Here is a 72,089-nt window from a genome sequence, read left to right as displayed (position 1 = left end):
TTTTCTCCCCAGACAGCATCCATTATGTCTTCATACATGAAGGCATCCACTTCCTCTTCTCTTTCCAACAAGAAGAAAGACAAAGAGAGGGACAGAGAGGAAGACAGAGAGAAATCTAAAGAAAAATCCAGAGTGCCTGATGATTGTCAGGAAAGAACCAAGATAAGGTCTCCTGACCCCACAGTTATTGTGGGCCTGTTACCTAAGGTTCATCCACCTTCATCCCCAAGGAAGGATCTAGCTTTAGTCCCTCCCTCCCCAGCTTTTCAGTCTTCTCACCTTCCTACTCCATTCCCATTCCTGGAGGCAGTGTATATTGAATCCAGCCTTCTCATGGTACCAGAGTTGGAGTCAACAGCTCTTGAAGCTTTGGCTTCAACATCTTCTGTCAATCACTCAGCTCAGATGTTTTTGGGTCCAGCAGAGTTCTGGATTCAGGGTGTCAGTGTGGGGCTCCTGGGATTCGGTCAATTTCAAGATTTTCAGTGCTGTCACTGCTTCTTGGGGCCTCAACACTTGACAGCTTGGTTCTGAGGTCCTTTTCTGGGCCTTCAGCCATTGGATTTGAGAGGGGTTCCGACCTTTCCAATTTTGGCTGGCTATTCTTCAACTATAATGGCTGTATCAGACTTAGGGCTGTGGAGAAGACCTTGGCTGGACCAGGACATCTGGTATGCTTTCAGAGCTTGGATCCATCCAGACTCCCTTTAATGACTGTACCCTCCTCCTCCCATTCTGGTAGACAGGGACAGATGGACCCATTATGATTTGAGACTACTCAACCCTGGCGTCCCTTGTCCATTTCCAGTGTGTCTCCTTTGGGTGTCCCAAGGCACATTCCTCGGAAAAAGACTTGTGAGAGGAATCATATTGACTCCTCTCCTGAGTCTGTCACCAAAGACACTGACTTAGATGAGGGTGAAGGTTCTTCAAGATCCCCCCTGAAGATGTCCTAGAATTGATGAAACAGCATGGCAGATGATCCATTGAAGCCCTTTCTTCCAATGAGTCAGTGTTTCTCAAAGCTTTTGGTTCTGACCCTTCAACATCCTGGGTTGTCTCTCCTCCTGACCCACTTATCGACCTCCTTACTCAGAAAGCTTCGAATGTACCTGATCTGGCAGAACCCATCCCTGTAAAGCCAGATAGAATCTTTGCTGCTCAAAGGGATAGAAAGTTCTCGGCTAAGAGCCCCCCCCCCCCCGTAGATGCCATGGTGGTGGCAGCAGCCACAAAAAAGGAACTGTCCAAAGAGAGTTCCTATGTTCATCACCCTAACAGGGAGTCTAGGGCTTTGGACAAATTGGGGAAATGGATATATGCTTTAACCACTTTCTGTATCCGTGCACTGAATTATATGGCTGATTTAACACATTTCCAGAAGGATTTGATTAAGTAACTTTCAAATTCTCTGGCAGGTAATGTACCAGTGGACATCCAAAAAACTGAGGAGTCCCAGTTGTTAACCCTTTAATGAGCTACAAATGTATCCATGAGACTGCATTCCAGTGCAGTGGATGGTGCAGCTTGTCTGGATGGTGCTAGCATTACAATACATTGTCATGCTTTGATGTGACTATGTGACTTTGCAGAAAGCTTCTGAGCATCCTTCATCAATGTCTGTTATGACAGTTCCACTTTGGACTGAAAGTCAAGGACACCATTTCCAGAAGTGAACAGGATGGTAAGACTTTGTCTGCCACTGGAATCTGTTTTTCTCAACCCCTTAGAGATTTGTCTCTAGGGATCAAAGAGGGGGTACAAAGATGTGGTTCAAAAAAATCTCAAGGCTTTTACCAGGACACTTTTGGGGAAGAGCTTTCCAGAGGCAGTGGAGGAGGCAATTCCACAGGATGTCACCCCAGAGGCAGAGGTGGTCCACAAAATCAAGGTTTCCATGGTGCATTCACAGAGAAGCCTTTCCAGCATCCCTGAATGCTTGCCCAGCTGGTGAACTCTGGAGACAGCTGAGAGGTGCTTCTCCGTACACCCTTTAGCCTGACAATACATAACTTGAAATTCATGGGTGCTAAGTTTCCTTTCCAGAGGGTATGCAGTCCCCTTTTTAGAAACTCCAAGAATAAAATGAGGGATTGCCAACATTCCATCCAATCAATAAAGCCAGAGGATACTCCAAGGGGTAAATGTACCATTGTCAATGAAAAAATAACAAAATAAAACTGTATAAATACAGACAATGAAACAAACACAGGCACGGAAGAGCATAAAAACTTTAATACAAAAATAAATAAAATGGGTGGTAAGCGCTTTCGCTAAATAACTTATTCAGACAATAAAAACATGCCCCATTCAAGCTTAATAAATGTGATTGCACAACCAATCAAAAATGCCTGCATAATTAATTATGATGTTTCTTAAAGTAGCAAATCTGCATAATTAATTATGATGTTTCTTAAAGTAGCAAACTATAAGCATAGATTATGCACTTTTCTAGGTTGTATCAACCTAAAATCATACAAACATATATATACAACTTATAATTATACAAGAAATAATAATAAAAATTCTAAAAGCATGACCATAAAGATGGTTCATAACTACATGGCCCTAATCCCCACAATGGATATCCAAGGAACATTTTATAAAAAATATATATGTTGTAGTGATAATAATAGTCAAAGACATAACTATCTAGCCCTAATTCCTCTGGACTTCAAAATGGGCTTCAAGGAGGCCTTTTCATTTAAGCCTTTACCCCTGCTGGCACTAACCCTCAAAATCCACCTAACCTCTTTATTGTCAGTACCATTATAGAGGTGATTAAGAAAAATTGGGATATCCTAAAAGTAGATCCTGATCTGAGGCAGATAGTAGGTGAAGCGCCCAGATTCTTATTTAAGAATAATATTAATTTAAATAAAATGTTGTGCTACTTGAGAGATAGGACTGCTGCTGTAACACCTGAGAGGTTATATACTATCCCATGTGGTATATGTAATTTCTGTGGAATCATTGAGGGTAGTGGTCAGTTTGTCCATCTGGATACAGGTCAAAGATCTGTGTTTAGAGTCTCTGCTGATTGTAACACACAGCATGTGGTATATCTTGCTCACTGCATAGTGTGTGGTTCATATTATATAGGGATAACAGACAGAATGTTTAGAGATAGGATTAGGGAACATCTGTATAACATTAGGGTGCATTCTAACAAAAATGCCTTGTCTAAACAAGTGATGCAGAAGGGAGATGACCATATGTTTAAATTTATGGTTATAGATGTCATCAAACCCAGCTTAGGGGAAGATGATATTAAGAAGTGTACTGAGAATAGACGTTCAAAGGTTGGTGGTCAAAACAGTCATCCATCTGGTCCCCCAAAAAACAGTTAGAATCCAGAGTCTACTCAAAGTTCTTTTTAGTTCTAAAAAAGACAGGGGACCTGAAACCAATTTTGGATCTCAGTGAATTAAACCAATATGTAAAACAGACAAAATTCCAGATGGTAACAATACAGTCTCTTCTGGCTCTTCTCAGGAAGAAGAATTGAATGTGTTATATGCATGTCCAAGATGCCTACTATCACATAAAAATTCAGAGTCAGTTGAGGGAATTTCTGTATTTCTGGTTGGGAGCCAATCACTTCCATTTCAAAGCTCTGACTTTCAGTCTCACCAGAGCCCCTGTGTGTTTACCAAGATAATGGCAGTGATGACAGCCTTTCTCAGGCTTCAAGGGATCCAATTATTCCCATACCTTGATGCATCATAATGCTAGTATATGGATCTGATTCAGCATAGACTATGCAAAAGCGCTTATCCTTCCATTTTATTTTATTTGTTATCTATTAAAGTTTATGCCAGTAGCTGTGGTGGTCACTTTGATTTGTTATTTTATATTTGTTTATTGGCTATCTCAGCGTCCTCTGGTTGCCATTTGCTCTTTTTTCTTTTTCATAATGCTAGTACTAGTTGCATGGGCTGTACCATCTTCTGCATTAGAAAGAAGTCTGATATATACCTCCAGGGATCTACTTCTAACACACCAGTCATTCCTGTTAGAATTAACTGCTCTTGGTGTTTCCATCAACATAAAAAAGCAAATTACAGCCTACTTGATGCATAGAATTCATAGGCTGCCAAATATACACTGTTCATCAAATAGCAAAGCTACCCTCATTATGGATCAAGTCAATCAGATCAGTGGCTCTTCAAGTAATAAATCATCCATATCCCCAGGCTTGACTGATATTAAGACTTCTAGTGCTAGTGACTTCTTCCATAGTGATGGTTTCATTAGCCAGATAACACATGAGAGTTCTTCTGTGGACATTAGCTGTACAGTGGACCTGGAAATTCCATCCCCTTTATCATAAAATTTGACTCACACAGTTATGCAAGAACCATATCCAATAATGGATTTCATCCAACTCAGTCACTCTGGGCAGATACCGCTCTCCTGTGGTACCCAAAGCCACAGTGACTATGGATGCCTCCCTTCTTAGGTGGGGGGGGGCATTTTGAACGGAAAACAGTCCAAGGAATGTGGCCCCATTAGAGGTCAACCTTCACATCAATGTCTTGGAGCTAAGAATGCTCGTCCTTACATTGCAGGCACTTCAGGACCATCTACCCAAGCATGTGATTGCCATACATTCAGACAACATGTCAGAAGTTTGGTGCATCAACAAACAAGATGGAACCAGATCATATCCTTTTTGTCATGAAGCCATGGGAATCTGGCAGTGTGCGATGTCTTTCAACCATTTTCTTGTACTAGTGCATATATCTGGGACATCCAACATTTTAGCGGACAAGCTGAGCAAAACTATATTACTGCCTCACAAGTGATATCTCAACAAAACAGTGACAATGGAGATTTTCATCAGCTGGGGACAACCTTGCTGCAGTTTTTTTGCTTCATACTTGAACAGCAAATGCAGAAGTTGGTTTGCCCTCATCCTTCCACAGGGTCATTCACCAAGAGCATGTTTTAGTCTATCCTTGGCCCCCGGTCTCCTTAAAGCCTTTCCTCCCATTCCCCTTATTCCCAAGTTTATTCAGAAAGCGATAGATTACAAGACCAAAGTAATCCTTATTGTCCCCTTCTGGCCTTGACAGGTAGGGTTCACCTTTCTTTGGACTCACTTAGTTCATCCGCCATGGGCGCTGGATCCCTTCCCCTTTGGGATGCCTCTTTCTCACCTACAGACCCCAAAATTGATTACATGGTTTCTCCAGTTTTAACAATTGCCAGAGATGCTATGCTTTCTTTCCCACTAGTATGAATGATTGCATCCTCTCAGGGGAATTCTACTAAAAAGACTTACAAGAGCAAATGGAAATGCTTTTCTATCTGGGTGTCTGATAACACCTCTTCCAAAAATCCTTGGATTCCTTATGGAACTTTTCATGTATGGGTCTAGTTGTTCGACAGGTAAAGTACAATTGGTAGCCATCTCAAACTTTCATATTGGTTCCAACAACACTTCCATTGCTTGTCTCAGAATCACTAAGGCCTTTTTGAAAAGCACCTTTTTATTGTGGCCTCCATTTCATGATCCATTCCCTCCCAGGGATATCACCATTTTGCTACAATCATTAACTCAGAAACCCTTTAAATTTGTAGTATCCACAGATATGAAATTTCTGTCGTGGAAGTTGATATTTTTGGTTGGCATCACCTCTGCCAAATGCGTGTCAGAACTTTAGGCATTTTCATGCAAGGCTTTCTTCCTGATCTTTCAGAAGAATAGACTGTCATTGAAGACAAACCCATTCTTTCTTCTAAAAGTGGCTTCTGAATCAAATTTAAATCCAAAAATTGATTTACTGGTTTTCTTCCTCAGTTTCTCAAATAATGGGGAACATATATTACAGATATTAGATGTGCACAGACATCTCAGGTTTTACCTCCATTGTAGCAAGACTTTCAGAAAATCAAACCAGTAGTTTATATCCTTCTGCAATTAAAAGTTGGGTCAAATCTGTTTCTAAAGTTACTCTTTCAAGGTGACTAGCTAATTGTATTTCCTTTGTCTGTGATTCACTAGGTATGCCTCTACAGGCAAAGCCTAAAGCACATTCTACAAGGGCAATGGAAACCTCTACAGCCTTTCCTAGATGAGTCCCTATTAGTGACATTTGTGCATCAGCAACTTGGTCATAAACTCACACTTTTTTGTCTCAATATAAATTAGATGTACAGTCCAGTATGCGCACGTCCTACATTTCTGGCATTCTCAGGAATATTCTTTCTTGAGACCACCCAAATATCCATCAGGTAGCTTAGGGATATGTCCCTCATGTTGAATCAGATGAAAAAAACTGCATTGGTTCATAGGTTCATAGGCTGGTGCTAGGCTATCGGCCCTAGGGCCTATACAAGCCTAGCCATAACAATTCCCTGGCTATTACTTTCCTGGTCCCCTGTCTAACAGGGCAATTGACGTGATCCCTGGGGTGAATTTCCTATCTCCCATCCAATCATCAAGGTTCTTTTTGAAGAGGGCCAAAGAGGCGCTCAGCTTGACATGTATGGGCAGTCTATTCCAGAGTATGGGGAGTCTCTGGGTCAGGAACCTATCCCTCCAGCATGTTTTGTTCATTGTGATGACCAGGTTTAGATTCCTGGAGCATGTGGCTCTGAGGGATTGGGATTTCTTTAAGTGTAGCATGTCCAACAGCTCTGGGTTTGACATGGCCTTGTATGTTAAGCAGAGATCGCCTCTGAGCAGGCGATATGCGACAGAGTATAGCTGGAGTTTTTTTAGATGGTCAGCATAGGGCATCTGCTTTAGGCTTGTGATTCTTTTAGTGAGGTTTTTCTGAGGTCTTTCCAGTTGTTGCAGATGTCTTGTGAGGTGCATACTAAATGGGGCGTTGTACTCTATAATGGGTCTAAAGAGGGATGAGTACAGTGGGACAATGACCTCCTTTCTTCTGGATGAAAAGCCCTTAATGATGAGGTATGCCACATAGAAGGATTTCCTGACTGTTGTGGCGATGTGGGTATCGAAGGTGAGACCACTGTCCACTTGTGTCCCTAAGTCCCTTATCACACTTTCGGTGTTTAGTATACTGCCACTTATGTGGTAATTCATGGGTACATTTTTTTCCCCAAAGGGGATAACTATACATTTCTTGGCATTGAGCTTGAGCACATGGCTCTGGCACCAAGCATCTGTTTCTGTAAGGCCCTTTTGTAGAATATCCACATCATTTGGGGATTCAATAATGGCTCCCAGTTTGCAGTCATCTGCGAACTTTGTTAGCCAGAGTCCCTTAGTGCTGGCCTGTACTTCAGAGAAGTAGATGCCAAACAAGAGCGGTCCCAGGACTGAACCCTGAAGTACTCCACTTCTGGAGCTGGATTTTGAGTCGGCTGCTTTTACAGTGTGGGTTCTGTTATTAAACCAGTTGGCAACCCATCTAGTGACGTAGGGATTAATGCCCAGCTTAGTAAGTTTATCTGTGATTCCAGAGTGGGGGATGGTGTCGAAGGCCTTGGCAAGGTCCAGATAAGCTGTGTGGACCGCCTTGCCCTCATCCACGGCTCTGGATACTGATTCAAAGACGTCAGTCAGCTTAAGGAGACAAGATCGGCCCTTTACAAAGCCAAACAAGGTGGGGGTCCAGTGTTTGAAGGTTGCCAGTGTCTTTGTTTATAAGTTCCATGATAATGTGATCCATGGCTTTTCAGATCAGGCTCATCGGACTGATGGGACGATAGTTCCCGGGATCCAAGGTGGATCCCCCTTGTGGAGTGGGATAACTGTAGCTGTGCACCACTCATTGGTCACAAAGCCTGAGGTGCGGCTATGATTAAACATGACACTTAGGTGAGCTGCCAGTTAATTTTGTGGTTCATGTAGTACACAGCCCGGGATGTCGTCTAATCCCAAGGATGCTGTATTCTTAGCTTTAGAGAGTGCATTTTTTACCTGTGTGGCCATGATTACTGGAATTTGGCAGTCTTTTGGTATTGAGCTGGGCCCTTTAGGGGGTGAGAGGGAGGTGAAGTTGGCACTGAATAGATCTGCCAGGATATTGGCAATATCCTTGGGATCAGTATATTTAATGCCATTCTGTTGTAGCTCAGAGCAGATCTGAGCATTGCCATTTAGATTCTTGACATAACTATAGAATGCCTTGTGGTTGACCTTGGAACCTTTGGCAATTTTATTTTCGTAACTAGCTTTGGCGGATTTTATGAGGGATCTCAGCTTCTTACTGAGACTGGTAAGGGAGTATTTTGCATCCTGGGAATTTCCTCTTTTTTGAAACAGATGTCAAGGGTGATTAGCTTATGGTCAGACCTGACCAACGAGGAGGTGACCACTGGCATGGAGCATCGATCTCCCATGTTGGTAATGATCAAGTCTAGGATATTTGAGCCTCTGGTCAGTTTATGGATTAGTTGATCCAGGGCATTGGAATTTATGAATTCCAAGAACCGTTGGGCAAAGGTGTTGGTACCTGAATAGTTTTCCCAATTAATGGCAGGTTAGTTGAAATCACCCAGTATTAGGGTGTTTAGTTGTATCTTAATATTTTCCAGTATGTTTAGAAAGGTGTAGTGAGAATATTGGGGCATGGTGGGGGATCTGTAGCAAGCTACAATTTGGATTGCAGTCTTACCTAGTATAAGTTGTACCTGTAAAATTTCAGATGCATTGTGCTGGACAACTAGCCTGGAGGTGTGAATATCCTTGGTGAATATGGACACTCCTCCGCCTTTGCTGTTTGGGTCCTGGTTTGGTGGCCGAAAAGTGTGGTAAGAGTTGTATCCTGGTATTGCAGGGGTGCTCTCTGGAGCCTTGAACCAGGTCTCAGTTACTGCACAGATATCAATGTTCTCCATTTTTAGAAGTGCCTCAAGAGTGTGCATTTTGAGGTTTAGACTTCTAGCATTGAGTAGCATTAACTTCAGATTTTGCATGCTTATATCTGTTACTGTGGTGGTTTTGTCCTTTGAACCTTGCCTAAAAATGGCACTATAGGGGTGGCAAGTGCCTTAGCCAGTAACCTGAATCCCAGCGGCGACAGGTGCAGACCATCTCTGGCAAAGCATTGTGGTCTGTCGATCGTGTCATCCCAGGCAGACAGATACTGGATCCCCTTTGAATGACACCAGAAACTTAGCCAATTGTTGAAGTCAATCATTTTGTCCTTATATTGTGGTATCATTCTGGGTGAAGGCAGGATGCTACTCAGGACTAGGGTCATACCTGCCTGGGCCACATGATCTGAGAGCTCTTCCATGTCTCTTTTCATGTAGTCCAGGGACGTACGTCTCAAGTCATTTACTCCAGCATGGACAATGAGAGAGTCATATTTGTACTTGCTGTGGAGTGACTTGAGTGCATGTGTGATGTGGCGGATCCTGGCACCTGACAGGCAGCTGACTGTAATTTTCTCCTTGTTCAGCCTGGTGAGTGGGACATCAGTGTGCCTGACTATAGTGTCACCTATGACTAAAGTGTTGGGCACATTGTCTTGCCTTAGGGGCTGTTGTTGGGTGGCACACTGGTGTTGTGAGTTATGTGGCACTTTGGTTGTGATTAGTGTTTGTTTGCATTTCAGCTTCGGAGGTCCTTGTTGCTTGGGCAGGTTAATGTTAAGGGTCTCCGCATAAGTGGGTTTAATGTTACTATGTGTGGAGTTTGGAGGCATGTGTTTTGAAGGGCTAGGTGTTGCTTGAGGTGTAGTGCAGGTGTTAACCTTCTCCTCTTGACTGTATAGCACAATCTTGGGTGGAGAAAGCTTTGCTTCCAGTTTGGCTATGTAAGTGCATCTCTTGCAGGTTGTAGTGTTGGGTGGTAGGAGGAGAGGGTTGTCTGTGTACATGAAGCAATTGCTGCATTGCCCCAGTATGCCCAGATTCACCAGGTGGACAGGAGAAATCACCAGAAGCTGACCGTTGGACATGCCTGGTTCAGTTTTTCTTTTGTAAAGTACAAGAGCTATTTTCCCTTGCCTTGGCAAGGTACTTTGCAATTATAGGCTGTTTAGAGCCTACAATTAATTTCTCCTTATTAACAAGGAGAGTCGAGTGCTTGTATCAGTTTAAGGCTTCCTAGTGCTTTCCAGCAGGTTTTATAGCAAGTGCTAGTCACAGGGATTCAGATTTTAATGCTACTACTGACAAACCAGCTAGTTCTAAGGGAAAGTTTGAAGAGAAGACTTTCTGGCACTTGGAGTAGTTTAAAGTGCTAGACTAATAGGCTGATAAAAGTGCAGGAGAGCAGAGAACTAGCAGATCTGAGGGGAAAAAATTGAAGAACACCGCTAGCATACAAAAAGTCCAGGATACAGCAAGTCTGTATCTGGGCTACACTAGTTCCAGGAAAATATAGGAAACAGTTTTTTTTTTTTTTTTTTTTTTTTTTTTTTTTTTAGTAGAAAGTGAAGAGGCAGAAGATAATGAGATAATTCAATATGCAGAAGTTAAAGGGGTGGGCCTTTGCTAGGTTCTCACTATTAACAGTAGAATGAGCTGATGTAATGTGACTGGGCGGGAGTGTCCAGTATCAACTTAATACCAGAGGCGGGCAACTCAAAGGTACCAAGACAAAAAGACCAAAACAAAAACTAGGGAGGTGGGTGGGCAAAAACAGTTGCACAGATTACAGAGATATTAAATCAAAATGCAGACAAAAAATTAGAATGAACTCTTATCTTTTTTCAATATCACAGCTGGCAGTATGTCAGTCTCTCTGCAGCAGCCTGAGCAATAGGTATATCTGATTTAAAACACAGGACAGAAGCCAAACCAATTACCCAAACAATACAGATGCAGGAATACTTTGACCAGATAAAACCAGTTCTGTAAACTTTCTGCCACTAAGAAAACAGATAAGGCTTCCAGACAAGGCTTCCAGACAAAGAATTTCGCTACAACTGAGGTCAACACTAAGAGATATACAGATATATCACACAAGAAGAATAAATACAGTTGTACAGATTACAGAAATATTAAATCAAAATGCAGACAAGAAATGAGAATAAACTCTTATCTTTTCTCAATATCAAGCTGGCAGTAGGTCAGTCTCTCGGCAGCAGCCTGAGCAACAGGTATATCTGATTTAAAACACAGGACAGAAACCAAACCAATTATCCAGACAATACAGGTGCAGGAATACTTTGGCCGGATAAAACCAGTTCTGTAATCTTTCTTCCACTAAGAAGACAGACAAGGCCTCCAGACAAAGAATTTCACTGCAACTGAGGTCAACACTAAGATATTTACAGCTATATCACACAAGAAGAAGAAGAAATACAGTCGTACAGATTACAGAGATATTAAATTAAAATGCAGACACAAAATGAGAATAAACTCTTATCTTTTCTCAATATCAGAGCTAGCAGTAGGTCAGTCTCTCTGCAGCAGCCTGAGCAACAGGTATATCTGATTTAAAACACAGGACAGAAGCCCAACCAATTACCCAAACAATACAGATGCAAGAATATTTTGACCAGATAAAACCAGTTCTGTAAACTTTCTGCCACTAAGAAAATAGACAAGGCCTCCAGACAAAGGATTTCACTACAACTGAGGTCAACACTAAAAGATATACAGCTATATCATACAAGAAGAAGAATAAATACAGCTGTACAGATTACAGAGATATTAAATCAAAATGCAGACAAAAAATGAGAATAAACTGTTATATTTTCTCAATATCACAGCTGGCAGTAAGTCAGTCTCTCTGCAGCAGCCTGAGAAACAGGTATATCTGATTTAAAACACAAGACAGAAACCAAACTAATTATCCAGACAATACAGGATATGAAAGTTATGTACTCACGATAATGACAAATCTGTGTTGCCTTCTTCTCATCTGGCTCAACACCCCTCCCACCTTCTCTGTACCAAAATTGTCATTCTACTTTTAGTGAGCAGACACATTTCATGTGGACCACGTCTGATCCCCTTTTGTCTCATACTCTTTATAGTACTTTTTCCTTTCTATTTGTTCTATTGGGTAAATGAATATATATCTTTATGTAGATATATTCATAATAACTTTTTATGGCCAATCAGCAAACTTGATCTGAGGTGCCTTAGGAAGGACAGGGGATTGTGGGTAGGGGAGGAGTCAGAGCTCTTGAATACAAAGCTTTGGCACAAGGCATCAAGGTCAGATCCAATCAGATTCAACTACCCACATGTTGAACAGGATGAAAAGAAGACAACATGGATATATTGTTATGGTGAGCACATAACTTTCATATTTTGTGCTTGGAACTGTGTTACTCAGTTTACTGTCATTTTATTCAGTGCAGCATTCAGAATACTATCTGCACAGAAATAGACTTCAGATTGCTATTTAAAGGGAGAATAATGGGGTTTATCCATTTTTTACTTGGCTGACTATGTAGCCCGTATTTGTTATTGATTTGGCTAATTTTATGATGTGAAGTTGTTCTATCTCGCCGTTCATTCTTACAGATGGGTTTGGAGCCGATCCTCGGCTCTGAGTCGGCCTACTGCGATACTCAAGGTCTTCAGACAGCTTGAGGCCAAGTCTCTATCCCATGATGCACCTGAAGTTACCTCAGATCTAGTATGCTGCTGCAATAGATCGGAGGTTCCTCGTATAGCTCGGGCCAGTACAAAATTCTTTTCTAAAAATTTATCTGAATAACTTATTATTTCTCTATTTTAGAGTTAGCTTAGCACTTATAGCTCTTATAGCTTTATTGTGTGTATTCCCTTTCCTTGGTGTGCCTTTTCTTGATTAGATGATAGCTCTCTTTGGCCTTGTTTTTTGCTATAGGCCTTGTTGTATTTAGTGTAGTTTAATTAGTAGTTGTGTGCTTTTGAACCGTGACAGTTTGTCACTTTTTTTTATATATATTTAGATATATAGATATTAGAGTGCTTAGATAAGAAATTATAGTGTGTGTGTGTGTGTGTGTGTGTGTTTAATAGCATATTTAGCCCATAGTTTTTTTAGGACTTATTTGAAATAGTTTTTTGGGTGTATCTTGTTTTACTACAGTACTTTTTCTTGAGACTGTATATTCCATTATGGCTGACCAGGATAAGGATAAACATCCTAAATCAGGTTTTAAGAACTGTCCAAAATGTGGACAGAAAATGTCTGTCACTGATAGCCATGTAAATTGTGTATACTGTTTGGGAGCATTGCACCTTCAGGAAAGCTGCTCTATTTGTCATTCCTTCTCTTCTAGGGTTCTTCAGGAGAGAAAGAGAAAGTTAATTGACAGAGGACTAGTTAAACCATCTGTTCAGGAAACTCTGAGTGACCAGGACAGGTCTAGAAAGCCTCAAAGTCTTCTAAGGCTTCTACTTCTTCGGAAGTTAAAAAATCAAAAGAAACCTTTGACGTCAGCTCCACAGCCCTTGGAGCTGAGCATCTTGTCTTTTCGGAGCTGGTCCCCAGTCCTGGAACTGGTATCCGAGGTACCTAAATTGCCGACCCTTCAGTCAGTGCCCCCATCCATCCATTCATCTCAGTCCTTGATTAGCCTTTCTGATTTGGATGTGGATCATGTGGTGCAGAAGTTGGTACAGGCACTGGCGTTTGCAAAATTTTTATCGGCTCCGACCCAAGTGGTTTCAGAACTGAAGACTGTATTACCATCTACTTCATTTCCTCCTCTGAGCCATGCTGGTCCTTCAGAGCCAGAGGAGTCGGACTTGCTGATTGTTGAGCCTTCGGAGCAGATGCCTGTTCCAGTGTCATTGGTTCTATTTACTCAGACTTCCTCGGCTCCGATCGAGGATTCTAGGAATCGACACTCTCCGGTCGGGTCCGGGGAGGATAGTCGGACTGACTTGTCTGTTCTGACTTTGCCTCTTGGGGCTTCAGCACAGATGAGCTCAGCTCCTTATTCTGGTTCGGAGCCCACTGTCCCAGTGCCAGGGGGATTTATGGTTTCCTCGGATAGAGTGGTCCCTTCTCATTGGAGCAGAGTTGCCTTCAAAGCCATGAGGTGAGTTATGTCTCCCAAGACATCTACGTCTTCAAGTCTGACTACCTCCTCCCCAAAAGCGCCTGTGTCTGCTTCTGCTTCACAGATCCTTTCTAAGTGTAGAGACCCAGAGCCTCAGGAAACCCCATTGGGTGGCCCACTGCTCTTTTGAGACATCACCAGAAATTCCCACTGATGAGGCTTCCAGGAAGAGAATCTGTAAGAGAAAGCACTTTGACTCCCAGTGGGAGTCTCTCACATCCGATACCAACTTGGATGAAACAGAATGGTCCCCACGGTCCCTCTCTGAGGATATCTCTTTTGCTAACATACTAGAAATCCTTAGGCAGAGGGGTGACTGGAAGTCCACCAACCCTACTGAAGACGAGTCGGTTCTCCTGAAGGCTTTTGGGTCTCAACCTTCAACCTCTTGGGTGTCTCCACCCTTCGATGAGCTCATGGATCTGGTCTCACGAAGGGTGTGGGAGTCTCTGGCCACTATGAAGCCTGTCCCTAGGAGGCCTAATAAATTTATTTCTGCCTGCCCAGGAAAAGTCTTTTCTTACCAAGGGAGTGCCAGTCGATGCTATGATGGTGGCGGTAGCCACCAAAAAGGAGATTTCGGAAACTTCTTCCTCTATCCATCCTCCTAACAGAGATTCTAGGATCATGGATAGATATGGGAAGCGCATGTACAGTTCAGTGACTTTTGCACTGCGTTCACCCATTTTATGAGACTGCAAAGAGATCTCCTAAAAGTGCTTGGAGATACTCTTCAGGGTACAGTAGCTGTAGGAGGTTCAGATAAGGTTGCCTTCCAGCTTGCTACCCTCAATTCCATAGTGAACTTGTCCATGCGCCTCATTTCATATGCAGCTGATGGAATGAGTAGGGCAGCGGGTACAGGAATTGCTCTTAGGAGACACTCCTGGATGCACTTGTGTCCTTTCGTGGAGTCCTTCAAGTCATCCTTTGTCAACACCCCTTTTGATGGCTCGTCCCTTTTCGCGCCCAAAGTTAAGGAAACTTTAACCAGGTGTGAATAGGAAGGAAAGACTCTGTCTGCCATCAGAGTCCATTTTTCAACTCCTACCAGACCCTACTCCCAAGGGTCAAAGGGGAGGAAAGATGTGGTTCTGAAAAGCCCAAGGAGCTTTTCAGGACACACGTGGTGAACCCCCCTCCAGGGGCAGAGGAGGGGGCAATAATGGAAGACGCCGCCCTCATGGCAGAGGGGGTCTGCAAAACCAGGGCGACAGAGACCAGTTCTTTGGGAAGAGCTACCAGTGCTCCTGAAAGGAGGCCTGACTGTCCTACTCTGGGGGCAGTCGGGGGTCACTTATCTTTGTATCAAGACACCTGGCTCAAAATAACAAAAGACAACTTGGTACAAAGTATCATTTCCAGAGGATATTTAATTCCTTTCGCCACCCCCCCCCTCCATTGACAACATAAATCCTGGACGTTCCACCCAGTTACAGGGAGCAGGCAACAGTAGAGGTCCAAACGTTGCAAAGAAAAAGAGTCATCCAACCAGTCCCAGCAGACCATACAGGATCCAGAACTTACACAAGATTCTTTTTAGTTCCAAAAAAGACAGGGGACTAGAGACCCATATTGGACCTCAGCAGACGGAACAAATCTGTAAAGAAAGAGAAGTTCCAGATGGTCACGCTTCAGTCGATACTTCCCTTTTTAGGAAAGACAATTGGATGTGCTCGATAGATCTCCAGGATGTGTACTACCACATAAAAATGGCCAGACCATCCAGGGATCATCTGCGCTTCTGGCTGGGAGCCAATCATTATCAGTTTTGAGCCCTGCCCTTTGGTCTCACTACAACCCCCAGAGTGTTCACCAAATGTATGGCAGTGGTCACGGCTCACCTGAGATGTTTAGGATTCCAGGTGTTTCCATACCTAGATGATTGGCTCCTCATCGCCACCACCAGGCATCTGCTCATACAAACCAGGGACACCACTCTTTCTCTCTACAGTCATCTGTGCATTACAGTAAATTCAAAAAAATCTTGTCGCCATTGCAACATACCATTTTTATTGGAGCAGAACTGGACACCACCACCACCACTTTGAGACTTCCAGCAGAAAGAGTCTTACTACTCCATCAGCAGGTCCACAATATCATATCCAAAGGCAAGGTTCCAGTATCAGAAGTACTAAAATTGTTAGACATGATGGCAGCTTCAATATTAGCTGTACTGTTGGGTCGTATGCACATGTGGATTCTGCAATGGCTGTTATTCACTCAGTGATCTTACCAAGAGCTCCCAATGTCTCATCTAATAATAATCACAAACACATGCAAAAAGGATCTTCAGTGGTGGTTTCCCTCTCTTCATTTTCCGATAGGTCGTCCTTTTGTTCTACCCCCATCAGTAGCCACAGTGACCACGGATGCTTCCCTGATATGGTGGGGGGGAGGGCATTTTCAGGGAAGAACAGCCCAAGGCACATGGACTGAACAGGAGACACATCTGCATATCAATGTCCTGGAGACGAGAGCAGTACATTTAGCGTTGCAGTACTTCCAGGATTCTCTTCCTCTGGGAACAATTGCGATTCAGACGGACAACATGTCAGTGGTCTGGTACTTGAACAAACAAGGAGGAACCAGGTCCTACCCTCTTTGTCATAAGGCCCTAAGAGTATGGCAGTGGGCTACATCCACCCAGCGCTTTCTGCTGGCAACGCAGATCCCTGGTAAATCCAACGTGATAGCAGACAAACTGAGCAGAGCAATTTTGTTGCCTCATGAGTGGTCCCTCAAGAAAGAAATAGTGGAGAAAAATTTCCACAAGTGGGTCCAGCTTTGCTGCGACCTTTTTTCCAACCACATGAACACGAAATGCAGAAGCTACTTTGCCCTGATTCCCCCTCTGGGAGAATGCCCAAGGGACGCACTTGTACATGATTGGCCAATGGGTCTTCTCTATGCATTCCCACCAATTCCCTTGATACCCAAAGTATTACAGAAAGCAAAAGCCCTGGGAAGGACCATCATTCTAATAGCCCCTCATTGGCCTTGTCAGATTTGTTTCCCCTTCCTTCGTCTTCATCAGTTGGAGGACCCTTGGATGCTGGACCCAGTTCCAGATCTTCTGATGCACTCGTCGGGGGAACTTAATCTCTCTCTTCAGTCCCTGAATGCTGTTCCAATTCCCAACATAGCCAGGTTCCATAACCTTTCAAATGAAATGCAGCAGATTCTGATATCTTCTCATAAATCCTCTACTAGGAAGCTATATCTTAGCAAATGGAAAAGATTTTCTATATGGGCCTGTCAGAATAACATTGATCTCTACCAAGCCCCTATTGCCTCCATATTAGAGTTCTTGACTATGCTTTTTAATAAATGAGCTGCAGCAGCAACAGTTCATGTTCAAATTGCTGCTATCTCTAATTTTCACCTTGGAGTTGAAGGATTGAGCATGATGTCACACAAATTATCCAAGCCTTTCTCAAAGGGACTTTTCATCTCAGACCTGTGAAATCCCATTATACCCCATGGAATCTAAATTTTATGTGTTCACGCATCATTTTCCCACCTTTTGAACCAGCTTCCTCATGCAATTTGAAATATTTGTCATGGAAGAATATATTTTTAGTAGCCATCACTTCTGCCCGCAGAATGTCAGAGCTTCAGGCCTTGTCCATAAAGCCTCCTTATTTGATTTTCCATGCTGACAGTCTCCCTGCGAACTAATCCCTCTTTTTTGCCCAAAGTTTGTACAGAAACTAACCTTAACCAGATTATAGATTTGACAGTGTTCTTTCCCAAACACACCAACAACTTACAGTATATGCTGCATAAGCTCAGTGTTCATAGACAGCTCAGATTTTACTTGGATAGAATAAACGAGTTCAGGAACTCAGAAGAGCTTTTTGTTTCCTTTTCAGATTCCAGAAAAGGTATGTCAGTGGCAAAAACAACTCTGTCTAAATGGTTAACTGATTGTGTCACATTTGTTTATTCAACTGCTAATATGCCCTTACAACACAAAATTAAGGCTCATTCTACCAGAGCAGTGCCTACATCCTCTGCCTTTTCTGCTAGACTTCCTATAGACAACATTTGTGCAGCAGCCACTAGGTCAAGACCTCATACCTTTATCACTCATTACAAAGTTGACAGGGCCTCCAGGGACAGGGATTCCTTTGGGTCTACTGTCCTGAAAAACATGCTCCCGTGAGCCACCTGAGAAAGATGGTGCTTGGGATGCTACCCATCTGTAGGAATGAATGGCGAGATAGAACAACTTCACATAAAGAAGTTATGTACGCACCATAATGTTCTATGTAAGTTGTTCATCTCATCTTCATTCTTACTTCCCACCCTCCTACCCCCACCAGGGTTTTTCGAGGTCTGAGACAGTAGATTCTTCCTGATTGCTCAATCCTTCTATGGCTTTCTCTTGAAGAATGATAGAATGACACATGGTATTATTATACGCAGCAAACAAGATCTGAGGTACCTCCGGGTGCATCATGGGATAGGGACTTGGCCTCGAGCTGTCTGAAGACCTCGAGCTTTGTAGTAGGCTGACCCGGTGCCGAGGATCGGCTCCAAACCCATCTGTAAGAATGAAGGAGAGATGAACAACTCACATGGAACATTATGGTGAGTACATAACTTCTTTTTTCCTGACTTGATGGACTCAGATATGATGCTCCTCCCTCCATCATCTATCCTTTTGCACCTAAAAAACCATATAAATAAATCAGGAAATATGCCTTAGCCTAAGACATGAGACTGCTGTAGCCTTAGACAGGCTATCGAACCACTCATGTTCTTTTGCCTCCAGGTCCCTTGCTGTGATGTTAGTACCGCAACTGTGCAGGACACGAGGGTCAGACACATTCTCTGGGGCTGTACCACTATGAGCCTATGAACCTATTGCCTAGTTCAGGTATTGGAGAAACAAACTCTTTAGGTGCAGGGGAATTCAGGGGTGCGGAATCTGTTGCTAGTACTAATACTTTTTCCACTCAGGGATTCTCCCACTAGTGTAGTGCATGCAAAAAAGAATCAGAACACCCAGCATGTTGCAGGGCAGCAGTCTTTCACTGCGTGTCTACCTGAGATGCTGGCTAAAGCTAAATCCATTGTTCAGGCAGTTGATTAAACCTAGGTTATGAGTAATGTGTGTGCTTCTATTTCCATTCAATCAGCCAGGTATCCTACCTTTGAAGGGGTTCTGGAATATGAGGTTTTGGAAGTGTCAGAGTCTGATCAGTCAGTTTCCTCTGAGGATGAACAATTTCAGAAACCCAAATAGATGTTTTATTTTTCCCAAATGCTGGCTAGATTTTGGGATACATTCAGTTGGTAGCAGTCTTCAGCTACCCCTAAGATCAGCAAGTTATACGATCTTTTGGAGGATGAGGCCTCAGACATGGACACTTTCCCTCCATTGATCCCAGTGTTGGAGGATATTTTTAAGAAAGCTTGCAATTCTCTGCAGAATGAGTCTACCTAAAAAAAGTGTTTAAGAAATTCAGTGTGAAAAAAAATAAAGAAATTCAGAGTGTGCCTGACCATGTCTGGTCTCCAAGCCCTCTTGCCTGCAGACCTTGCTTCGGTGTCTCCAGAAACCTCTTCCAATAAAAAGACTATGTCTTTATCAAATTGAATCCCTTCAGATAAGCAGGGCAAGTGGTTAGAATCTCAGGGAAGGAAGTTAGTGCAAGTCCAGCACAGTAGCTTTAAAGATGCATCACTACCAACTGAGCAAAAACTCTGTGTCAAAGATATTGTTTACAGCATTTCTCAAGTGTCTAAACATGCTTTAAGGAGTACCTTGGAAAGGGCCAATACTGTTTATAGAAATGCAGTGACATCTGTGGTGATAAGGAGGTATGCTTGGTTGCACAGTCAAAGCTTTTCTGATGAGTTAAAAAACGAGATTATGAATGCTCCACTTGATTCTGATCATGTGTTTCATAGAGCAGCTAATCGGATCCTTAAACAATCAGATGACAGAGGTGAGCTGTTGCAAGGGGTGTTGAAAATGTTCCATATTCCTAAGATCTGATGTTGTCTCTTTAGTCCATTTCTCAATGGACGGATCTTTGGATCCAAATCTCAGACTCCTATCTTAGCAATACATTTGATCTTGTTTACAACTTGTTCAGACATAGTTACATTGCTCAGGCTTGCCTTAGATAAGTGCTTGCATTTAGTGTAGTTAGGATTTAGCTAATTCCTCCCTTTTTCTTCGCCTTACCTTATTACTAGGTAGTTTTTCACTACCATTGTAGGATTGTTCTCTCTAGTATACTATTATTTTAGGTATAGGATTTTAGGTAGTTGTAACTTGTTATTTTTAGATAAGTACTTTTACAATGTGTGTTTTTTTTCAGCTCTGTGGTATATTTGTTCTTTATCTCTTTCAAGCATTGTGGTGTTTGGGAGTTTCACTGTGGTTTCATGATGGCTAACAAACCATCGGGGTTTAAGAAGTTTTGACCTGCAGCCACAGGACACCAAACTCTGACTCATACACTAATCGTGTGTATTGCCTGGGAGCTGCTGAAGAATGCACCATTTGGTCTGCTTCCAGTCTGAGGGCAATTACTAAAAGAAGGAACAAACTGATTTTGAAAGGACTTCTCCCTGCCTCTGCAGGAAACTCATCCCAGGCTTGTCAACTGTGTCTGGAGCTTCCACCTCTATCAAGAAACCTTCTGACAGGTACAAGGAGGAGAAAGGTGCTGATAGACCCAGGGAGAAACTAAAGAAATCCAGGAAACATTCTCCAGACTGTTCTTCTTTTTCTTTAGCAGTTGATTTGCTTCCAGCTCCAAAAATTCCAAAATTCTCAGATCAGACTCCAGTTTGGTGGTGACACTTACTGGATAACAAACACCTCCTTTACTGGAGCCTAGATTTTCTCCAGAACTCATTTCCCCAAGACTATGACCTCCCTTCCTTCAGGAGATGATCTATCATATGTCCTTCAGGCCTACATCCACTACATCCTCATTGCAGCCTGTTCATTGTGCCAGAAGTCTTTCCAAAGCAGATGTGGACCGGATGATCAAGAAATTCCTCAGGACCTAAATTCAGTTGGGGAGGTTCTCTCAGAACCAGCAGCTGCTGGACCCATAAGTCCCTCAGTCCATTGCTGCTTCTACACTGATCTGTCTGCCAGGTTTGGGGACTATGGAGTCAGGTGATACCCAGGGCTTGTTCATGTCAGATCTGAAGACTTGGTTGTCTTCTACTTCAATGCCTTCTGTGATCTGACCAGCTCCAAGTAGCTTGGATCCAGAAGGTTCTTGGGGCTGAAGTGTCGGGGCCAAATCTGGGGGAACAACATTGACTCCAAAGTTTTCAAAGCTATCTTTGCCCCTCAGATTCTTATGCTAGATAGCTTGGCTCCAGCATTGCCTTTGGAGCTGATTCAGGTCTGACACTCGGAATGTACCTGGACAGGTGGCCTCAGCTCTATCCAGGATGGTTTTGGGTTCCCCCTCTGTGTCAGTGCTCAAAGCCATTATGAGAGAGAGAGAGAGAGTGAGTGCTCTCCATGTCTGAAGAGCAGAGTTTTCCTCATCCAGCTTTGTCCATACTCACATCAAATTTCCTTGGGTCCTGATCCTTTTCATTCTATCACATCCAGACAGCTGGCTCTGTTGAGCCTTGAGATAGTCTGTCTTTACGAATCCCATTCTTCTTCTGAGTCCTTGACACAGCATCCCAATGTAGAGGTTCCTTATAAGCATATGTGTAAGAGGAGGCATGGCAACTCCCCACAGGAGTTGTTAATTGAAGACACTGACTTTGATGAATCTGAGGATTCCCCCAGATCCACCCCCCTTGAGGACATCTCATTTGGGGATATCCTTAAACTTTTGAGACAGAAAGACAGGTGGTCCTCTGAAGCCTCCTTCCAGGAGGAGTCACTGTTTCTTGAAGCCTTCATGTCTGGTCCAGCTACATCTTGGGTAGTTCTGCCTGCTGATGAGATGGTTGTCCTTATCTGAAAATAGTCATGGAAGAAGCCAGACATGGATGAACTGATTCCTCATAAGCCAGATACATTTTTAATATCACCCAAATACTGCCCTCACTGGAGCAAGGGTCCCACCGTTGGTTCAATGGTGGTGGTGGTGGTTGCCAAAAAAGTAGTTTGTTGAAGAAAGCTCTTCTGCCCCCCACCCCCATCAGAGAGTCCAGGGCATTGATCAGATTTTGTAAGTGGGTGTATACTTCAGCAACCTTCACAACAAGGGCACTGAACTACCTGGCACATGTGACTCATTTCCAGAGGGATTTGACAAAGGACCTCTCCAACTCCCTCTCTGGGTTAATTTCTGCAAAGAATAAGAAGATTTTGGACTTGCAGTTGGCCACTCTCCAGTCCCTTGCCAATGTGCTGATGTACCTGATATCTAGCACAAACAAGGGCACTTCAAGAGCCGCAGGCATTGACATAACTGTAAGGAGTCATGCCTGGATGCAGTTGTGTGACTTTGCAGAACACTTCAAGATGTCCTTTGTCATCTCCCCTTACAATGGCTCCACCCTCTTTGGACCTAAAGTCAAGAGCACACTCTCTAGAAGTGAGCATGATGGGAAGACCCTTTCTGCTATAGGAGTATGGTTCTCTATCCTTCAGAAGTCCTTTTCTAGGAACTGGAAGAGAGGGACAAAACTGTGGTTCTGAAATTTTCAACAGTTTTCCCCTGAAAGCTCTGGAGATACACCCCCCAACAGGACAGAGGAGAATTGTAATGATGGAGGCCTCCCCCATGACAGAGGTGGTCCACAGAACCCAGGCTTCTGGGAACCATTCTCTGAGAGGCATTACCAGCACTCCTGAATAGTTGCCCATCTGCAATCTGGAGGCATTCAGGACACCTATCTCTTCACCCCAAGGGTGCAGAAGATCATAACCAGAGGCTGTTCAATACCCTTTCTTTGTCACCCCCACCATCACGAAAACCTCTCAAGGTTCCCCCCCAAAGAAAAGCAGCAGCTCTAGAAATAAAAAAAGCTGCTGAAAAAGTGAGTCATCCAGGAGGTTTCATCAGATGAACATGGATCATGGACTTATTTAGGATTCACTTTGCTGCCAAAAAAGAATGGGGATCTCTCACCAGTTTTAGACCTCAGCTATCTGAACCAATATGTTAAACAGATGAATTTCCAGATGGTCATAGTTCAATACATTCTCCTGTCATTGAGAAAGTACAACTAGATGTGCGTGACAGAAATTCAGGATGCATATTGGACAGGTGATCTAGAAGGTTTCTCCACTTCTAGCTGGGAACCAGCCATTTCCAGTTCGGGGCCCTGCCCTTTAGTCTCCCTACAGCTCCCTGGATTTTGACCAAGTGTATGGCAGTGGTCTCAGCTCATCTCAGACTGCAGAAGTTGCATGTGTTCCAATATCTGGATGACTAGCTCATGTCTGTCTCCACCAGGAATCTTCTCATCTGGGCCAGGGATTCCTTTGTCTGCCTTTGCACTCAATTGGGTATTACAGTGATCTTGGGCAAGTCCAAGTTTCTTCCAGTACAGACAGTAAAATTTATAGGCACTCACCTGAACACAAGATGCCAGAACAGGTGAGCAGACAAGCAGTAGAAGTTCCATTCTAACAGATGCCACCAGTGAGACTAATTATTTGTCTCCTAGGATTGATGGCTGCTTCTGTTATCCTGGTCCCTATGGCCAGATATCACATGAGAGTTCTTCAGTGGCACTTTCAGTACAGTGGTCCATTAGAAATCAAATATTGCCAACTTTATGTTTATGATTATTGATAAAAATCACAGGGGACAGAAGTAACCAACAAGGTTGGCATTCCATCTTAAACCATAAAGAGAAATACTGGATCATTAACCTTGGGGGACTTTTTCCACCAAGCCTTAATGATCACTTGTAAATAGTTATATGATAGTGTGAATATGTAGTTAAATAACTCTCTAGCTCATGATCAATATGGGCTAGTCTTCTTTATAGGCTTTAATTTATTTGGTTTTCAATCAGATAAATATGTATATGTTCTTTATGATATTGTGGAGCATGTCTTTCATTTGGGTATGTAGCTATTCTAGAACATATGAAATGCTGGAGAATTGGATAGGACACTGTCCTTTATATTTTTTGTTTGTATATGACATATATACACCTGCATACATATATTTATTAACAAATGCTTTGTATTTAATTAATATAATTTAATTTGATGATCCTTTGTAAATAGCTTTGATATGGTGTGCTTATTTTGACAGCCCACTAGCTAGTGGTCGCTGTGGGCAGATTTTACTAGTAGGGCTTAATATACAGCCCAACATGTATGTTGTTATCTTGATATTATGGAACATGATTTTTGATTAAATATCAAATATATGAGGATATTCCACTTGGATATATAGGACTTCTAGATTGAATAATAAAGGAGAAACAGACAGGACGTTGGTCCTTTCAAAATTTCATGTTCACATAGGACATACTAATATAGATATATATACATACATATATGCATTCTAATAAATGCCATATATATAAGCAGCATTAAACATTAGATTTTTCACATGTTAAGGTATAATATTTCATTAGCAAAGCATTGTATGAGAAATATAGGATTTGTTATCTAGGTGGGGTTGTATATGACAAATATGATGCATTTGGGCAAATTATTATTTTATTATTTTCTACATGTATAATTGAATATATATGTTTCTTTTTAAATTCATTTTTGTTCCATTATAACATGGGTATTTTTGCTTTGAGATTATTAGTGTATTAAACAATATGTTTGAATTTAACTTTATGTTTAGAAACGACATAATGTACTCTAACCGCTAGGTTGGGCTGTACCATGTTTTCCATTGGTTGGGGATATGTATAAATACCTTTCACTCATAAGAGAGGGGAAAACTTTACCCACTGATGAAGGCTTAATAGCCGAAACTGGTTTGGATGGAGATATTTACTACAAGAATATGGAATAAATACTATCCATAACTTCATTCAAGATTTCAGTGTCTTTGTATTGCTTTTTGCTGGCCGCTAGTGTTTGGACCATTAGAAATCAACCCAAGAATTTCCAGATATGTATATCAAGCATCTGGAGAACGCACATACATTAGTGGCTTGAGTCTCAGAAGGTGTCCCAAGGTTGCCCTTTTATTCTTCCTTCTTTCAAGGCCACAGTGACCACAGATGACTCCCAGTGTGGGGGTGGTGCTGGTTAGGAAGGACTGCCAAAACCACACTGTCCCCGTCCAAGGCTAGTCTTCATATCAACATTCTGGAGATAAAGGCAGTTATCATAGCATGCAAGCCTTCTAGGACTCCCTCCCTTTAGGGGTGATATCCATTCAGACAGACGACATGTCAGTAATCTGGTACATCAACAAATAGGGGGAACACACTGTTACCCAATGTGTTGAGAGGCAATGTGAGTTTGGCAATAGGTAGAATCCTCTGATCACTTTCTGGTGGCAATGCACATCCCTGGGAAATCCAGTGTTCTGTCAGATAGCTTATGCAAGTCTAGCCTTCTACCTCATGAGTGGGCCATCATTCCTACAGGGGCAGAGCTAGTTTTCTGTCACTGGGATTGACCATGCTGTGATCTGTTTGCTTCCCCGCTCAGCACAAAATCCAGCAGTTAGTTTTCCCTGATCCTCCAGGAGGAGGAGTCACTGAGGGATGCTGTAACCCACATTTGGCCGCTGGGACTCCCGTATGCTTACTCCTGACTGCTCTTTTCCCCTAAATTCTTATTCCAGTCATGGTTAGTCAGTCAACGCTTTCCCCCCAAGTAGTCCACATCCTTACTTCATCACAAGAACCTTCTGCCAGAAAGATTTACAAAAGGAAGTGGAAAAGCTTCATTATTTGGGCCTCTCATAGGAATCTGGATCCTTTCTCATCTCCATTTGAGCAGTTTTATTCTTTCTGGCTTCACTTTTTTACAATGGGGCCAGCTACTTTACTATCAAAGTCCAGTTAGCCGCCATTTCAAGTTTTCATATTAGAGAAACTCAGCCATCTGTTGCTTCCCTTTGATTATCCATAGCCTTCCTCAGGGGTACTTTCCTTCTTAGACGTCCTCTAAGAGATCCTACTCTTCCTCGGGACATCATCATTGTGTTACAAGCATTAATTAGACCACATTTTTAACTGTTAGCAAAGGCGGACCTCAATATTCTGCCCTTGAAAACTTTATTTCTGGTAGCAGTTACTTCAGCTAGGATAGTATCAGAATTGCAGGCTGTATCTTGCAAACCTCCTTACCTGATTTTCCACAAAGATGGAATGTCCCCTATGAACTACCAGCACCAAATTCAGTGTAAAGCATCAATAGGCAAAAGTAAAGTATATAAACTTTTATTAAATATAATATACACCCAGACCGGTTTCAGCCAACATGCTTTCCTCAGTGGGAATAAAAGAGTATTGACTATGAAGTAACACACACACACATATATATATATATGTATATGTATACATATATATATATATATATATATATATATATATATATATATATATATATATATATATATATATAGATAGATATAGCATAAGTCATCCAATAGGATTCTTCCCAAGGTGTTCTTCTATATGAGAGACAAAGAGAAAATATAAAGTTATACAATAAAATAAAATATCCATTGTACATTGTGATAAATAAAACTTAAATAAAATATATGACTTATAAATGATCATTCAAGCCGGGTGAAAACAAAGCCCCCAGTTTGATGATCCAATACTTCTCTTTTTTAGTGAGAATGGAATGCCATCCTTGTTTGTTGGATCTATCACCCAGAATTCTGTCAATGATGGTAAACTGGAACCTGGCTGAATTGTGTTGCGTGTGATGTTGGACTAGGACATTAGTGTCCCTCCTAGTTCGTATGTCACTATGGTGTTCAGACATACGTAATCAAAGTGGTCATGAAGTTTGTCCAACATAGAATGAACTGCATGTACATGTTGCAAGATATACTACACAATCACTGTTACAATTGCCAAAAAATTTGATATAAAAAATTCTATTGGTGTTTTTGCTAGTGAAATGTTTTGATGTGAAGATGAATGGACAAGATGAACAATGACCACAATGGTATGTGCCCCATAATTTGTCGCCTGTCATAGTTAGTTGGTGGTGTATGGCTCCAGCTGAACTGACCCTCTTGAAATGTGAAAAGAATGATCCCAATGTCCTCCCCTTCTGTATCCATACTTACATACATCACCAATCCAAGGTGTAAGCTCCTCATTGGCAGTAAGGATATTCCAATGCTTGGATATAACATTTCTAATAAGGTTAATGTTACGTCCAAATGTTGTGATGAACCAAATGGATTCATCCTGTTCTTTCTGAGTATTATCAGAGTATTCGAGGAGGGAGGTTCTGGAGGAGTTGAAAGCAACTTGTTGAGCACCCCGGATGTCAAGTCCTTGATAGCCCCTAGCTCTAAACCTGTTGGCCAGATCCTGTTGAGATTCATCATAATCATTATCTGAAGAACAGATTCTGCGAATCCTAAGGAACTGAGACTTGGATATATTTCGGATGATATGGTTGGGATGCATGCTGGTTGCATGTAGTAAGCTGTTATACTGAGGGTATTTGCGGAATGTTTTACTACATAAAGTGTGATCCGAATTCCTGGTTATGGTCACGTCCAGGAAATTAATCTCATTTTTGTCATGAGTGGATGAAAATTCAATACCCCATATGTTCTGGTTAAGGTATAGAACAAATTCTGCTAAGTAGTCTTCATCAGAATGCCAAACCAACCAACAATCATCCAAATATATACGCCAAATATCAAGTTCCTCAAGATACAGATTATGTGTAGAATCATAAATGAGATTTTCTTCAACATATCCCATGAAAAGGTCTGCGTATATGGGGGCAAAAGATGCCCCCATGGCAGTTCCCGTAAGCTGCCAGTAACATTCTCACTGAAAGTAAAAAACATTTTTATTGAGAACATGTTTAGCCATGCAGACCAAGAGTGTATTGAAACCTGCGGGATAAAGTTGTGATTTGTCTAACCAAAGTTTAAGGGCTTCCAATCCAGCCCAATGTGGTATGTTCGTGTATAAAGCCTTGACTTCCAGGGTGCAGAGTAACCAGTCGGGTTCTAGTTGGTTGTCAGCAATAATGTGTAAAAATTGTGTAGTATCCTGTATTCTGGCACAAATCAGGCCTAGTAATGGTTTGAGATATAGAGTAAGGAACTCTGATAATGGTTCTGTTAATGAACCCATACCAGATACAATTGGTCTTTCAGGGGTTTTTTTTAAGACATTTATGTATCTTCGGTAGCAGGTATAATGTTTGTTTCTGTGGATCCTGTCCTGTCAAATGTGCCTTCACTGCATCAGATATAATGCCCTCAGAGACAGCTAGATCTAAAAAGTTGTCAATTTCTTGCTTATAGTTGAGAGTGGGGTCAATAGGCATCTTCATATAATGGGAAGTGTTGGAAAGTTGTCCATTTCCATCCCCCAGATAATAATCCGTGATAACTACTGCCCCACCCTTATCGGCCTGAGTGATGACAATATTTTTATTGTCCTTAAGCTGCTGCAATGCCTTTTTTTCTTTGTTTTTTCTAATAGGATGACTACTAGTTATTAGACAAATGTGGAATGTTACAATCAATATGTTTTATATTTATGTGGAATCATATAAATGTGCTTAAATATTTCTAAAGGGATTGAACATACGCACATTTTCAAGTTATATGTGCTTATGGTGGGGATGTATTCTTCTGTCATGTTGGGATTTACAGATTGCTGGACTGTTCCATAGGTTTTGGACCAACATTGAATTTTGATTGTGGTTCCGATACTAACTTATTTAAATAACCTTTACAGGTTTAACACACAATTGTGGCATATTATTTCCAGTGATTTAATATATAGGAATCATTATTTTTCTCTATATATTTTCAATTGTTCATTATATTTTATACTTTCGGGATTTTTTTGTGTATATACCTTTAATGTTTCAATATATAAGGCACATGAGAATGCACCATTTTTCAAACGCTTTCTTTTTGCACTGAAGAAGGCTATTGTGAGGCCGAAACCAGTTTGGAATGCTTTATTTTATCTTGCCACAATAAAAGATATTTTTCTGCTTGTCATCCTCCTTGTGCTGGCTCGTTTTGTGTGATTTTCTATATATTTTCAGGCCATATGTACATTCTTTGTCACATTGGGACATTCAGATTTAGGTTTAATATACAATTGTGGCATAATACAACTGCCTTCAACAACTTTTCCAGTTACTAAACATATAGGAATCATCATTTTTCTCATATTTTCTAGCCATATGTATATTTTTTTGTTATATTGGGACCCTCAGACTGGACAAACTAGATACAAGCTGTAGATTGCTTTACAGGTCTAGGATCAATATTTAATGACCCCAAATATTTTCTTCACAGTGGTTATTGCCATACTGTGATATTCAACCAGTTTGACTAATGTCCATAGGCCCAATCTACTACATATTTACACTATTAATATTGATTATTACATTGCAGAGCCTTTTAACAAACATAAGGCCCTATTTTATACCCTGTTGGGTTATTACACTCAGTAGTTTATAGCACAGCATATTTAACCATCCACGCTTGTACATTGACCTTTTCCAATCAGGATTCTGGCTGGAGTTATGTAGTTTAGTGAAGTCCATTTCTTCACAAATATTGATAACAGGATTTTGGCATTATTTTTTGGTGGATATAGGATTTACCTCTTTGATAAGTTGGTTGATTTTCAGACTGAATATATAACATTTGGTGTCCAGCACTTTTGACAATTTATAGCACATATATTTTTTTTTTATTTGTTCCTACAAATATTCAACTCTTCAGTTGTGGTCTGTTTAGACCCACTTATTTACAGCTTATTGTCATGGATCTAAAAACAATACTTCATGTGCTTTGTGTCGATAAAAATGATATTGGTGTCTTTGGTATACCAAATGAGAATGGTACTCCACAACTTATAGATCCAGTTGACGGCTGCAACAGTGCTTTTCAGAAACTTGGTAAAAGCATGAAAAGTTTGAGATCCAATATATGGCATTTAAGGCTTTTCAAAGCTTATTTGAACAAGGAAATAACCCTAGGGGTTTGAGAATCAAAATCCAACCACTAGTAAGTAAAATTGATGAAACCTTGTCTAATGAATGGTATCTAGCCCAACAACAGGCATCCATGAACTTTGTTCGAATACTGAGTTCATATTATGAACGAACCATTGAAACAAATATCAAAGAGGTTGGTGACCTGTGCAATGAAGCTATAGCTTATGAGGGACACTCACAATTTCCTATATGTCTCAATAAGCTGTCAAAAGACCTGCTGGTTTTTGAAAAACAAATAAAGGATAAAAAAATTAAAAAATTCAATAGGGATCTAACTGACTATCTAAGAGGGCGACCCTTTGATACCACCAAAAATGTTAGGTTTATGGATACCAGACAGAATCCTGGTAGGAATTTCAAGAAAAGACCCAGATCTATATTGAAAGGGTCTAATATGTACAGCAGTACATCAGCAGATGATTCCTCCACTACAGACACTGAAGGGATCAACACTGGAGAATCTCTGGTTCCTAAAAAAATTAAGAACCAAGCCCACCCTTTAAACATACTAGGAGGAGGGGTGGAAGAAAACACAGAGGGTACAAAAATAGACACAATTGAGGGTCTCATTCAAACACTTATGAGACAATAGAGGGTAATATTTTGAATATCTCTCAAACCGTTTTAACCGAGGACAAGAAACTTTTAAATAAAGGTTTGAATTTTGTTCCGGGGTTTTTTGTTGATGAGTCTGACATAGTGAATGACATTAATGATTTTTCTCGCAGGATCAACCTTAAGCTATTTTTTGGATCCAAAACTGACTCTCAAAGATCTAACGAATTTAAATTTCACAAATCTAAATTTGTACCACCTATGAACCGGAATGTAGCAGTCTTTCAACAAGCGGTACTCAGAGACATACACTTCAAGCTGGATCAGTTTTTGCCCTTGAAACACAATTTAACCAACACTGAACAACAGGCATTGCAGCAGCTTAGGGACAATAAAAATATTGTCATCACTCAGGCCGATAAGGGTGGGGCAGTAGTTATCATGGATATGAATTATTATCTGGGGGAGGGAAATGGACAACTTTCCAACCCTTCCCATTACATGAAGATGCCTATTAACCCCACTCTCAACTTTAAGCAAGAAATTGACAACTTTTTAGATCTAGCTGTCTCTGAGGGCATTATATCTGATGCAGTGAAGGCACATTTGACAGGACAGGATCCACAGAAACAAACATTATACCTGCTACCGAAGATACATAAATGTCTTAACAAACCCCCTGAAAGACCAGTTGTATCTGGTATGGGTTCATTAACAGAACCATTATCAGAGTTCCTTACTCTATATCTCAAACCATTACTAGGCCTGATTCGTGCCAGAATACAGGATACTACATAATTTTTACACATTATTGCTGACAACCAACTAGAACCCGACTGGTTACTCTGCAGCCTGGATGTCAAGGCTTTATACACGAACATACCACATTGGGCTGGATTGGAAGCTCTTAAATTTTGGTTAGACAAATCATAACTTTATCCCGCAGGTTTCAATACACTCTTGGTCTGCATGGCTGAACATGTTCTCAATAAAAATGTTTTTTACTTTCAGGGAGAATGTTACTGGCAGCTTAAGGGCACTGCCATGGGGGCATCTTTTGCCCCATATAAGAAGAGCTTTTCATGGGATATGTTGAAGAAAATCTCATTTATGATTCTACACATAATCTGTATCTTGAGGAACTTGATATTTGGCGTAGATATTTGGATGATTGTTGGTTGGTTTGACGTTCTGATGTAGACTACTTAGCAGAATTTGTTCTATACCTTAACCAGAACATATAGGGTATTGAATTTTCATCCACTCATGTCAAAAATGAGATTAATTTCCTGGACGTGACCATAACCAGGAATTCGGATCACACTTTATGTAGTAAAACATTCCACAAATACCCTCAGTATAACAGCTTACTACATGCAACCAGCATGCATCCCAACCATATCATCCGAAATATACCCAAGTCTCAGTTCCTTAGGATTCGCAGAATCTGTTCTTCAGATAATGATTATGATGAATCTCAACAGGATCTGGCCAACAGGTTTAGAGCTAGGGGCTATCAAGAACTTAACATCCGGGGTGCTCAACAAGTTGCTTTCAACTCCACCAGAACCTCCCTCCTCGAATACTCTGATAATACTCAGAAAGAACAGGATGAATCCATTCGGTTCATCACAACATTTGGACGTAACATTAACCTTATTAGAAATGTTATATCCAAGCATTGGAATATCCTTACTGCCAATGAGGAGCTTACACCTTGGATTGGTGATGTATGTAAGTATGGATACAGAAGGGGGAGGACATTGGGATCATTCTTTTCACATTTCAAGAGGGTCAGTTCAGCTGGAGCCATACACCATCAACTAACTATGACAGGCAACAAATTATGGGGCACATACTATTGTGGTCATTGTTCATCTTGTCCATTCATCTTCACATCAAAACATTTCACTAGCAAAAACACCGATAGCATTTTTGATATCAAATTTTTTGGCAATTGTAACAGTGATTGGGTAGTATATCTTGCAACATGTACATGCGGTTCATTCTATGTTGGACAGACTTCACGACCACTTCTATTACGTATGTCTGAACACCGTAGTGACATACGAACTAGGAGGGACACTAATGCCCTATTCTGACATCACACACAACACAATTCAGCCAGGTTCCAGTTTACCATCATTGACAGAATTCTGGGTAATAGATCCAGCAAACAAGGATGGCATTCCATTCTCACTAAAAAAAAGGGAAGTATTGGATCATCAAACTGGGGACTTTGTTTTCACCCAGCTTGAATGATCATTTATAAAGTCATATATTTTATTTAAGTTTTATTTATCACAATGTACAATGGATATTTTATTTTTATTGTATAACTTTATATTTTCTGTTTGTCTCTCATATAGGAAACAATTTGAATGTGGGGAAGAACACCTTGGGAAGAATCCTCAATACTCTTTTATTCCCACTGAGGAAAGCCTGTTGGCTGAAACTGGTCTGGGTGTATATTATATTTAATAAAAGTTTATATACTTTACTTATCAGCCTTTTGGATGCCTTTTGATGCTTTACACTGAATTTGGTGCTGTCAATTTTTGTCTACTTGAACTGTTTTCTGCCTTGCATCTGGGTCTTACTTGCAGAGAATCACTTCTTGGCCCCTGTGAACTACCCCATCCTTTATTCCAAAGGTAGCTACAGATACTTTGCTAAATCAATCTATCAGTCTTCCTATCTTCTTCCCTAATTTTTCCAGCAAAGGGGAGTACATGCTGTATTTGTCAAACGTGCATTGACAGCTCTGTTTTTACTTTCACTGTACAATGAAGATTAGAAAGTCCGATCTATTGTTTGTATCCTTTTCAACAGTCAAATTGGGGTAGAGAGTCTGTACAGTAATTCTTTCGAGATGATTGTCAGATTGCTTCTCATACATTTATAGAGATAAAGGGCTGGCCATACCCAAACCAATTAAAGCTCATTCGACTAGCTCTCTGACTACTTCTACCACCTTTCTCTGAAGAACTTCCATTGATGATGTTAGTGCTGCAGCCATTTCCTTCATTTCTCCTTATAAACTGAACCTGCACTCCAGGGATAGGGCTGCTTTTGGTTCAGCCATCCTCTGGAATATCCTTCCACACCACAGGGATAGGCCTGATTTTGGTTCAGCCATCCTCAGAAACATCCTTCCATGAGACCTACCAAGGGTTTCATTAGCTGGAGACTCTGTCCCATCTTTGAGGAATGGATAGAAGTGACAACATCAGCTATGAAGGTTATGAATTTACCATAATGATATATCTGTTTTGTCTGCTAAATTTTATTATCATCCCAGAAACCATCTAACAAAAGATTTGTAAGAGTAAATGGAAGAGAGTTTTTTTTTGGATACAGCAGAGAGTTGGATCCTTTTAACACACCAATCCATGCTGTTTTGATTTTCTTGCTTCAATTTTTCAAAGTGGTGCTAATTTCTCCACAATCAAAGTTCAGCTGGCAGCCATCTCCAACTATCACATCAGAGATAGTATTTCCCATTTAGCCTTATCCATCCAACTTATGTAAAGCATTCCTACTGTTGTGTTACATTGTTTGATATGATCCTCTTTTGAACCTTCAGCTAAGGCAGATTTCAAATTTCATTCTTGGAAAACAGTCTTGTGACCATAACTTCTGTGAGGTGAGTCCTGAACTTGAAGCACTCTCTTCAACACCATCTTATTTAAATTTTCACAAAGATAGGGTTTCTTTATATACTAATCCTTCCTTTGTACTCAAAATTGTCTCTGAAGCAAATATCAATGAAGTGATCAACTTGCCAGTTTTCTTTCCTAAATTTGACTATAAAGGAAAGTACATTCTTTACCTTTTAGATGTACATAGGCAACTTCATTTCTATCTTCATAGGATGAAAGAATTTAGAAAAACTGTCCAATCGCTTGTTTTCTTTGCCAGTAACAAATTGAGATAAACAGTATCTAAAACTACACTAGCCAAATGGATAACAGATTGAATTTCTTATGTTTATTCTCCAAAAAGGTTTAACCTTGCCGAAACAGTCCAAAGCACACTCAGCTAGGTCAATGGCTGTTTTTTGGGTCAGAGCTTCTATGGATAATATTTGTGCTACTGCCACTTGGTCTAATGCTCATACCTTCATTGCTCATTAAAAGTTGGATATCATCTCCAGAAACAGAGCTGCATTAATTTCTGCCATTCTCCAGAATAATGAGGGCTGTCCATGGTTAACATAGCTGGGGACTCTGTCCAATTCATTGAGGAATGAATGAAAATGACAAAGTCATATATGAAAGTTATGTACTCATCATAACTATGCATCTGTGTTGTCCATTTTCATTCTTCCTCATCTTCCCTACCACCTTCCCCCATCCATGTGTTTGGGAGTGACCTGATGATGTTTTTTGTTAGAACCCACAGTTCCTGTTTAAGCCTCTGTTCTGTTACTATGCTATTTCTGTATATTATTATTATTTGTTTAGATAGTTATATGGTTGCAGCAAACTCAGTATGTGGTGCAGTGGTCAGGGGCATTATGAGTAAAGGGAGGAGCTTGATTGTTGGATCCTAGAATCTAGTAAAAAGTGGCTGAGTTGGATCTCAGGGTCAGATCTGAGACCTATTCATTGAGAAAGAATGAAAATGGACAACACAGATGCATAGTTATGGCAAGTACATAACTTATTTTTCCCTCAGTTAAGCAGGATAATTTTCAGCAGCCCACCTGCTGGACCAGACTTTGTTATTCCCTCCTATACTCCAGCAAATGTTGGACTCAGGGGGTCATAGAACTGGTCCCTCATTCAGAGAGAATGAAAAGTTTCTACTCCAGACTTTTCCTGATTTCAAAAAAAAAAGAGCTGTCACAGAAACCAGTGTTGGACCTCTCCTGTCTGAACACCTTTGTCAAGGTCCCCAAGTTCAAGTTTCCTGTAGACAGTACTTCCTCTTTTGCAGAACCACTGCTTCATGGTGACCCTAAGCTTTAAGGATACACGTCACCTTATCCACATTACTCATTGTTTCAGGAGATATCCTGTTTTTAAGGGAAAGGGGAGTAGGACAAACCCAGAGTCATATAAACCCTTAAGTCTACTTTCATGTTGTGGAAAAATAATGGAGAAGGTAATATTGGATAAGTTATTGTCCGAACTGGATAGTTTGGGACTTGAAACCATATATCAGCATACGTATGTTTAAAACAGATCTATTTCCACCTGTAACAAGGTGTTCTATAACAATATAATAACAGCTATGAATGAAAAATTGTGTTGTGATGTAATTTATATAGATTTAACTTCAGCATTTGACAGGGTCATGCACATAACACGGATCAATAAATTAGTACAACTAGGTATTGCTGTACTCTTGATAAGATGGATAGCTGCATGGCTTACATATAGGACGTGGCAAATATCATACCTCAACTGGACAGGCGAAATCCTTGGTTACAGTCAGGGTGTCCCACAGGACTCTGTCCTAGGCCCTTACTTGTTTAGATTGTATCTTTCAGACCTAACGTTTTCATCTGTGGTGTTCTACAGTCTGTATGTAGATGACCTGAAATTGGATAAACTGATTACATGTGTTACAAATAAGGCATGTCTGCAAAATAACTTGACTAAATTAACCATTTGGGTACAGGGGAATAATATGCTAATAAATACATCAAAAACTAAGCATATGAGATTTGGTAGGTATGAATTGAAAGGTGAATATTTAATACAGCACACAGTGATTGAAACTGTAGACTTATTTAAGGACCTGGGTATATGGGTAGACTCAGCTATGAGTTTTTCTAATCATATCAACCAATTGGTTAATAATAGTTATAGAACTATAGGTTGTATAAAAAGATGTATAAAGTCTAGGAAAACAGAAATAATGAAGTAATTGTTTGTAGTTACATTAGACCCAAACTTGAGTATGGAATAACTATATGGAAACCTTATAAGAAAACAAGCATGAGTAAACTGGAAAGAGTACAACGGAAATATACCAAGGGTATCCATGGATGTGAAAATTTAAGTTATTATGAAACACTGAACTATCTGAACTTGTACAGTGTCTTTTACAGATATCTAAGAGATCTTATTCAGGTATATAGGGCATTTAGTGACAACTACCTCTGGGAATGTTTGAGGTTAACAAAAAGTAGTAGAGAATCATTAGGCAACCTATGTAGAAGATTCTATAGGAATGAGAAGTGTACTAACTGGTGCTCTGACAGAGTAGCTGATGCATGGAACAGACTACCAAATTACATTAAAGCAAGTACTAGTTTAGATATTTTTAAGAACAGCCTGTATACGTATTATGGGAACAAGTGTTTTGATATATTGGCAAGCTAGAAGGGCATTAATGCCCATGCTCGAACTATTTGTATGTATGTATGTATGTATTGGAGACTTTTTGTGTCTGGTTCCCATTATTAGTTCCCTGCATTGCCTTTGGGTATCCACTGCACCTCAAGTGTTTACCAAATGCTTATCTCTGGTCGTGGCCCACTGTCGAGCTCTTGGTATTCACATTTTCCTTACTTCGATGATTTGCTGATCTATGCAGTGTCTGGAACATGTTGGAAATCACTAGAGAAGGTCTTGGTTTTAGTCTTCCAGCTAGAGTCCAAGTTGAACCTTCAGAAGATGTGTCTGACACCCTCACAAAGGCTTGTCTTCCTGGGGTACTTAATCGACAAGGACAAAATAATGGGCTTTCTTCCCAAAAACAAGGCACTGTCTTATCAGATGGTGTTTCAGGAATTCTCCAGGAGGAATGCTGCCTCAGCAAGAGAATTCCTAAAAATTCTAGAACTGATGGCATCCATGATTCTCATGAAACAACTGGTCCATTTCCTCATGAAAAAAATTTCAGTGGCATTTCTGGAATTGTTGGCTCCAGCACCTACATCCCTTGGAATCTCCGTTGCCAGTCCTGCTCTTTATCAGATGAGAATTACAGTGGTGGAGAGCTCAGCTGAATATCATTCCAGGACTTCCCTGCTTCCCTCTTGTTCTGTTGCAATCTGTCTAGATAGTTTTGCCTGACTTCGATTGGAGATCTGTGTCAATAGGAATGCAAGTGCAGTCTACTTGGTGGCCCAAAGATGCATGGAAGCACATCACACATCAATATCAAGGAAATGTTGTTGGTGATCTACACCTTGAAGTTCCTTCATCACCTGTGAACTCCGGGTCCTCTTCTGGTGGTTACAGACAACACAACAGTGATGTGGTAGCTCAACAAACAAGGAAAATCAAGGTCATACCCTCTGTGTCTGTTGGCGGTGATGACCTGAGAGCTGGCTCTACAGTATTGTCTGATTCTTTAGGCAACATACATCCTTTAAGAGCAAAATGTCATGGCAGACAAACTAAACAAATCCAGGGCAGATCCGCACAAGTGACAGCTCAAGGCATCTAGTCTAGATGTGGGGAAAATCTCAAATAGACCTGTTTGTCTCCTTTCAAAACAGACAGCTGGAGAAATTTTGTTCCAGACATCCTTGGCATCCATGCTTGGAAGAGACACATTTTCATTCACTTGGCTGGAAATATTCCTCTATACATTTCCACTCTTTCCATTGATTCAAGAGGTACATCCAAAGGTGCAGAAAGAAATGCGAAAGAGCATTGTGGTGACCTCCTTTTTGCCCAGGCAGTCTTGGTTCTCCCCTCTAATGCTACTGACCAATGGCAATTATCAGAGATTTCCTCACAGTCTTTATTTACTTAGACAGTCTCAGGAGTGACTGGTGCACCCCATTTTGGAGCAACTGCAACTGAGAGCCTGGATGAGTCAGTCTTGACTTCATTTAGGTACTTGTTTCTTGAAGATGTGCAGCAGGTGTTAAAGGAGGCCAGAAAACCTGCTACTAAAAAAGCAAAATTTATGTTTACACATGGATGTGGTTTTCTAAGTGGTGCCTAAATGGGAAAAGAGGGCCTCTTGAGGTTAACATCCATCTGCTGTTGAAATATTTGCATGAACTACTACAGGATGGATGTTAACCTCAAGATGCATACACTCGAAACTCTCCTTAGCATGGAGAACATTGATATCTGTACAGTAACAGAAACCTGGTTCAAGGCTCCCGAGAGCACCCCAGCACTACCAGGTTATACCTCATACCATGCTTTTTGGCCCCAAAACTTGGACCGAACCACAAAAGGAGGGGGAGTATCAATATTCGTCAAAGATACCCACACCTCCAGGTTGGTGGCACAGCATGAAGCATCAGAGACTATCCATGTGCAACTAACAGTGGGTAAAACTGCCTTCCAGTTTATAGCCTGCTACAGACCACCATCCCAAACCCAGGAACCCCACTCGGCCTTCCTGAGAACACTGGAAAATATGAAGGTCTCTCCAAACACCATTATATTGGGTGACTTCAACTACCCAAACATAGACTGGGAGCATTACTCTAGCTCCAACACCCTAGCCCAAAGGTTCCTTGAATTTATAAACTCAAATGCTATGGAACAACTTGTTACTACTCCCACAAGAGGGGAAAACATACTGGACCTGATCATCACCAACATGGGGACTCTATGCTCCAGACCAGAAGTGTATCCCTCACTGGTAAGATCAGACCATAAACTAATCTCACTGGATATTCACATCCCGACCCCACCCCCTGCCTAGAAAACCACAGTGAAAAACTTCTCTAAAGCAAATTTCACACTCCTCAAAACCGAGGTGGAATCTTTCAAAGCCCCATGGGCCTGTGAAAAATACGGCCCAGACCACAGAATCCTTTATAAATGCATTCTATGAACACCTTCAGGAATGCATGGATCATACAATCCCAAATAAAACCAAGACCCAATCCTCCAAAGGCAGACGTCCTGTCTGGTGGACCCCAGCCATAAACAAACTATACAATAGAAGGAGGAAGCTACTACATGATAGAGCAAAATCCCAAAAAGGGAAGGCATCTCTAATCAGTATTAGCAAAAAACTACGGGCACTCATAAAATTGTCTAAGGCCAGCTTCGAGAGAAAAATTGCACAGGACACTAAGGATAATCACAAGGCTTTCTTTAGTTATGTTAGGAACCTGGGTGGGAATTCCCAGATATGCTCAGAATTAGTCCAAAATGACAAAAAATACACCGAACCCACAGACATTGCCAACATCCTAGCTGACAGGTTCAGCACAAACTCCCCCCCCTCCCCACCAAAAGGGCAAATATCTATCCCAGCAGAGTGTTGCCCCCCTGACATCTCAGATGCTCAGGTAAGAGCCGCCCTCTCCAAAGCAAAAAACACAGCATCAATGGGACCAGACGGTGTCCTGGGCTGCGTCCTACATGAACTCCAAGAAGAGCTAAACCCAAACATAAAACTACTGTTCAATCTCAGCCTTACTACAGGATATGTACCCAAAGAGTAGCGTACAACAACAGTGGTCCCTCTCCACAAAGGTGGTGCCTCAACGGATCCTGGAAACTATCGCCCCATAAGCCTGACTAGCTTGGTCTGCAAAGCTATGGAAAGGATCATCATGGACCTCATAAATAAAGATATTGGGGACCTACAGACACTGGATCCTACCCAGTTCGGCTTTGTTAAGGGCAGATCCTGCCTCTTAAACCTGGTCGATTTCTTTGAAACAGTCACCAAGGCCATTGACGAGGGGAAGGTGGTCCACGCAGCCTACCTGGACCTCGCAAAAGCCTTCGATACAATACCCCACTCGGGCATTATAGATAAGCTCACCAGCTTAAATATAAACCCCTATGTCACTAAATGGGTTGCAAACTGGCTCAAGGACAGAACCCACATGGTTAGAATTGCTGGAGCCATGTCAGACTCCAAACCAGTTACAAGTGGCGTCCCACAAGGCTCAGTCCTGGGACCTCTCTTGTTCGGTATATATTTCTCGGAGGTACAGGCAAACACGGAAGGACTGTGACTGCAAACTGGGCACCATAATCGACTCTCCAGCCGACACAAGCATCCTCCAAAAAGGGCCTCATAGAAACAGACAACTGGTGCCGGTGCCAGAGCCATGGCCTCAAGCTAAACGCCAAAAAGTGTATAGTCATCCCCTTTGGCAAAAACAAAGTGCCCACAAATTACCACATAGGTGGTAATCCATTAAGTACAGAAGAAGTAATTAGGGACCTGGGGACCCAAGTTGATAGCAATCTCTCATTTGACAACCACGTGGCCAAAGTGGTTAGAAAAACATTTTATATAGCCCACCTAATCATGAAGGGATTCACATCTAGATCAGGGGAGATCATCGTGCCTCTTTACTCATCCCTCATCAGGCCCATAATTGAGTACAATGCCCTTTTGGGATGTACCTTACCAGACACCTGCAGCAACTGGAAAGACCCCAAAAGTACCTCACCAAGAGGATCAAAGGGCTCAAACAGATGCCATATGCTGCCCGGTTAAAGAAACTCCAGCTCTACTCAGTGGCATACCGCCTGCTCAGAGGCGATCTGTGCCTGACGTATAAAGCCATGTCCAACCCGGAATTAATGGACATGCTGCACCTCAGAAAATCCAAATCCCATCGAGCTACGCGCTCGAGAGACTTGAACCTCAGCACTGAAATAAATAGGACATGCTGGAGGGACAGATTCATAATCCAGAGGTTCCCTTCACTCTGGAATAAAATCCCAGTCCAGGTTAGGCAGAGTCACTCATTGACTCTCTTCAAGAGGAATCTTGATGAGTGGATGGAAGATCGTAGGTTTACCCCGGGTATCACTTCTGTGTCACTGTTAGACAGAGGCACAGTATACTAACCTCGAAAAAGGGCATAGCAAAATTAATTTAAAATGGGTGGCGAAAGCCAAACACACTCTGGCTAGGCTTATAAATGCCCTAGGGCAGATAGCCTAGTATGAACCTATGAATCTTGCTCTTTCTTTTTCTCTTTTGGTAAAACATTCTGTGAAAGGAGGACTGCGTATCACAAGACAATTCGTCTTTCATGGAATGTCAGCTTAGTTCTGGAAGACAGTGACTTAACATCTTTCAAACCAGCCACTCAGGCTAATCTGAAGCTCTTAACATGGAAAACCGTTTTGCTTATTGTTCTGACACCTGCAAGACAAGTCTCAGAGCTGCATGCTGTCATGGTGTGACAACCTTACCTGATTTTCCACAAGGATAAGGCTGTATTACACACTAACCTCCTCTTTTCTGCTAAAAATGGTCTTAGAATTTACTCTCAGTCTGTCTATTAACCTCCTTGTGTTCTTCACAGAATCCAGGAATAAGGAATAGAGGATAATTTATACCTTGGATGTGCTTTTTTTTGTTACACCCATTGTAGCAAGGCAAATCCTGGCAAGGTAAAGGTGCATTCCATAGGTGCTTTTTCCTCTTCAGTGGTACTTTGGAAAGGGTGGACTCTTGAAATATTCTACAGGCAGTTACTTGGTCCTCTGTCTGTACCTTTATAAAGCACTACAAGCTAGATGCTTTTTCTAAATCCAGAGCAGACTTCACTCTGATCATTCTCAAGGGGCTTCTGGAACTTTATTCTTCCTCCTCCTAGGTTGGGTAAGCTTTGGAAATCTACCCTTATGCCAATAAGGTGGTGTGTTTGTTGAACATTGTACAACTGCATAAATCCTACCTACCTGTAACAGTCGATTTTCACAGAACACACTGCCTTATTGGCAGTTCACTCCCACCACCTACCATCCCACTTGTTTGGTGTTGGAGTTGCTGTTGAGTTATACTAAGTGGTCTTTATTGTTTTGTGTGTGTATGTGTTTGTGTGTGTGTGTGTGTGTGTGTGTGCATGTGTGTGCGTGTGTGTGCGTGTGTGTGTGTGTGTGTGTGTGTGTGTGTGTGTGTGTGTGTGTGTGTGTGTGTGTGTGTGTGTGTGTGTGTGTGTGTGTGTGTGTGTGTGTGTGTGTGTGTGTGTGTGTGTGTGTGCGTGTGTGTTCTGTGTTTTCATTTTTTCTTCCTGCTTAGACGGACATACCTTTCGACCACCCATCTCCAAAATGAGGAACACTAGCCCTCATAATGTGGAACAAATGGGAAAAATGTGGAACACTTACTAAAGGCTTACTAACAGCTTCAACTAGGAAGGTCATAGAATGGTTAACATATGCTGGTTTTATTCATAAAAAGATCTTTTAATGAATTAATATGATTAATTTCTGTTTACCATGGACAGACCCTTTCCATGTGGGAGGAACTCTGAGCATGGCTTGACTGCCAGAGATAGGGTAGCAGTGCATTACTACCCATATGCCAGTAAGGCAGTGTGCTCTGCCAACATCTACTGTTAAAAGATAATTAGAAATTAAACAACTATACTTTATGTACTTACCCTAATGCCAGAGTCATGTTGTCCCTCTCCATCTGTCTCAACAACCCTCCCTCCATGCACCTTATGTATTGTCACAAATCCTTATCTCTTTCTGGAAATTCGAGCTGAGAAATATTCTGGTCAGAGCATGATAGGAGAAGGAGAACTCGAGCACTGGAGAAGCTCTGAATATTGCCAGCTTAGTTCTGTCACAAGGCAGAGACTCAAGCAATTAAGACAGTTGCAGAGGGATAACAAGGATCTAGCATTATGGTAAGTACATATATTTTGTATAGTCCCCCTATAGATCCTAACAGAACTACTGAAAAACATTTACCAAGTTTCTTGGTGGGTGGTTCTTCCTGAATAATGTGGGCTGCTCTGAAAAGCAGCAAGCAGTTATTTTAGTTTGAAAGCACTTAGTTTTAAAAATTATGCATTAACACAAGTTTTTGACTCTTCAGATGCTATAGGATTCTATTTCTGACTTCTATAAATATATTAAAATGTATTTATTTGCATTATACACCTATTAAATAACAATTGTTCATTTGTTGTTTTAATGATGTAAACTGAGTTATTATGGCCTCTGCCTCCAGGACATTTGACATTTATTTCAAGAATGGCTATACCATGAGTTAATTGCAAAACAAAGTATTGGTATTGTATTATTCACTATCTCATACTCAAAGGGAGTACCATTATTATGTGGGCTGAGTTGATTTATTGTATAGAAATATTTTCATATACTCTCCATTAAAAGATTATATGATCAGCTTTGTTTACTTTGTGAAGAAAATAATTTGGAAATTGCTTCATCCAACTTATTTTTTCTAAAAGGGGTGAACTATCCATGACTTATAAGAAGTGTATTCTGGCTTGAATAGCTTGGTAGAAAGAAAAACTTGGAGGAGCTAGGTTCTACTTTAGACCAAGCAAACTAGACTGTGTGGTTAAATTATATTTCTTTTAACCATAAATTAATGCATAATGTTTTTATTCATTTGAAGATATGTAATGCTATATATTATATACCACATATTTTACACTTAATGAGATATAAGTGTGATAGTACCTTGTGGCATCATGCTTATTCCCCAGATAACTTCTTTCACTGTTGGTGGACTTGCAATCAGATTTCTCAGTGGTTCAGTAAACTGTTTTGTTGTTGGAAGTGATTTGGGGAATAAAATACTGTTTTCCACTTACATTACTACTAGAAACTTCTAAAAAAATTAGTCATTAGTAAAAGGCATATAGTGCTTGCTTAAATGGCAAATGAAGGATGTATTCTGTCGAATTTGAAGGCTAATACCTTTCTTGTTTTCCTTTAATGGAATTATGGGATTAGTTCTTTAAATTCTTGATGTTGTTTGATAATAATTATGAATGGGATAATGACCAAAGCTAATATTATCATCCCAGTACACTTGCTGGTAGGGTACTGTTCTTTTTGTACATTTTTCAGTTATTTCTTTTTTCTGTGACTATATGTTTATGGAAACTGAAAAAAAAAAAATAAAATAAAAATGAATCCTCTGGTGAACTGTCTTTAAGAACAGCAACCTTTCTCATGCATGGTTGGGTACCAGAGCTCTGAACTATAGATTTAAATTCAGGTTACTTTACATTACATCCAGAGGTTGACATAAGAGATATCAAAATCAAAATGCACAGATGATAGGGTGAGAATTTTCATAATTTGCATGCCTGTAATTATTTAGACACTTTCATGAAGACAGGAGTAACTGGAATGACTGCACAAAGATGTACTTAGTAGAAAGAATAACTGTATTTTAAAGATTATTTTATATTTCCTTGACAGAAGAAGGTAATAATAAGCCTATCAACTCTGTCCATTTAAATGCACTCATGATTCCTCCTCCCTTCTCTTCTATTTTCAGTGTCAGCCCCAAATCGACCTGTACCATGGCCTATTGAGTGATTTCATGGATCCCCTCCTTACTACCCTTTCTGATAGTCCATTCCATGGGTCTACAACCCTTTCAATGAAGAAGTACTTTCACAGATCCAAGGAGCAGTTGGTCCCTACAATCTGCTCTCCTTCCTTCTCAAGACAAGACTTTGACATATTTCAGACATGGAAATGATGTTATCCATCCACATCATATCCCCCATCTCTTCTGGTCTTGAGTGAGAAGAGCTTAGGTATTGTAGTCTGTGCTCATGTCCATACACCTTTATCTCATACAACTTTCTGGTGACTTTCTCTAGGCTTCTGCCAGCAGGCTGATGTCTGTGTCTTTGTTTGGCCATTATACCTTCACAAATTACTTGAGGTATGGCGTGACCAGAGCCTGGAATAATGGAACGATTAACAGTTTGCTTATGACGTTGATGGCCCTGGGGATACACCTTAGCATTATGTTGCCTACTACTTTTGCCCAGTCACTGTGCTCCTGTTGGTCCTGCCCAAGTATGATCAACACTTCCTGTCCATTTTCCTTCTCTTTTGCCATTGGTTTCTTCCCTTCCCATCTGATACTTCACACCATGGCTGCTGTGGTACAGAGGCACTACTCTGCGTTTGTCTACACCGAACCTCAGATGGGAGGACATGATTGATAGACTGTGATTCTTTGCCAGAGATGGCCTTCATCCGTCTCCCCTGGGCTTCAGCTTCTGGCAAAGGCTCTTGCCTCCTCCATGGTGCCTTTTTTAGGCAAAGTCATGAACACAAAATTACCAATGTGAAAAATTCTTCTAAACGAAATTTAAAGGTCATGCTGCTAAATACAAGGAGTCTTAGCAAGAAACTACGCTCATTGCAAGTATTCCTCACCCTGGAGGATGCTGACATTTGTGCAGTGAATGAAACCTGGTTCAAAGGTATGGAGAGCACTCCAGCCTTACCAGGTCACTCATCCTACCATACTTTCAGACCCCAAATGGAGGACTACAAAGCCAAAGGAGGTGGAGCTTCAATATTAATTAAAGACATGCACACCTCCAGGTTGGTCAAACAGTATGACTCACAGGAGACACTCCAAGTCAAGTTAACTGTTGACAAAATACCTATTCAAATTATACCTAGCTACAACCCTGGCCATGACTCAGGATGCCCACTCCACCTATCTGGACTTACTTGAATCCAATTCTTCAATGCCAATGCATTGGATTAGCTGGTCAACACCCCCCACGAGAAGTGAAAATACCCTTACCTGGTGCTAACCAATATGAGCAGCCCTACAGTGTCAGCCTCCTTGGTAAGATCTGACCATAAAACAATCACTTTTGAAGTCACCATCTCTCCTGCCCCCCCCCCCCCAACCTTATCAGGTCAAACAAAAACCTTTTCAAAAGCTGACTACAATCTCCTGAGAGCAGGTGTAGGTAGCTTCACAGTCACCATCCCTTCAGATGGAACTAGCACTAATGTGCAAACCTACACCAAAATCTTTATGAGCACCTACATAGCTGTATGGACTCAGCAATACCTGACAGGACCAAATCATCTTTCTCAAGGAAGAGTAAACCTGTCTGGAGGACAGCAGCAATAAACAAACTCTATAATAAAAGGAAAAATGTGAAGTTGTTCTATCTCGCCTTCATTCTCACTGATGGCTCTGACTCATCCAGATGCTAAAGCTCGAGGTCTTCAAACAACTCGTGGCCTACTCCCTATCCCATGATGCAATAGTGTTTCCCTCAGATTTCGTTTGCCGCTGCAACAGATCGGGTGTTCCTCGAACAGCTCTGGCCAGTATTGTGAAAACCTTTTTGAATTTTTTCTGTATAAAAACTTTCTTAGCGTTAGTTATTACATTAGACTTAGGTGCTTGAGATACTTTATCATTCTTAATAGTCATATTTAATCTAGAGTGCATTTTTTCTCTGCCGTTGAGGCCATTTATTTCTAGGCCTACTTATACAAAGAGATTAGTTAATTAAAAAAAAAAAAAAAAAAAAAACATTGCTCCCTATCCTTTCTGCTTTAAATAGTAAGCCCGTTTTTTTTTTTTTTATTAGGGCAGTAGTAATTCACTTTATACTGTTAGTTGAACTTGTATATTATTCAGCCCTGTGGTTTTGTTAGGGTTGTATAATTATTGTACTTTGAATAGCATTGTGTGTTTCCTATAGTTACTATAGTAGTTATCATAGTCGAGAGATAGGCCATGTTTTATTGGGGCTATTTTTTTCTATATTTGCTGTTGTTTCTATAGACTGTGTGCTGTGGTGTTATACATTTATATTTTATTATTAGAGCCCTAACATTTTTTTCTTTGGGGCTATTACGTCTGATAAGAGTGCTTAACCATGTCTGAGAAGTGGACAAAAGATGTCTGTCACAGATGGGCACACAAACTGTGTTTATTGTTTAGGTGAGCTTCACCTTCAAGAAAATTGTGCCATCTGTCACTCTTTTAATTCTCGTGTTCTTCATGAATGCAAGAGTAAAGTAATGGCAAAAGGTCTATTAAAATCTTTCTTTCAAGAAGCCTTGGAAAAGGACAAACCTGCTAAGTCTTCAAAAACTTTTATCTTCCAGTTCGTCTTTGGAGTCGGAGCCAAAAAAGGGCTCATCAATTTCTAAATCTAGCAAGACTACCACCTTGGCTCCAAAGCCTACGGAACCAGAGGTTGTTGTTGTCAATAGGAGCCGGTCCCCAGCATTGGAGCCAGTATCTCCTACTTTAAAATCTCCAATTTTGCAGTCAGGGACCTCATCTATTGCTTCCCGGTCCTTAAGACTATCGGATAAGGATGTGGATTGAGTGGTGCAGTGGCTTTTGCAGTCACAGGTGCTAGCAAAAATTCTATCGGGTTCGATCCTTAGGACTTTGGAACCGACTAAGACCCAACCCATTTCTTCACTTCCTCCTCTGATTCGACCCGAAGTTTTGAAGCCCGAGTATTCAGAACTGATGATTGTGGAGCTGCTGGCGCCGACACCCCTGGGGCTATTGGTTCCGACTACGTTGACCTCTTCGGTAGGTACCTTAGAGTCTAGGAGCCAACACTCGCTGGTCGTGTCTGGAGAGGATAGTCGTACCAATCTTTTGGTGCCAACTCTGTCTCTCTGGGCCTCGGCTCAGGTCAGTTCAGCACCTATCTCAGACTCAGAGCCCACGGCTTCGACGCTGCGGAGACTGCCTGTTTCTACTGATCCAGGCATCTCTTCGGATCAGAGTGGTGGGGCTTTTGATGCTATGAGGTGAGTGTTGTCCCCTCATGCACCTACATCATTGGTACTAGCAATCTCCTCCCCTAAATCTCCTGTGTCTGCCTCTGATTCACTGATCCCTCAAAAGCGTAGAGACCTGGAGTCTCAGGTCCCCCCATCGAGTGAGCCCTGCTCTTCTGGGACCTCCACAGAAGCTCCCACTGAGGAGGTTCCCAGGAAGAGAATTTGTAAGAGGAAGCATCTAGATTCCCCACAGGAATCCATCACATCAGATAGTGACTTAGGTGAGTCAGAAGGGTCCCCACGGTCCCCCTCTGAAGATATCTGTTGTGGTGATATTTTAGAAATACTACAACAGAGGGGTAGCTGGAACCCCCTTAACCCTACTGATGATGAGTCCGTACTCCTGAAGGCTTTTGGGTCTCAGCCCTCCACCTCTTGGGTGACTCCGCCTTTTGATTTGAAAGGCTTGGGAGTCCCCAGATACCATAGAACCAGTCCATCGGAGGCCTAAAAAATTTATAACGTGACCCCAGGACAAGGTTTCCTTACCAAATGAGTACCCGTTGATGTTATGGTGGTAGCGGCAGCCACCAAAAAGGAGTTATCATAGACCTCCACATCTGTTCAGCCTCCTAATAGAAATTTTAGGTTTATGGGCAGATACGGAAAGTGCATGTTTAGTTCAGCGGCCATTACTCTTTGATCCCTGAACTATCTCACACATTTTGCTAGACTACATAGAGATCTCCTTAAAGAGTTGGTAGATACTCTGCAGGGTGCCGTAGCTGCGGGGGTCTCAGAGAATGTAACCTCCCAGCTTGCTACACTAAATTCCCTTATAAACTCTTCTGTGTGTCTGATTTCATATGCAGCTGATGGAACGAGTATGGCAGTAGATACAGGAATTGCTCTTAGGAGACACTCCTGGATGCGCTTATGTTCCTTTGTGGAGCCCTACAAGTTATCCTTTCTGAACACCCCCTTTTGATGGTTTATGACTTTTTGGACTGAAAGTGAAGAAACCGCTTACCTGGTGTGAGCAAGATTGAAAGACTCTACCTGCAGTAGGAGTCCATTTTTCCACCCCTACCAGACCTTATCCTAAATGTCGGAGAAGTGGGAAAATGTGGTTCTGCAAAGCCCAAGGAGCTTTCTTTGACACATGTGGTGAAACCCCCTCTAGAGACAGAGGACGAGGCAATAATGGAAGACACCATCCACACGGCAGAGGGGGCTCGCAAAATCAGGATGTCAGGGATCAGTTCTTTGGAAAGTCCTACCAGCACTCCTGAAAGGAGGCCCATCTGTCCATCTCTGGAGGCAGTTGGGGGACATTTATCTTTGTACCCAGACACCTGGCTAAAAATCACAAAAGATAGTTGGGTAGAAAGCATAATATCCAGAGGATATACCATTCCCTTTGCTACACCTCTGACCCCTGTGAAAAAAAATCCCAGATGTTCCACCCAACCACAGGGAACAGGCAACCATAAAAATTACAAGGTTGCTAGAAAAAAAGAGTCATCTGACCAGTCCCAGCAGATCAGAGAGGATCCAGAACTTGCTCAAGGTTCTTTTTAGTTCCAAAGAAAACAGGGGACTGGAGACCAATTTTGGATCTCAGCAGATCGAACAAATCTGTCAAAAAAAAACAAAGTTTAGGATGGTCACGCTACAGTCTATACTTCCTTTTCTAGGAAAAGACAATAGATCTCCAAGATGCGTACTACCATATAAAGATGGCCAGACCATCCAGGGATTATCTGCGGTTTCGGCTGGGAGCCAGTCACTTTCAGTTTCGAGCTCTGCCCTTTGGTCTCACTACAGCCCCTAGAGTGCTCACCAAATGCATGGCAGTAGTCACGGCTCACCTGAGACGGTTAGGATTCCAGGTGTTTCTATATTTAGATGACTGGCTCCTCACTGCCACCACCAGGCATCAACTCATACAAGCAAGGGAGACAATCTTAGATCTTTGCAGTTGATTGGGGATTAGTGTAAACTGGAACAAATCTGCTTTACAGCCATCCAGACGTACCATTTTTATAGGAGCAGATCTCGACACAGTTTCCATGACCATAAAACTTCCAGCGGAAAGAGTGGTGAGCCTTCGACAACAAATTCTGGACCTCATCCCCAAATAGAGAGCCCCAGTTTCAGTAGTGCTCAAATTAGTAGGGACCATGGCTGCAGCCATCATTGCCATTTCATTAGGCCAAATGCACATGCGGATACTGCAATGGCTGGATTTTACAGAATGACAGAATGGTCTTATCAGGAACTTCCAATATCTCATCCCATTATAATAACAAAGTCATGCAAGAGGGATCTTCTTTGGTAGCTGACCTCTCCTCAAGTGACAATAGGACGTCCCTTTGTTCTGCCAACCCTTGTTGCCACTGTGACCACGGATGCCTCCCTCCTGATAGGGTGGGGGGGCATTTTCAGGAAAGAACAGCCCAAGGCACATGGGAGAATCACGAGGCTCATCTGCATATCAATGTCCTAGAGATGACAGCAGTACTTCTAGCGCTGCAGTCCTTTCGAAACTTTCTACCTCTAGGGACTATTGCAATACAGACAGACAACATGTCAGTGGTCTAGTACATAAACAAACAGGGAGGAGCCAGATCATACCCCTTATGTCGAGAGGCCCTGAGAGTATGCCAGTGGGCAATACCCACCCACCGCTTTCTGATAGGAACGCACATCCTGTCCAGTGTGATAGCGGATAAGTTGAGCAGAGCAATTCTGTTGCCGCATGAGTGGTCCCTGAAAGAAGAAGTAGCAGAAACTATATTCCGCAGATGGGGCAAGCCTTGCTGCGATCTCTTGCAACCCCCACCAACAGCAAATGCAGCAACTACTTTGCCCTGATCCCCAACTCGGGGGATGCCCTAAGGGATGCACTTGTACACAGTTGGTCCCCGGGACTCCTTTATGCATTTCCCCCATTTCCTCTGATGCCCAAATTCCTACAGAAAGCCAGCACTCTGGGAAGGACTATTATTTTAATAGCTCCTTACTGGCCTCGTCAAATTTGGCTCCCCTTTCTGTAGCTGCATCTACTGGAAGAACCATGGATTCTGGACCCAGTTCCAGATCTTCTAATGCATTCATCAGAGGTTCTTCATCCTGCAATTTGTACCTTAAAGTTGACAGCTTGGCTGCTCCAGTTCCACGAATAGCCAGGTTCCACAATTTGTCACCTGCAGCACAGAACATCCTAATTTCTTTTCATAAATCTTCTACTAGGAAACTACACCTTAGCAACTGGAAAAGATTTTCAATATGGGCATCAAATAATAATGTTGACCCATATATGGCTTTGATTTCTTCCATTTTAAAGTTTCTGACTAAACAGTTTCATGAAGAGGTGGCTGCGGCAACCCTTATGGTTCAATTGGCAGCAATTTCTAATTTTCATATTGACGATCAACAAACCCCCCATCATGTCACACAGACTTTCTAAAGCATTCCTTAAGGGTACTATTCACTTGTGACCACCTATTAGAACCCCAGCTCTCCGTGGAATCTCAATTTTGGATCACTTTACCCCCCTTTGAACCTGCATCATCCTGTGATTTGAGATGCCTATCATGGAAGACCATTTTCCTAGTAGCTATTACTTCCGCTAGTAGCTATTATTCACGCCTTAGCTAAGCATGCTGTATCTATGGGTTATGAACACACTTTTACTTTTAAAGTTATTGATTTTATCCAGCCCTCTATCAGAGAAGGTAATATACGTAATCATACAGAAATTAAAGTAATTAATTGGATTATGAGACTGAGGGCAGACAAGGGTAAAGGGTTGAATGAACAAGCTTCTATTAAACCATTATTAAAAGCTAGACGTCTTAAAGTTAGGTAAATTTATGTTCATTTTTTATTTTTTATGTGGATTCATTCTGTTTTAAAACTAATGTGATTTAACCTTGAACAACTGTTTGACAAATTGTTCATTGAATATCAGACTTTGTGAATTATGAGATGGTAATGCTTGGACATGGTATTCTTGAGATTATGATTTTGTCTTTATCACTATTTTGAATGACCAATAATTTGTCTGGTTTTAATATATGATCTAATACCAGGGTACGATAAGTACTTCTGAAGACATCTAGAAAGTTGGTCTTTCATTTATTTATTGATTTTATTGTTAGTTTTTTGATTTAATGTAGATACATTTAATTATGTTATGATTCTTGGGTGAGTCAGTGCTTTAATGCACAGTGTTAGAAAGGGCACGGATCATCCTTATTTTTACTACATAGATTATTTGTTATTTATATATTATATTCCGCATTTGAGTGCCCATGATCAATGGTGTTGCCACTTGCCCAATAGCGGTTAGATAATAGGAAACCGTGATCACCCTTGTATTTTGTATTTTTTACATTAATATTTTAGATTCTGCTAACCGCTCGCTGTATGTTAAAATATTTATATATGACAGAGCCAAGCTCAAAAATTCTATCACCTTGCTAGATGTGGGGCAGCTTTCTCTACCCTACAGGCGATGTCACTATATTATATTTTCTAAGAGCACATACCATCTGGTTAATTAGATAAGGATAAGCTCTCGGAATGCTCAATTCTGTTTGCATGGTTTATTAATGCATATAATGAGTGCATTATACTTGCGTATTTTGATATCTGAGTCATTTGTGCTCAAGTGAATAATGTATCATTCCTTATTTGAGCTGAAAGTATTTCCAGTTGAGCTGTGACCGGCTTCGGCTGTGTTGTGGAGGGATGTGATGTGCTATTGGTTTCAGCGAGTTATTCTAGCTGACTCAAAACCAGGATATAACTTTAAATGTTTATTTGTATTTAATTAGTTTGCTTAACATGTGACTGATTTGTATAAAAAGTTTTAATTGTATATGTTTTTGAATTTTAACAGTCTGACGAAGCTTATGTGAAAGCGCTTACCTGTAGCATGCTTTAATAAAACAATCTGCTTTATTTTATACAACATTTTTCACGCTTAGTAGTATTTTTTACGTTTATTTATCGTTTATGGTTGGAGTATTTTGGAGACAAGAACAACTTGGCGTTTGAATGGTTCTATGGTCACCTCTTTGGTTGTTTATTTAGTATTTACAGCTTATTTATATATATATATATATATATATATATATATATATATATATATATATATATATACATACACACACACACACACACACACACACACACACACACACACACACACACACACAGCAAAAAAGGTAAGAAATGCTAATTACTTAAAGCACAAAGGACAAGCACAAACAGAGGTCTTGATGAGATCTGAACTCATGAACTCTTTAATATAAATGGGTTGATCCACAGAAACAACTGATTTTTATCATTTAAGTTTCTGATGTAAAATATAATATGAAATGTATGTGTACAGAAAAGCAACTTGGTGACAGGTAATCCATTTCTGAAATATAGAAACAGTAAATGCCATTTTAACACTAATGCACTAAAGAAAATTAATGAGGTTGCCATTCTTCACTTTAGTTCATTGAAAGGTCAGATTTAAGTAATTTGTGAGGGAATAGCAGGCATAGTTGTATCAGAAAAAGTCAGGTTAGACACACTAACTTACTTAATAATTAACTTCTCCATTTTAAAATTATTAAGACTAATTGGAAGATATGACTGGGGGTATTTTAGAACTACTAGAGCCGGCCGCTTATTTCAGCAGATGATTTTAATACTTCTTTTATACCTGTTTGGAGAAGTCTAATCAACTATGGTTTAAAATATAAAACTTTTTTTCTCATCTGCATTTCTTATTTATTTTGAGTAATTTAACCCTAGCAATAGATAAGAGTTCTCCATTGTTTTCAGCGTAGACATGGGCTGTTTTAATTACTCATCTAGTACTTTCTTAAGGAAAGGTTGGATTTGATGTTGTCTGTTTCAGTCCTTTTCACGGATGGGTTACAGACCCAACCCTCGGATCTGACTCGGAAGCATTCTTACAGATGAGGATCCAAGCCTTAAGCTCCTCCCACTTCCCATAATGCACTGTCATCTGCCTATCTCATTTGCTGCCAGCAGGGACAGATGTGGTTTCTTGAGTCTTGAGGAGCATTTTTTCGTGTTATTGACAGTAGGATTTCTTCATTTGTTTCCAGTCTCTTAGATAAGTGCAGGGTTAGAATATTTTCTTTCTTCTTGTTCTGCTGTTGAGCTTAGCCCGTGCTTTTCTTTCTCTCTCCCCTTCTAGCTGTTTTTTTAGGCTTGTTTTTTTCTCTGGTTGTTATTGTTATTGTTAAAAAAATTAGTTGTAGTCACTCTGTTTTGTTTAGCTATTTTGATTAGGTCTGTTATACTGTGAAATAGTTACCTTTGCTGCTATTGCTGTGTTTGGTGTTTGGGTTCTTTTTTTTTTGCTGTGTGCTTTGCTGCACTATGTCAGATAAACCAGCGGGTTTTACGAGGTGCTCTTTGTGGTTAGAAATTCCCACATTCTGATGCACACAATTTATGTGTCTATTGCCTTGGCCCTGAGCATCAGCTTGCTCTGTCTGCAAGGACTTCAACCCTAGGGCTATTGCTGACAGCAAAAGTATGCTAATCCTCAAGGGCCTCTTGTCTGCCTCTTCATATTCCTCTCCAGGGGCTCAACCCCCCTCCAAGAGTGTGGCAGGGTCTTCCAACTCCAAATAGTGCCCACACAAGTCCTCAAGGGCACCTTCAGAGCTGCCCTATAAAATTCCAAGACCTTCAGATCTGAGAGGGTCGGATCTCAAACTGACTTCTGCACTGAAGGATGCAAAGCACTCTTCGGATCTGATTGGTGCTTGCCTTATCATCAGTTCTGCTGAAGCTACTCCTTCCACCACGCATCCTAAGCCAACAGACTTGAAAGCTAGGGGTCCCACACCAGTGCTGGGCATTGAGGCTGCTTCTCACCCCCCCGGGACTGCAACAGACGCATGTCATGCACTGCAGGCTTCTGTCAGTGGCTTCATCCAGGTCTTCTAGGAGCCTTTCAGGTCAACGTGGATAGGATGATCAGAAGATTCTCAAAACTCAGGTCCAGTTGGGGATTTTCTCCACTCTGTCCCCTCTGGGATCTGTGAGCATTTCCCCTCCAAGCTCAGTTTCCTTCTCTAATACATCCCTCAGTATCGGAGTCTCAAGATCAAAGCCAACTGAGAGAGCCAGGGTTGGGGAGGAGCTACCCTTCTTCTACTCTGACTTTCACCCAGGCTTCCTCTGCTCCAAAGTCACCATCGGATCTGGGGGAGGGGTTCGGCTCCAAGTATGTTGGAGCCATCTCTTCCTGTTGACGCTTTGGTGCTTTGGCACTGGACTACTTGGGTCCGATTCTACCTGGAACCCATGGCTTGGGGATTTTTGCCCTTTCTTATTCAATAGCCCCAGCTTCTGTGGAACTGGGGAGGAATTCACCAGGTCCTTTGGAATTCCAAGTTGTGGATAAGGCCTTCTCTTGTCATAGGGATCCAGTCTCTTTGAGCTATTATCCTTCTCACTGACCCCCCCCCCCTTCGGATCAGAGATTTGAGCCTGTCATACTTGGCCAGAATCAGCCTGTCCAGACAAGCCTCCAAACTCTTCCCCCTTGAGGGAGCCCACTCTTCTTCCGATACCTCCCATGAATGTTCCACAGAGGAGATCCGTTGTAAGAGGATATGCAAAAGGAACCACATTGACTCCCCTTTGGAGTCCATCACCAAGGACACAGATTTTGATGAAGGGGAAGGATGCCCCAGATCACCACTCAAGAATGTCTCCTTTGGAGGCATTTTAGAGATCCTGAGGCAGAGAGGTGGTTGGTCAGCCCAACCTCGTTCCTCAGAAGAGTCTGTGTGTTTTGAGGATTTTGGGATGGTAACATCTACATTTGGGTAGTCCCTCCAGCAGACGAGCTCATGGGTTTGGTGTCCCTCTGGGCCTGGAAGGAGCTGGACCCTATCAAAGGAATTCATAAATATCTGGACAAGTTTTTATCTCCCCCTAAGACAGACCATATTGGACCAAGGGTATTCCGGTTGACGGCATGGTTGTGGCAGCAGCTGCCAAAAATGGAGCCAGCTGAACAGAGTTCCACTGTCCATCCAATGAACAGGGAGTCCAGAGCGATTGACAGGTTTGGTAAGAGCATTTACGCCTCAACCACTTTCTTGCTGAGAGTGTTAAACTACCTGGCGTGCTATACTTGATTGCAGAGGGAACTGGTGAAGGAACTCTCAGACTGTCTGGCAGAGATCATGTCAGTGGAGGACTTCAAGAAGGTCTCCCCTGACTGATAACTCTTTCGTCTCTGTCCAGTTCTTCCATAAGGCCTGTCTCCCACTCCATGGAGGGTGTCTCATGGGCAGCTAGTTCAGGCATTGTTGTTCAAAGACATGCCTAGATTAGCCTTTGTGATTTCGTGGAACCCTTCAAAGCATTTTTTGTCAATGCCACATTTGATGGGTCCTCCCTTTTTGGACCATCTCTCAAAAAGATCCTAACTGTCAGTGAGCAGGAGGGAAAGCCTTTGTCTGCCATCAGGGTCAAGTTTTCAACTCCTTAGTGCAATTTTGGTTCCAGAAATCTCAGGGGTCTTCCAAGGATCAGCACGGGCATCCCTTTTCTAGAGGCAGAAGAGGATAGTACAGTGGGAGATGCCGCCCCAAGGGCAGAGGGTGTCTGCAGAATTAGGGCTTCAGAGAGCCTTTCTGTCATAGGCCCTGTCAGCGCACCTGAAGCACTGCCTGACTACTCATCTCTGGAGGCAGTTGGGGGTCATTTTTCCTTTGCACCCTACCACCTGGACCCATGTAACGCTAAACAAATGGGTGCTAAAGATTATATCCAGAGGTTATTATATCCCTTTTCTCCTTCTTACACCAGAGAGGTCAAAGAGACTCCTCATTGTTCCACCCAGTCAGAAGGAGTACGCAGTAGCAGATTCTAAATCTACTTCAAAAAAGAGCATCCAAGAGGTCCAGACCAAACAAAAAAGATTCAGAACTTACTCTCACTTCTTTTTAGTGCCAAAGAAAACCAGGACCTGAGATCCATTTTGGATCTAAGCAAATTAAATTTGCTTGCAAAGAAGGCAAAGTTCTGAATGGTTACAGTCCACTCCATTCTATGTCTGCTGCAGAAGGACGATTGGATGTGCTCAGTGGACTTAAAAGACGTGTACTATCATTTCAAAATAGGCAGATGCTCCAGAAGTCATTTGCACTTCTGGCTGGGAGCCAGTCACTTCCAGTTCAGAGCTTTGCCCTTTGGACTCACTACAGCCCCCAGGGTGTTTACCAAATCCATGGCAGTAGTCACATCTCACCTGAGACTACAAGGATTCTGGGTGTTTCCATATTTGGACGACTGGCTCTTCACTGCCACAACCAGGCATAAACTACTCCAGGTCAGGGATTGCTTCTTCAACCTTGCTGGGTATCACCATAAAGCTGACAAAGTCAAACCCATCCCCAGTTCATAGCTTAGGATTTATTAGAGCTTCATTGGATGCTGTGAATCAGAGTGCAGCTCTACCCATTCACCATGTTCAGACATTGAGAGATCATGTTTGAACCATCTTAAACCAGTCTTCCCCACTAACAAGGCTGATACTTCAGGCTCTTGAATCTACGGTGGCTGCCATTCCTTTAGTCCCTCTAGCAAAGTATTTTATGGGAGTGCTTCAATGGATCCTGGCTGCTCAATGGTCTATTCCCTACCAGCCTCTATCTGTTCTTATCAAGTTGACTTTGGTTTGCAGAAAGCATCGTCAATGGTAGCTGCTGTTGGATGACCTGATGATCGGCAGACTTTTCCACCTTCCTTCCCCCTCAGCTACAGTGACCATAGATGCTTCCCAGTTGGGTTGGGGGGGGGAGCATTTCAAGGGAAAAATGGTCCAAGGCACATCGTTGCATATAGAGACCAGGTTGCATATCAATGTCTTGGAGACGAGGGCAGTCCTTATGTTGCAAGCATTTCAGGATGGTCTTCCTCTTGGAACTATTGTGATTTACACAGACATGTCAGTGGTGTGGTATGTCACCAAACAAGGAGGAACCCGCTCTTACCCAGTGTGCAGAGAGGCCATGAGGGTCTGGGAATAGGTGATGTCATCGGAACATTTTCTGCTTGCAACTCACATTCCGGGGAGATCAACATTCTGGCAGACGAACTCAGCAGGTACATTCTGATCCCTTACAAGTGGTCCCTCAACTTGTAGAAGTAGAATGACCGATACCGTCCTGGATCTTAAAGTTTTTTGTAGGAATATTATGCTCAGAGTCCTGTGTGGTGACTCTGATAAACAATGAGAACAGGCATCAACGGAATTGGCTTATAAGTTTAAGAGCCTAAGTAATTTTGTTCCACATAATCATCCCTTAGTGGATGCATATATGAAACTTACTGAGGATGAGTTGTTCAAGTATTATGATGGCAATAATGTTCCTGGTCCTCATAAGAAATACAATTTGAGTTACAGAGAGAAAATGGCCCTGAGACATTTACAAGACAATGATTCTATAACTATTAAATCCGCTGACAAAGGCGGACTTATTGTAGTCATGGATACTGCACATTATGTTAGATCCATGGAAAATTTACTAAGTGATAAGAGGTTTTATAATGAAATCACGATCAAGGAAGTGCATGATATTATTCAATATGTCACTAATACTCTAATTGATATTTATAAAGGAGGTATCATTATAAAAGAAACCTTGGACTTCCTTGTTGTCAAGAACCCCCTTATACCAATAATACAGGGGTTAACGAAGGTTCATAAGAATCCGTTGGACCCACCCATGAGGCCAGTTGTGGCAGGAGGTGGATGGGTCACTGAACATCTTTCTGTTTATATAGAGAAACATCTTAGACCAGTTATTAATGAAAATAAATTTGTTCTCAGGGATTCTAAACATTTTTTGATTGATCTTTATGAATGTTTGAAAGATGAGCATGAATTACAGGAATTATTGCTAGTTACTTTAGACGTACAATCACTTTTTACTATGATTCCTAATGACTTAGGAGTCCACTATGTACATGAATATCTTTTGTCACACAGTAACTTTTCATTAGTACAAATAGACTTGATTATGAATTTCCTAGAATTAGTCCTAGAAAATAATTTGTTCATCTTTAATGATAGTTTATTCATTCAATGAGATGGTGTGGCCATGGGTACCCCATCTGCCAATAGTTATGCAAATATGTTCTTGGCACATTGGGAAGAAGTCATACTTTTTGGTATAGAGGAGTTTAAAACACATGTAATTTTTTATCGACGTTTTGTCGATGATCTTTTTTTGTTATGGAGGGGAAGTCTCCATGATTTGAATATGTTTCATCAAAAGATGAATAAACTAACCCATTTCTTGAAATTTACTATGAAATGGTCCTTCTCACACATTGAGTAATTAGACCTATATATCAAAAAGCTAGAAAATGGCCTTATTAATACAGGGGTCTTTTGGAAATCATGTTATCGGAATTCCCTTTTATTTAGAACTAGTATGCATCCTAGGCACATTTTCAGGAACTTAATTAGAAGCCAAGGTGTATGGGCATCCAGATTGAATCCGTTAGATGAATGCTTTTTTGAAGAAATTAATAAACTAAAAAATAGACTTTTAGTCAAAGGGTATAGGGAGAGTGAGATTCTTAACAGTATACATGATATTCCTACTTTACGTGAAGGTACAGCAGCACCTTATTTTGGTCCAATGAAGGAGAATATACACAATAGCCATTTGGGTATGCATATTTTTACTAAAGTCCCTTTGTTTTATACTTCAGATAATAGACAGATAGCTGAAATATTTAGTAAGAATTGGAATATTTTACAATTGGACGAAGATATAAAAAAGATAGTTGGTGAAAGACCCCGCTTTCTGTACAAGAATAGGAAGAATTTGAAGAGACTTTTATGCTATCAGCATAACACAAGGGAATGTAATAGCACAAATAGAGGCCCTACGTATCCCTGTGGGAGTTGTAATTTCTGTAGTTATATCAATACCTTTGACAGGTTTGTTCATCCTGATCTCCACAAGGAATTTATATTATGTGCTGATGCCACATGCAAAACCTCTAATTTAGTATATTTAGCTGAATGCCAAGTTTGCCAATCTTTTTTATGTTGGCAAAACAAACAGAACATTCAGGGACAGGATCAGGGAACATGTTTATCATATCAGAAAACATTCTGATCATAATGCCCTAGCCAAGCATGTGACTCGATGTGGAGACACACATTTTTTCACTTTCAGAGCACTAGAGGTTATTGTCCCAAGTGCTCATGAAGGTGACATCAGGAATCATACAGAGTACAGGGATAATAATTGGATAATTATTCTTAGAGCAGACAGAGGCAGTGGGCTGAACGAAAGAGCCTCAATTAAACCCTTACTGAGAAAGCGTAGAAATATTAAGTAATATGAGTTTATATGACTATGTATATATTTTTATGGATGTATGTATATTTATTTGTGCTTTTTATAAGTATATATGTTGTTGTGTTTTGGTAAGGATTGGAATTTCGTTTTTAGACACAAGGGAAGTTTATTTCTTACATGCAAATGTTTTATTTTGATGTTGCTTTAAGTGGAATTAATTAATTAGATCATTCTTGTGATTAGTCTAGAATATTTGAAATTCTGTTTAAGCAGTTGGGATTATTTGAAATGTGTTTTGATCTGAAGAAGCTACTTAGCGAAAGCACTCATCATTTTATACCTGCAATAAAACAGCTTTTTTACGTTTTTCAACTGTTTGTGGACTGCCTGGTTGCTTCGTTATAGCAGTTTATATTTTAAATACTTATTACTTTGTATGACGGAGCATTTATGTGGTGGGCTGCTTGCAGTTATCTACAGTTTGGTTTTATTAATTAACTTTCTTATAATTTTGTTTTATCTCAGTGTTTTTTGTCACACTTTATTCCATGTATAGTAATTTTGTACATTTTACTCCTGTTTTCATTATTTTTTTCTTTTTGCTCAGCTGAATGGTGTTAGACAAGGTTTTCCATGGTTGTTTCTTTTATAATTGCCAGGATATATGCAGTGATATACATTATTAAAATAATAAAATTCAAGGAACTTATAATAAGAAACCAAAATAACAAATGTTTTGTTGCAGATGACTTACTTTTGATTGTTTCTTTAAAATCACAAATACTTTACTCTAGCATTTTATGCTTTTCAAAAGATTAAGGAGCTGGTGGTATGCTGCATTAATGCTGAGAAATCAGAAATGTTATACCTAATGCTTGTTACAGTTTGCAACTGATGTTTCTTGCTGTACTAAAGTCTATCTCTTTTCAGAATTTGGATTGAGAAATCATTAGATAAAATAGTTAATATTAATTGGGTTAGAACTTTGAAATTAATGTGCTATACTTCTAGATATGTACTCAGTGTCATTAATAGAAATAATAAATATATTATTAAATTATATCCTTATGATCCTTACCCGTAGGAGGAAAAGCACTTTTAACCCACCTCTTAACCAGTCCCTCAATATTTTTTCAAGAGTTTGTGAAAAAGAAATTAGAGCCACTCTTGACAAGAAACCACATTCCAACTGGTTTAATCTCTCCACTCTAGATTAAAAGGATCTTCAGGTGCTTAAAAATGACCCACATATCAAGATTATGAAGGCAGACAAAGGTGCAGGCATAGTACTTCTGGACACCAGCACTTATGTCAGCAAAATGCAAGAAGCCCTATCCAATATGGATAATTACATAGTAGCTCCCCAAGAAACAGTTACTAAAAATTTCTTGTAAGTAGATATGATTATTTATGAACTATATAAGAAGGGACATATCACAGAATGGGAAGTTGATTTCATGTCAGTAAATACTCCTCTTATTGGGAGAATGTTTGGGATTCCCAAAATGCACAAAAACCCAATTGATCCAGCCCCTTAGACAGATTGTAGCATCTAAGAAAATGAAAACTGAGTACATTGTAACACTTCTTGATTTCTTTCTTAACCAGCTAGTACAAAGTTCCCAGTTCTATCTTAAGGACTCCTGGGAATTCCTTAATGTGATCCACAAAAGCACATCTTTCACAGGTCAGTGCACCATGGTCACTGTTGATATTGTGCCCCTTTACACTAGCATCTCACACCATGAGTTCTTAGATTCTGTCAGAGATTATGTGGCAACACACCCAACCCCCCCCCCCACACACACACACACACACACACAAACACATAGAATTCAAGCTTATGTAACATTATTGAAACTAGTACTGGAAAATAACATTTTTTTCTTTCAATGGCATGATTTATCAACAACTACAAGGGCTAGCCATGGGTGCCAAAATTGCACCAGCTTACGCCAATTTGGTGCTCATTTCCTGGGAAGCAGACATTCTTTTGAGACTTGAAGGTTTTGAATTAGTTAGTCTATATAAATGTTCTATATACAACTTTTTCCTGTGTAGAGGTTCACAAATTGAGCTGGAATTGTTTCTCACCAGAGTGAGTCAAAGCATAGGGTTCCTTTAGTTCGCCCTTTCGAGTATAGGTATTGTAGTTAACTTTCGTGATATTACCCTTTCCCGAGACCCTAAGACCAATAAGTTTGCTTCTACAATCCACAGAAAGAGTATCTTTCAGAACAACTATCTGGATTTCACCAGCCAACACCCCTTATATATGAAGAGGAATATAGTGAAAGGGCAATTTGTACAGTTAAGACACATAGTTGGTGAAGACAGCACGTTTTCTTAAGAAAGCCAATTCCTGAAGCAGATTTTTGTTGAAAAGCATTATCCAGAGGCTTTAATTAATCAGATTCTCAAAGAAGTGATGGACAGTAGGTACAGTAGATACCCCCCCATCCTAAAACATGGCTTCATTAACACTAGGCGATCTAACTTAAGTGACAACACCAGATTCCCTATCCCAATCTCCCTAGACTCACAAGTCATAAGAGACAACCTTACTAAGAACTGGGAGATCATTAGCAGTAGCCACAAATTGGCCAAGGCTCTAGGACCCTCCCCTGTCTTTGGCTACAAGAAAACACAGTCTCTCAAGTCACTGTTTGACTCTGGGCTCTCCCATAACACTAAAACCTCCACCTCTACTCCAGGAATGTATTGCGGCAGATGCGTCTGCTGCAAATATAAAGCCATAGGTACATCTTTTACTTTGAGATTCCCCCAGGTTCAGAATTCCCTTTTAAGAAGCCTATGAGTGTAACACCACCAATTTAGTTTATCTTGCTTTTTGTGTTCAATGTGATGGGTTCTACATAGGGAAATCATCAGGAAGTTGAGTGATTGCATTAAGGAACACTGACAGGCATTAAGAAAGGGTGACCTTAAAATTGCATTAGCTAGGCGCAATTTGGGTAGCCTTTGGTGCAAAGAATTCAACTTTATTGTATTAGAAAAAAATTCTAGTTTGTGGGGAGATTGCAACCCCCCAGCTTGAAGTGAAAGAACTTAGATGGCAAATTAAACGCAAGCAGACACGCCCTCTGGTTTAAATGGTAATTTAAATGTAAAAAGCATTCTAAAATGGAACAGGTAGGGTGGGAAAAGGAATCTTAACCATCCAAAGGTGTTTATATCATTTGTAACTGTTAAATTTCTGATGAAGTTCGACTTTTAACATGAATGAACAAAAGCACTCAAATGTTTAAGCTGTGTATGTTTTGAAAGTGACAACTAAAGTTTTCTACTTTAAGTTATGGCTGTGGTTTACATTCCTCCAAATCTGAAAAAGGTTTCCTTGTTAATATTATTAAATGATTTTGTCATTATTTCATCTTTTTTCTTCAGTGCTTAATCATTCCTGGAATTCCAAGATGGTCACACACTGATCAGCAGGTTGATTAGTACTCTCCCAGTATGAAAACTGAAATTGAGATAAAGAGGCCAGTAAAGACACCCAATTTGGTAAAATTCAGTTGCTGCCTAGTAACTGCACTGCCTTGATGACAGGAAGAAGAACTCTGGAGAAAGTAAGAAAAATGAACCAGAAAAGGAAAAGAAGAAACTCTGATTGGAAAGAAGCTTACAAAATGCTCAGCAGAAAGTAGTGTACGTTTCAGCCTTGGTACAGGAGATGGCTTCCAGTAATTTAAAGGAAAAATAAATCAAATTTACTGAGAGGTGTATAAAATATGTGAAACAGTGAAATAATATATAACAAAATGCTAGAAAAATAGAATAAGCTTTAACTAGTTCATAGGTTCATAGGTTGGTACTAGACTATCGGCCCTAGGGCCTATACAAGCCTAGCCATAACAATTCCCTGGCTAGTTATTCAGATGAAACTGCAAAAATCATTACTGAAATGGAAAAAACAAAGGTTGCTGAACATGAAGCTTCTCAAAAAGAGCTGTCTTAAACTGAGTAGATGTAGAAGACAAAGCACACAGAGAAAATCAGAGAATGTAAAGTTGTTCTGTCTCGCCGTTCATTCTTTACTGACGAGTTTGGAGCCGATCCCTCGGCTCCGAGTCGGCCATTTGCAAAGCTCGAGGTCTTCAAATAGCTCGAGGCCAAGTCTCTATCTCATGATGCACCTAGAGTTGCCTCAGATCTAGTTTGCTGCTGCAGTAGATCGGAGGTTCTGCATTAGCTTGGGCCAGTAAAACTGTTTTCTACTTACTTAATTATATTTAGATAGTTAGATAGTTTAAATAGTTTTATAAAACTCTTACAGCTTTTTGGTGTGTTTACCTACATTTATTCCCTTCCCTTAGTGTGCTTTAAAATTGTAGTTGGCCTCTTGTTTTAGGCCTAGTTTAAAAACCTTTTTCTATTTACTAGAGTGTGTTTAGTCAGTGACCTTTTGTCACATTTCATACTAAATAGTTAGATTGTTTGTAGTTATTTGCTGTGTGGTGTGTTTAGCCTTAAATTTTTTAGAAAAGGCTTAAATTTAATAATTACTGTTGAAGTTTGTTATAGTTAACAGTAATTTTGCTGGATATAGTTATTCCTTAGAATATTTAGACAAGTGTGTTGTGTCTTATAGCAGCTATCCTCTTTTTTCTTGCATTGTCTGCTCATATTGTGTGTTTTAGGCGGTTTGTGGTGGCAGTAATTTACCTTTTCCTGTCACTTTTATATCTACAGTAGCATTACTGTGTGTGTGTGTGTGTGTGTGTGTGTGTGTGTGTGTGTGTGTGTGTGTGTGAGAGACTCAGCCTGTTTTTATTTAAGGCTGTTATTGATAATTACTGTTTAGATTTTTTGTGGTGACAGTAATTTTCTCTGTGACATCACAATGGCTGACCAAGAGAAGCATCCTAAGACAGGTTTCAAGAAGTGCCCAAAATGTGGCCAAAAGATGTCTGTAACAGACAGCCATGTAAATTTTGTGTACTGTCTAGGAGCCCTGCATTTACAGGATAGCTGTTCTATATGCCATTCCTTCTCCTCCAGGGTCCTACAGGAAAGGAAAAGAAAACTAATAGACAGAGGTTTGTTGAAACTGTCCTTCCAATAAGCTTTGAGCGGCCAAGATAGATCCAGCAAGTCCTCAAAGTCTTCTAAGACTTCTGACTCAAAGAAAGCAAAAAAATCTTCGACTTCGGCTCCACTGCCATTGGAACCAACAATCTTTTAGTTTCAGAGCCGGTCCTCAGTCTTGGAACTGGTATCCGAAGCTCCTAAGAGTCCATTATTACAGTCGGTACCACCTTCGGTGCACCTATCTCAGTCCTCTATCAGCATTTCTGATCTGGATGTGGATTGTGTGGTGCAGAAGCTATTATCAGCACCGGCCTTGGCAAAAATTTTATTGGCTTTGACCCAAATGGCTTCAGAGCCGAAGACCCTTACACCAGTTTGAACTGTTCCTTCTCTGAGCCATTCTGGTCCTTCACAGCCGGAGGAGTCAGACCTATTGATTGTGGAACCCTCGGAGCCGACGTCTTCTCCAGTGTCTTTGGCACCATGCACTCTGACATCGCGGGTGCCGATCAAGGACTCTAGGAGCCGACACTCTCTGGTCAGATCTGGGGAGGATAGTTGGACCAACTTGTCGGTTCCAACTCTGCCTCTCGAGGCTTCGGCTCGGATGAGCTCGGCTCCTACCTATGGTTCAGAGCCCACTGTCCCAGTGCCAGGGGTATTGATGGTTTCCTCAGACCTGTCGGTTCCTTGCACCAGAACAGAGGTGCTTTCGATGCCATGAGGAGAGTCATGTCTCTTAAGACATCCCTGACCTCAGGTCTGGCTTCCTCCTCCCCTAAAGCGCCTGTGTCTGCTTCTGCCTCACACATCCTGACCAGGTGTATAGACCCAGAGTCTCAGGAAGCCCCATTGGGTGACCCTTGCTCTTCCGAGACCTCACCAGATGCTCCCACTGATGAGGTTCCCAGGAAGAGATTCTGTAAGAGGAAACGTCTAGACTCCCCCCAGGAGTCTTTAACATCTGATACTGACTTGGATTAATCAGAAGGGTCCCCACAGTCCCCCTCTGAAGATATCTCATTCGCTGAGATACTTGAAATCCTTAGGCAGAGGAGTGACTGCCAGTCCAAAAGCCCTACTGAGGATGAGTCAGTTCTCCTGAAAGCTTTCGGGTCTCAGCCCTCCACCTCTTGGGTGTCTTCACCCTTTGATGAGCTAATGCAGCTGGTCTCACAAAGGGTGTGGGAGTTTCTGGATACTATGGACCCTGTCCCTAGGAGGCCTAATAAGTTAATTTTTGCCCCCCCCCCCCCTTGACAAAGCTTTCTTGACAAACATTGTGCCAGTTGATGCCATGGTGGTGGCGGCAGCCACCAAAAAGGAAATGTCTGAAACTTCCTCGTCTATCTATCCTCCTAACAGAGACTCCAGGATCATGGATAGATATGGGAAGTGCATGTTTAGTTCAGCAACTTTTGCTCTTCTTTCGCCCAACTATTTAACACATTTTACCAGGTTACAAAGAGATCTCGTTAAAGAGCTAGGAGATACTTTTCAGGGTACAGTAGCTGCAGGAGCTACCAACAAAGTTGCCGCCCAGCTTGCTACCCTCAATTCTATAGTAAACTCATCCATTCTCCTCATTTCATATGCAGCTGATAGAATGAGTAGGGCAGCAGATATGGGAGTTGCTCTTAGAAGACACTCCTGGATGCGCTTGTGTTCCTTCGAGAGCTCTTCAAGTCATCCTTCGTGAATACCCCCTTTGATGGCTCATCCCTTTTCAGGCCTAAAGTGAAGCGTGCTGCTTTGCTCATCGCTGTCTAAAGTGAAGGAAACCTTAACCAGGTGAGAGCAGGATGGAAAGACTCTGTCTGCCGTTGGGGTCCATTTTTCCACCCCTACCAGACCCTACCTTAAGGGTCAAAAGGAGGAAAAATGTGGTTCTGAAAAGCCCAAGGAGCCTTTCAGGATACACATGGTGAACCCCCCTCCAGAGGCAGAGGAGGGAGCAATAATGGAAGACGCCATCCTAGCGGCAGAGGGTGTCCGCAACACCAGGGTGACAGAGATCACTTCTCTGGAAAGCCCTACCAGTGCTCCTGAAAGGAGGCCCAACTGTCCTGCTCTGGAGGCAGTCAGGGGTCGCTTATCTTTGTACCCATATGCCTGGCTCAAAATAACAAAAGACAGCTGAGTGCAAAGTATCATTTCCAGAGGATACTTCATCCCATTCGCCACACCCCCTCCACCCAAAAGAAAAATCCCGGCCGTTCCACCCAGTTACAGGAAACAAGCAACATTAGAGGTCCAAACGTTGCTAAGAAAAAGAGTCATCCAACCAGTCACAGCAAATCATAGAGGATCCGGAACTTACACAAGATTCTTTTTAGTTCCAAAAAAGACGGGGGACTAGAGACCCATATTGGACCTCAGCAGACTGAACAAATCTGTAAAGAAAGAGAAGTTCCAGATGGTCACTCTTCAATCTATACTTCCCTTCTTAGGGAAAGACAATTGGATGTGCTCGCTAGATCTCAAGGATGTGTATTACCACATAAAAATGGCCAGGTCATCCAGGGATCATCTGCGCTTCTGGCTAGGAGCCAATCATTACCTGTTTTGAGTCCTGCCCTTTGGCCTGTCTACAGCCCCCAGAGTGTTCACCAAATGCATGGCAGTGGTCACGGCTCACCTGAGGTGTTTAGGATTCCAGGTGTTTCCGTACCTAGATGATTGGCTCCTTACTGCCACCACCAGGCATCAACACATTCAGGCCAGGGAGTACACTCTGTCACTCTGCAATCAACTGGGCATTACAGTAAACTCAGAAAAATAATAGCCCCTCATTGGCCTCGGCAGATTTGGTTCCTCTTCCTTTGACTTCATCTTTTGGAGGACCCTTGGATTCTGGACCCAGTTCCAGACCTTCTAACGCACTCATCAGGTGAACTTCATCCCTCTCTGCAGTCCCTGAAGCTGACAGCTTGGCTGCTCCAATTCCCATCATAGCCAGATTCCATAACCTTTCCAATGAGAGGAAGCAAATTCTCTTATCCTCTCATAAATCTTCTACGAGGAAACTATATCTTAGCAAATGGAAAAATGTTTCTATATGGGCTTCTAAAAACAATATTGATCCTTACCAAGCCCCCATAGCCTCCATTTTAGAGTTCTTAACTATGATTTTGAACAAAGTAGCTGCAGCAGCACCAGTTCGTGTCCAACTGGCGGCCATTTCTAATTTTCATCTTGGTTTTGAAGGATTGACTATTATGTCACACAAATTATCCAAAGCCTTTCTCAAAGGGACCTTTTATCTTAGACTGCCTGTGAAATCTCCCTATTCTCCAAGGAATCTAAATTTTATGCATTCCTGCATAATTCTTCCGCCATTTGAACAAGCTTCCTCATGTGACCTCAAATTTTTGTCATGGAAAACCATCTTTTTAGTAGCTATTACTTCTGCCCGCAGAGTGTCAGCTCTTCAGGCGTTATCCATCAAGCCTCCTTATTTGATATTCCATGCTGACAGAGTCTCAGAACAAATCCTTCCTTCTTGCCCAAAGTTTGCACTGAATCTAATCTCAACCAAATTATTGATTTGTCAGTCTTCTTCCCCAACCATTCAAACAATTTAGAGTATATGCTGCACAAGCTTGATGTTCATAGACAGCTCAGATTTTATTTGGACAGAACAAATGATTTCAGGAAATCAGACCAGCTTTTTGTTTCATTTTCAGACTCCAAGAATGGTAGACCAGTGGATAAAACAACTCTTTCTAAATGGTTATCTGATTGTATCACCTTTGGTTATTCAGCTGCTAACATACCGTTACAGCATAAAATTAACACTCACTCAACCAGAGCTGTTTCCACATCCTCTGCTTTTTCTGCCAGACTTCCTATTGATAACATTTGCGCAGCAGCCACTTGGTCAAAACCTCATACCTTTATCACTCATTACAAAGTTGACAAAGCCTCTAGGGACATGGCCTCCTTTGGATCCACGGTCCTGAGAAATATACTCCCATGAGCCATCCGAGATTGATGGTGCTTGGGATGCTACCCATCAATAAAGAATGAACGGCGAGATAGAACAACTTCACATAAAGAAGTTATGTACTTACCATAACATTCCATGTGAGTTGTTCATCTTGCCTTCATTTTTATGTCCCTCCCTCTTACCCCCTCCTGGGCTGTTAGATGACCGAGATGCTGGATCCATCCTGGTTGCACAATCCTTCTATACCTTTTTTTGGGAGTGAAAGAATGACATATGGTATTATTATACGCAGCAAACAAGATCTGAGGTAACTCTAGGTGCATCATAGGATAAGGGCTTGGCCTCGAGCTATTTGAAGACCTTGAGCTTTGCAATTGGCCTGTCTGGAACCCATCAGTAAAGAATGAAGGCGAGATAAACAACTCACATGGAATGTTATGATAAGTACATAACTTACTTTTTTGCTGTGTCAGAGAAACTGAAAAGAACAGACTGCATTAATTTTATGAAAGTAGAAATAAGCAATTAGACTGGTGTACCAGAGCAGGATTTGTTAAATGTGGAGACACATCGTGTTTATGCTCCAAAGCTTTCCATGAGAAACCAGCTAAGACCTGCAGTATATTAGTAAACATTCAATCATGCAAGCAGAACGTGTTGCTTTTGACAAAATCGTGGCAGAAGGGAAAATATTACAACAGCAATCAGAAGGTGACTCTGCTTCTCATTCTTCTGATAGTAGTGATGCCCATACATAAACTTTGCCAGTAAAATATCTCCCATTGTTCCAAAGGAAAATAAGTGACAAAAACAAACACAGAAAATAAAGAGGTGCATCTTTGATAATGCATAATTCTCTCCAACCTCAATAATGCACAAATTGGAGGAAAGGCAGACGTTTTGATCATAATAGTGAATAATATCTACCCATGGGGCTATCAAGATAATGTTAACTTATCAAAGTCCCACATTTAATGTTGGACAGCATTATGACTTTCGTACTTCCTTACAGAATTTGTTGGATGAGACACCAGCCCTAATTGTCAAGGATTTTAATTATCCATCAGTAGATTGGGAAGCTTATTGTGCTACCACTCAGTTTGCATCTATTGATTTGTTATGCTGTTTGGATTTTTAACAGTTGATAAGCAAATCAACATGTTTAAATAGTACTCTGACTTTAATCATTACCAACATTGAAAACATTATAGAAATCTGTGTTTTAAAATCCATGTTAGGGAGGTCTGATCGTGATTCTTTATCTTTTGAAATAAGTTATGTTATGAACAAAAGGATATTACGAATGAATTAGATAAGCAAAGCCTTGCAAGAGCAGACTGCTGGTAGAGTTTGCTTCAAAATATATATAAATATAACTTAAATGCCATATACAGGTAGGATAACAGGTGTGACATTTAAAACCTTTATGGTAGAATCAATGACTGGTAAGACTATTAAATATAAAAGAATGGCATGCAGGACATGCAAATGCAATCATACCAGAAGAAACAAAATATGTTTTGATTATGTATCTAAAATTTAAAGACTGGGATATCAGTAGTTAATAACAATTATGACTTTACATTAGCAAATAGGAATGAGAAATGAAAAATGTTTTATAAGTATATACATCTACAAATTCACTTAGAAAAGATACAGTTTATTCAGACCAAAGTAATGTGTGTGTGTGTGTGTGTGTGTGTGTGTGTGTGTGTGTGTAATTCTATATATATATATATATATATATATATATATATATATATATATATATATATATATATGTGTGTGTATATATATATATATATATATATATATATATATATATATATATATATATAGGTTTACTATCAAAATGTTGAAAGTCATAACAGTGTTTACTAACATGGTTGAATCATTGTGTTGCATTTGTACATGTTGATTGTTCAGAATGTTGGAACTCACTACTGTGAAGGTCGACATTCACAATAATTTGAAATAACTTCAACTATGAGAAGGTGACGTCAGACCCTCAGGCTGTTGTGGTGAAGATACTGTGAGAAACATCTACATTTTTTTACGTTTCTGCTGGGGGAAATCCCCCCTTCACCCCGCTATGTGAGAAGCTACGCCCTCCACACCCCCTGCAAATTACAATTATATATACCAACTCCAAGATCACACTACAGTGAGGAAAAGGGTACATTTTCCGATCTGCACTGTTCTGCGATCTCCATTCACAATGCAGAGCTCATAATAGCGATTCAAGCTTTTCTTTTGCTATTATGAGTTTGTAATATTTCAGTTCGGCATTGTGAAAGTTTAAAAATGGTGCATTCAAACACAGTATTCGAAGAAGTGCCTTTCAACATTTTGATAGTAAACCATATATATATATATATATATATATATATATAGTTATACTTGCATTTCCAAGGAAGGTTACAACTATACAGATTTCTGTTGGAACATTTTGTAAACATATGATCTGATGCAACAGCTGGGTTCAGCTCTGACCTTTGGGTCCAACATGGCTGTTACTATAGCTATAGCTTGTGGTAACCAAAAAGCTCTCAAGCTCCCGCTTTACCCATAATGCACCAATTCCTAACATACTTCAGATCTCACTTGCTGCTTTTGTGGAATAGACGTGGTCATCCATAGCTCTCGAGTTACATTCAGTTA

Source organism: Protopterus annectens, chromosome 13.part0 (assembly GCF_019279795.1).
Source record: "Protopterus annectens isolate FY-2018-M chromosome 13.part0, PAN1.0, whole genome shotgun sequence".
Taxonomy (NCBI): Eukaryota; Metazoa; Chordata; order Ceratodontiformes; family Protopteridae; genus Protopterus; species Protopterus annectens.
Note: the sequence above shows the minus strand (reverse complement) of the source record.